Source organism: Alexandromys fortis, unplaced genomic scaffold (assembly GCF_014885135.2).
Source record: "Alexandromys fortis isolate MF-2015 unplaced genomic scaffold, M_Fortis_MF-2015_v1.1 scaffold_91, whole genome shotgun sequence".
NCBI classification, from domain to species: Eukaryota; Metazoa; Chordata; class Mammalia; order Rodentia; family Cricetidae; genus Alexandromys; species Alexandromys fortis.
The window spans coordinates 6,418,695-6,487,029 of NW_026067968.1; the positions used below are offsets into that span (position 1 = coordinate 6,418,695).

The 68,335-nt window shown below is 52.5% G+C and overlaps 3 protein-coding genes and 1 long non-coding RNA gene across 9 annotated transcripts in view; all 4 read left to right on the forward strand.

Annotated features, from left to right (window-relative positions):
• The first annotated feature begins 9,231 nt into the window (after window positions 1-9,231).
• On the forward strand, window positions 9,232-14,676 carry Lbhd2 (LBH domain containing 2). Of its 2 annotated transcripts, none has more exons than XM_050154790.1 (4): window positions 9,232-9,483; window positions 11,167-11,248; window positions 13,010-13,166; window positions 14,311-14,676. In XM_050154790.1, exons 2-4 carry the CDS (start codon window positions 11,180-11,182, stop codon window positions 14,394-14,396), a joined length of 312 nt encoding a protein of 103 aa, XP_050010747.1. In that variant the 5' UTR covers window positions 9,232-9,483; window positions 11,167-11,179; the 3' UTR covers window positions 14,397-14,676. The 2 variants fall into 2 exon arrangements, with proteins under 2 accessions (XP_050010747.1, XP_050010746.1); XM_050154789.1 differs by having other exon boundaries at window positions 9,251-9,483; window positions 14,319-14,676.
• A 6,604-nt stretch (window positions 14,677-21,280) lies between these two features.
• Window positions 21,281-34,733, forward strand: Exoc3l4 (exocyst complex component 3 like 4). Of its 3 annotated transcripts, none has more exons than XM_050154782.1 (13): window positions 21,281-21,642; window positions 25,487-25,639; window positions 26,101-26,513; window positions 27,365-28,019; window positions 28,973-29,084; window positions 29,297-29,419; window positions 29,691-29,791; window positions 29,945-30,025; window positions 31,719-31,833; window positions 32,160-32,279; window positions 32,359-32,511; window positions 33,024-33,145; window positions 34,240-34,733. In XM_050154782.1, the coding sequence occupies exons 3-13, from the start codon at window positions 26,117-26,119 to the stop codon at window positions 34,421-34,423; spliced, it is 2,163 nt and encodes a 720-aa protein (XP_050010739.1). In that variant the 5' UTR covers window positions 21,281-21,642; window positions 25,487-25,639; window positions 26,101-26,116; the 3' UTR covers window positions 34,424-34,733. The 3 variants fall into 3 exon arrangements, with proteins under 3 accessions (XP_050010739.1, XP_050010740.1, XP_050010741.1); XM_050154783.1 differs by having other exon boundaries at window positions 25,558-25,639; XM_050154784.1 differs by lacking the exon at window positions 21,281-21,642 and adding an exon at window positions 23,524-24,725.
• Window positions 34,734-45,376: 10,643 nt separating this feature from the next.
• On the forward strand, window positions 45,377-56,990 carry Tnfaip2 (TNF alpha induced protein 2). 3 transcript variants are annotated; one of them, XM_050154785.1, is made up of 13 exons: window positions 45,381-45,743; window positions 45,826-45,905; window positions 48,036-48,402; window positions 48,637-49,267; window positions 50,988-51,102; window positions 51,214-51,336; window positions 51,484-51,584; window positions 52,189-52,287; window positions 52,684-52,807; window positions 53,530-53,652; window positions 53,884-54,039; window positions 54,157-54,278; window positions 55,543-56,990. In XM_050154785.1, exons 3-13 carry the CDS (start codon window positions 48,051-48,053, stop codon window positions 55,682-55,684), a joined length of 2,088 nt encoding a protein of 695 aa, XP_050010742.1. In that variant the 5' UTR covers window positions 45,381-45,743; window positions 45,826-45,905; window positions 48,036-48,050; the 3' UTR covers window positions 55,685-56,990. The 3 variants fall into 3 exon arrangements, with proteins under 3 accessions (XP_050010743.1, XP_050010742.1, XP_050010744.1); XM_050154786.1 differs by lacking the exon at window positions 45,826-45,905 and having other exon boundaries at window positions 45,377-45,743; XM_050154787.1 differs by lacking the exons at window positions 45,381-45,743; window positions 45,826-45,905 and adding an exon at window positions 45,952-46,386.
• A 1,422-nt stretch (window positions 56,991-58,412) lies between these two features.
• Window positions 58,413-68,335, forward strand: part of LOC126509111 (uncharacterized) — an 11,630-nt gene continuing 1,707 nt past the window's right edge. The window contains exons 1-3 of the long non-coding RNA XR_007594048.1: window positions 58,413-58,649; window positions 64,445-64,601; window positions 67,818-68,335. The exon at window positions 67,818-68,335 is cut by the window's right edge and continues 1,707 nt beyond it. This is a non-coding gene — a long non-coding RNA (uncharacterized lncRNA). The remainder of the gene's footprint in view (window positions 58,650-64,444; window positions 64,602-67,817) is intronic.

Sequence of the window (68,335 nt, forward strand, 5' to 3'; positions counted from 1 at the left end):
GAGACAGTTGATTCCAGAGGGGGGGAGTTTCATCTTAGCTCCCGACTTCAGAGGCTCCGTCAAGGTTACTTGGTGCTCTGCACAACGTATCACGGTGGTGTTACGTGACACACAGGGGAGGAGGAGAGGAGACACCCTCACTTCAAGGGATCCAGGTATCAAAGAGAGTGACAGGAAGGGGCCAGAACCCTATATCTTCTTTGAAAGCACACCCCTCCCTGATGGCCTAACAGCTCCAAGATCCTAACATAGCAGTGCTCCAGTCCTAAGTGAGAACAGAGAGAGTGAGCATCTCGGGGACCAGCTAGCCTGGACATTGCTCCACACGGGAGAGGATCAGCAGGTTGTCCCTCGTCTGCCGGTGAGTGGGTCAGTAGCCACCTGCCCTAGTTTGTATTCTATGTTGCATTGACCAGGGGCTGCAGAGATGCTCAGCAGTAAGGAGCACTTGTTTCTCTCCCAGAGGACCCGGGTTTGGTTCCTAGCACCCACCAGGAAGTTCACAACACTATAACTTGGGTTCTGGGGGATTTGACACCCTCTGGTGCCTTAAGTGTGCACCAGGCAGGTATGTAATGCACAGATACACATGCAGGTAAAACACTCATACATATAAAGTAAAAATAGTCTAAAAAGAAAAAAGAAATACCGACTGAAACCCATTTAGGAGCAGAAAGGGTTTTCTTCATCTTACAACTCCCAGGCCACGGTTTCTCACTGAAGGGAAGTCAGGGCAGGAGCTCAGGGCAAGAACGGAGGCATGCTGCTTACTGGCCGCTCAGCTGGCTTACACATACATCCTACAACCACGTGCCCAGGGTGGCGCTGCTCGCAGTGGGTCGGGCCCTCCCATATTAATCACGGGTCAAGAAAATGCTATAGGGGCCAGACACGGTAGTCCATAGCTTTAATCCCAGCAACCAAGAGGCAAAGGCAGATGGATCTCTATGAGTTCGAGGCTCCATGGCAGCCAGAGCTCCACAGGGAGAGAGTAAGAAAATGCCCCCACAGACATGCCCACACACCAGTCCAGGAGAAGCCATCCTTCAGCTGAGGTCCTCTCTTTCCAGGTGTATCAGCTGACAACAATACTAATCAGGACATGTCAGCATGCTTGAAGAGAAAAGAGATGACGGAGTGGGCATGGTGGCCACATCCATGTCCACATTATTATGAGACTCTCATTCCCCTCGGTAGAGCTCAGAAGACCAGTTCTCTAAACCAGTCCTTTAGGGCTATGCAGGCAGCCACCTCTTCATTTTCCCACCATGGGGAGTCTGAGCCTGAGCAGGCTGCCCTTCCCACCTTGACTCTGGGTCTTTCTTCACCCTCATCTACCCTGAATGCTCATCTACCCTGGGGTAGATGCTATGTTGGGGTGCTATCCAGGGTTGCTGCAGTGCGTTCCAGAATGTACTGCTGGAGGAGATGCTGGCCTGTACCACTGGGTCACCTCAAGGTAGGCAGGGCTTGGTGGGGGCTGGCCTTGTTGGGGAATGTGTGCCCAGGCCTCTGCAGAGCACATTCAGCTGGTCATGTCAGCCATATAGTGGGCACCCACTCTTCATGGCTGCCTCGGGGTGCAGGGGCCTGGAGGGCCCCCACCCCTTGGCATGAAGCAAGACCAAGGCAGAAGTGGCTTTGAACCTTACATTGCCCCCACCTGCAGACCCTGCTGGAGCAGGGAGTGGCAGTACTCCCTACCTGACTGGCTCTGGTCACAGCCTCTGCCTCTAGGTATGCAGGGAATTTCAAATGGGGGCTTTTACAGTGCAGACTGTCAACCGGAAGAATCTGTTAAGCTCCAGGCTGTGATGGTGGGCTGTGGCTGATGTCCGCTTTGACTCATAGAAAGGGAGAAAGTCTTAGTTCTCCTGGTCTTGATAGGCAGAAAAGGCCTGGAAAATTCAAGTTCAGCCTTTCTAGCTGTTCACCCTGAGGCAAACCACTCACCCTCTCAGAGAGTTAAGAGCTCCGATCCCTAGCACTGCTGGGAGGAGGAGGGTCCTCCCTCCTCCACTGAGGTGTGACTGGACAACTTCTAATTACTGAAAAGGATGTGCATGCCCGGTCTTTACAGACAGCCTCAAGTCTAACCGAGCAAGACACTGGCTCACTCTGATCCAAGCTCACCTCTCGTTCAGCTCTGGGACCCCACACAGCTTTCTCAACCTCTCTGGGCTTAATTTCTTTTATGATACCTGGGGTTTCATGTCATCATCACTGGGGTTTTGTGATTAAGGGTAACTGTCTGCAGACTTTAGTTACAGACAAAGCCTGCATACAGGAAGTGCTGCTTGGTTGGCCAGAACTTCAGAGTATTTTTCCAGAATATTCCTGTGTTATACAAACATGCATAAACTGCATACATTTCAAACTGTGCTACCCACATTCTCATGACGATCACTGTCCATTTATTTACCAATGGGCCCTGGAGAAGGGCTGTCTTCACCGTTGTGGACATGAGCTGCCATTTAGTAGGATAGGAGTGGGGAGCTCGTGGGGAACTTCCCAGCTGCAGGCTGGCAGCCAGTACCCAAGGCAGAGTCCTCAGAAGCACTGTGGAAAGACCACTCAGTGGTTAAAAGCACCTGAAGCTCGACCATGGGAACCAGAGTTCAAATCCCAGCATATGTTTAACAAATCGTAAACCAGGCATCCTGCAAACACTTACAACTCTAGCTCCAAGGGATCCAACACCCTCTTCTGGGTCATGCATACACCCAAACACACAAACACATACACACACACACACACACACACACACACACACACACTAATAAATCTTTTTATTTTATTATTATTATTATTATTATGTATCAAAATTTCCCCAGGCGCAGTTGGGTCTTCTCAACTTTTTTTTATTTATTTATTTATTTATTTATTTAAGATTTCTGTCTCTTCCCCACCACCGCCTCCCCTTTCCCTCCCCCACCCCCAATCAAGTCCCCCTCCCTCGTCAGCCCTAAGAGCAATCAGGGTTCTCTGCCCTGTGGGAAGTCCAAAGACCACCCTCCTCCATCCAGGTCTAGTAAGGTGAGCATCCAAACTGCCTAGGCTCCCACAAAGCCAATACGTGCAGTAGGATCAAAAACCCATTGCCATTGTTCTTGAGGTCTCAGTAGTCCTCATTGTCCGCTATGTTCAGCGAGACCGGTTTTAACCCAGGCTTTTTCAGACCCAGGCCAGCTGGCCTTGGTGAGTTCCCGATAGAACATCCCCATTGTCTCAGTGTGTGGGTGCACCCCTCGCGGTCCTGAGTTCCTTGCTCGTGCTCTCTCTCCTTCTGCTCCTGATTTGGACCTTGAGATTTCAGTCCGGTGCTCCAATGTGGGTCTCTGTCTCTGTCTCCTTTCATCGCCTGATGAAGGTTAATATTCAGGAGGATGCCTATATGTTTTTCTTTGGGTTCTCCTTCTTATTTAGCTTCTCTAAGAACCCGAATTATAGGCTCAATGTCCTTTATTTATGGCTAGAAACCAAATATGAGTGAGTACATCCCATGTTCCTCTTTTTGGGTCTGGCTTACCTCACTCAGGATAGTGTTTTCTATTTCCATCCATTTGCCTGCAAACTTCAAGAAGTCCTTGTTTTTTACTGCTGAGTAGTACTCTAATATGTATATATTCCATACTTTCTTCATCCATTCTTCAATTGAAGGGCATCTAGGTTGTTTCCAGGTTCTGGCTATTACAAACAATGCTGCTATGAACATAGTAGAGCATATATTTTTGTTGTATGATAAGGCCTCTCTTGGGTATATTCCCAAGAGTGGGTATTGCTGGGTACACACACACACACACACACACACACACACTAATATATCTTTAAAAAAAAACAAACAAATGAACAAACAAAACTTCTGAGGCTGGAGAAATGGCTCAGCAGTTAAGAACGCTGGTTGCTCTTCCAGAAGACCCAGGTTCAATCCCCAGCAACCATGTAGCAGCTCAAAACCATTTATAATTCCAGTCCCAGGGAATCTGGCACCCTCTTCTGGCCTCTTCAGATACCAGGCATGCCCAGAGTGCACAAACATAATAGCAGACAAAACATCTTCATACGTTTTTAAGACAATAAATTCTTTTAAATATATTTTTAAACTCTGCCTACAAGCCCATCAAGGACAATGGTCAGTTTTGAACCTGTCTTCTCACAGATGACCAGTACATGAGAACAAATGCTGGACTGTAGAGTTTATAGCATCCTGTAAACAACATTTCATGCTGAGACTTACCAATGCTTCGAGCAGCCACCAGAGGGCAACAAGAGCAAACTATTAGGCCCAAAGCCAGCACCTGTCTTCCTACACAGAGGTACTCAATTTTTACCTTCATTCAGTCCGCCATCCCTCACTCCGTTGGCACCGACAGGGAGCCCCAGGGAGTGATCCTCAGACAATCAGACACAAAGTTCCTGCTATCAACTTTGCCCTTTTCTGTGGAGAAGTCCCCAAGTGGGGGCATGAAGGTGGGAAAGACCTAAAATTTGAGACAAAAGCACATTGAGGCCCCAAGGTGACTTTGTAGGAAGCTCTGGGCTGGCCCTGTCTTTACAGACACTCCCTACCCCCATCCGTTACAGCACAGCTCTTCCAGAGAGCTCTATCGGGACCAAACCCTTGCCGCTGAAGCCTCTCCTTAGCTAACACCTTGAATGCCAGCTAACACTTCAGATGGCAGTTAACACCTGTAAGGCGAGCAATTCCTGCACAGAAGGAAGGAAGGAAGGAAGGAAGGAAGGAAGGAAGGAAGGAAGGAAGGAAGGAAGGAAGGAAGGAAGGGGGGAAAGGATGGAGCAGAGGGAGGGGTATGTCCGCACAGAGCACTTCCTGCTGTAAGGTTATGGTTCAGCTGAAGCCACAGTGGGCAGTGGCCCTGGCATCTGATCAATCAGCATGTGATGCTTTGGTCTGACCTTTGGGCTTCTGTGCCCGGAGTGGAGGGGTATATGTATGTAGGTGGTCCTTTCTAAGAACATGCACCCCCCCAAAGTCTGTTGGAGCTCTTCATTGTCCCCAAATCGGAGACCTATCCACTCAGCAGGATCTCTGTCACCATATTACCCAGTCTCAGGCTTCTGAATCACGCCACCAGGTCTCCCAGGCTGCAGCCACAGGCACAGCCCTCCAATGTGACTCTTTCCTCCCACTCCTCCTCCCTGGGAACTGGGACAACAAGCTTCATCTGCCCCAGACCCAAGAGATGAAGGCACTGAAATTTCAGGGCAAAGCACATTTTTAAAGATTTATTTTTATCTTTAATTGCATGTATGAAACTGTGGCTGTGTGCACATGAGTGTTCGTTTCCATGAGGTCAGAAGCAGGTATCAAATCCTCCGTAGCTGGAATACAAGTGGTCATGAGCCACCTGATGTGGGGTTTGGACCAGAAGTGGGGTCCTTTGCAGGAGCAGTACATGCTTCCACTGAGCCCTCTCTCCAGCCCCTAAATGCAGGCTTTTATGCCAATACTCACTGGCTTGTTGGCTCTTTGTGGATCACTGGACCATGAATTTAGGTTGCTTCTTATATGTCTTGATGATTTCAGAACCCAGTGCTGAACAACGAATGCTTATTAATAATTTATATTGAATTTTTCTTAGAGATTAATTTGTTTTATTTTATGTGTATGAATGTTTTGCTTGAATGTATGTCTGTGTACCATGTGTATGCCTGGCATCCTCAGGTGCTGGGAATTGAACCCAGGTCCTCAGCAAGAGCAACAAATGCTCTTAGTTGCTGAGCCACCTCTCCTGTCATTCCTACACAACAATTTTAATACTTATCAATAAGTTAATCCTTGGTTTATGACTGAGTGAGGAAATGAATGGTAAGTAAGAAAAAGGATAAATTATGAAAATAGGTCTAAAGAAAGATGAAAATAGTTGACTGATATACATTATCAGTGATGTCAGTGTAAGCCCATATTTCTATATGGTGTGGCAGCCAGGCTCTGAAGCCATAGGCCCCACCTGAGGTGGTCACGCAGCCCTGCAGACAGGCTGTCACTGCCCTAACAAAAGCTCAGGATGTTGTTGCTCCTTTCTTTATAATTTGGAGGATGCCTGATAAAAGTGCTAATTCAAGCCTACGTGACAGCTAGCATACCCAGCAGACAGGTGAATGCAAACGTGACAAAACACCATTCACCTGGTTACCTAGGAGACAGAATGCTGGTGTATTTCCCACTCAGTTTATGTTTTGGTATACAAGCTGTTTGGAAAATAAACGAGAAACATTCTTCAGGATGTAAACTCAGGATTTCATGAGGGATCATGGAGAATCTCTCTCTCGATAAAGCCATGTGAGTTGTGTCTTTATTCCCACGCCTCCATGCCTGTCCAGAGAGAGATGGTTTATGTTGGGGTCTGGTCAAGAGAAATAATCTATAGTCCGGGCTACGGACCCCGACATGTCAGGATCATAGATGACGGGATGGAAGTGTGCTGAAGAGGGTGAGCTACTATGTGGCTGGAAGGCTAGCTGAGGGACGCATGTTGCACACAGCGGTAGAATGATGTAAGCGGGATGTATGCACAGGGGTTAAGCAGGCACTGGAAACAAGGCCTTTGGTTGTTCTACCATGGTGGATGCATGGAAGAGGGAAGAAGTATCTATATAAGGTAGGCGGCTGAGTGGTGATAAACAGATAAATTGTAGATTGATAGAAGATCGGTTGGATATGAATGAAGAGTCAATCGGTAGAGAGCGAATGAATGGGACTGGAGAGATGGCTCAGAGGTTAAGAGCACTAACTGCTCTTCCGGAGATCCTGAGTTCAATTCCCAGCAACAACATGGTGGCTTACAACCATCTGTAATGAGATCTGGCGCCCTCTTCTGGCCTTCGGGCAAACATGAAGGCTGAACACTGTACATAATAAATAAATCTTTTTTTAAAAAAAAAGTGAATGAACGTATAGATAGTAGGTGGGCTGTAGGTGACAGATGGTGGATGGTGGACATCTGGTAGTTAAAGCATAGATGCAAGGTGGATAGTTAGTAAGTTGCTTATGTTGGGGCTATTCAAATAAAGTTAAGTGGAAAGTGCTGATGGTCACAGGATCGGTGGATGGATCATGAGTGATGGGCAAGAGCATGTCAGACAGAAGGTGGGTGGGGCACGGATGGTGGATGAGAGCTGTCTAGAGGAGCAGAACAAGAGAATGGATAGATATTACAGAGGGATTTATCCAACACAGCCTGGGAAGTCCAGCCGTGGTCCTCGTCACACAAGAGAGGCTGAAAACTGTGGCTGCTCACTCCCCGAGGCTGCATGCCCCAGCAGTCCTAATCTGGTTCTGAAGACCTGGGGAATTCCTGCAGAGCCAATGGGCTTCAATCCACTCTGGGAAGCTAAGGAAGCCGGGTGCTGATTTGGTGAAAACAGCAACAACCATGGCAGTAGCAGCAAAAAAGTGGATGAGTTCACCAGTGGGCTGTGAAGACAGCCAGGCTAAGCCCCCCTCAAACCTCCTTATAGTTGGGCCTCTACCAAAAACTACTGTCTACACTTAGACTGGGTCTTTCAACCTAATCAAAAAAAAAAACCCCAGAGCCGTGCCCAGAAACTTTCCTCTTGGTTGATTCCAGAGCCTGTTGAGTTCACAGCCAAGAGTCACCATCGCAAACGGCAAATACGTGGTTGCTAGCTGAAGGACACCAGGCAGAGTGCAGGTGGACGATGGAGAGTGGATAATGATGGGTGGACTGAGGGGAGGCAGAAGGTGGCCATGTGCAGGTGGAGAAAGGCTAAGTAGGTGATGACGGCATCCTGGAAAACTAATTCATGAAACCCGAATGGTGGATGGATGGACAGTGAGGAGATGGTGGCTGGCCGGAAGGCAGCAAGCGGTATGTAGTGGATGATTTGATGTACAGATGGGTCAATGGCATCTACCATGGTGGATGCATGGAAGAGGGAAGAAGTATCTATATAAGGTAGGCGGCTGAGTGGTGATAAACAGATAAATTGTAGATTGATAGAAGATCGGTTGGATATGAATGAAGAGTCAATCGGTGGAGAGCGATGAGAGACCAGGAGAGACCCCTGAAGATAAATATGAAGTGACAGGGAAAGCTGGCTAGATGAGAGATGAGTGGACAGTGCCTAGATGGCAGCGGGGAGGAGCAACGGTAGCTGCTTCTCTAGTCTGTCCTCAGTGGGCAGAACAATGCTTGACACAGAAGCGGAACTCCGTGAAGAGTGCATAGATGGCCAATGATACTTAGGTAGACTTGGGATTAATAGTGAGCTATGGCAGATAACGGGGGGGGGTGGACAGTGTGAGGTGGACATGGACCAGGTAGACATGCGATCGACGAGGATAAGGTCAGTGGGTGGATGGATGAGATGGAATGCAGTTCATATAAATATGGATGATAGCTGATGACTGACTGATTGGATAGAAGCTAGAGAAAGCTCAGGATACATGGATAGAAAGCACGTAAGGAACGGTTGAAGCTTGGAAGTGGCGCATGGAAGCGTGAAGTTATCTACTGGAAACCTGTGGCACTGAACAATTCTGGGGAGCTAAGTGGATGGTAAGTGGATGTCTGTTAGATGGGTATTTTGTAGTATGCTGGTAAATTGCGTGTGTACAGTCGTTGGATGGTGTGTGGTGATGACGGGGTGTTCATAGTAAGTATCGGCTGACGATAACAGTAGATGAGCAATTACATGGAAGGAGGATGGAGGATGACTAGGTAGCCGGTGACTAGTGAGGGATGGATGGTGAATGCGGTAGGATGAGCGTGTGAGGGATGGAGCAGAAGAGCTGTGTGGTAGGCAGCAGTGAGTGCGTGTTAGCTGCTAAGCGGTGATTGGGCGATGGATGGAGAAAGGCGGCAGTTGAGAGGTAATGGTGGCTTGCCCATAGAAAGGATGCTGGGCTGTTGATGGTAGGCAAGAGGTGATTTGCCTAAGCAGAAGTGGATGTTGGTTGTAGATCTCTGAGAGAACTGGGACGTTAGAGAGTCCACAGTGGATCCTAGAAGAAGAGTTTTGTGGATTACTTGTGTAGGGATGATGCACTACAGCCTTGGGGGGCAGAGTGGCTCACCAGACCAATTGTCCCGACTCTTTGGAACCTTCTGGGGAAATGGGACTGGGATGGATATGAGAGAGGGAATGGGAACAATCCCAAGCTGCCCCACTTCCTATCCTCTTCACTTCCTCTTCAGGTGCACGGTTGGAGAAAATCCTCTCCTTACCTATCTGGCGCCACATGACGCTACACCTCACATTCGAATCTTGAGATTGGGGGAGGAGATCTGAAGTGGCCAGGACCCGGTTCTGGTGATAGGGTGTTGTCTAGGGAGGTGGAGGCTAGGTCCTTCCGGTAGCCCTGCAAAGCAGAGGGCGGGAGTGTGAATGAGGGGAGGGCTGCTAGCGCGTGTGTGGGCGGAGAACTCGGAGGAGGATCGAGGGAGGCGAGCTCCCTAGCCAACGTGGAGGCCCCGCAAGCGCCAGCGGCGAGTGTCGGTGAGTGTGCGGAAGGCGCAACGCCCCCTCCCCACCCTCACCCTCCGGGTTCTGTCCAAGGTGCACCTTGGCAGTCAGGGGCAGGTGCGTGGGGAGGAGGGCGAGTACAGTAAGGAGTTAGTGGGAGCGCCCCGGGGAAGGGACGGGCGTGGGTCCCACGGTCCCCCTTGGCAACCTAACGCGGGACTCTGGACCAAGAGGCCCTCTACTGCCAGCGGTCCACCACACCTGGCCCTCCTGCACCCCAGAGTGGATGGAAGTGTGGGCGGCACTAGCAGCTGTAGCTTCGGACTCCAGGCACTGGGCAAGAGCGAGGCAGCCTGTGGGCACTTGCCCTCCGCTCGCCGCCCCGTTGTAGATCCACCCTTGCTGCTGTGTTGACTCCCCAGGTTTTCCCTGGAACTATCTTCTTTCTTTCTGCCTCTTTCTCCTCTCACTCTTCAGCTCTACCCCTCTTTGCATAGCCTCTATGGCCACTCTCCCTCCCTCTTTTTCGAATGTATCTGAGACATCCTTGGGTCTCTGTTCTGGGATTAGCCGAGGTTCCCAGAACTCGGAGGTATGCAGGATCCTAAGGGGGGGGGGGTCTCAGAGCTGGAAGCAGCAGTCCACGGGACATCCCATGGGCGCTGGGCAAGAGGCACTAGTGGCTATTACGTGGCTGCTTACTGCCCAGGGATGCCCGTCATAGGCGTATGGCCCCCTTCCAGACTTCTCTAGAACTCCATGGAACTTGAGCTGACTGAGATGGACATTTGGGAAAAAGGAACCTCATTTTCCAGACCAGCAGCTGACCTTGCTAGAGCCCCCCACCCCCACCTGAAGTACTTGCCTCCCGGCAGGGTGTCTCAACCATTCCAACGCGCTGGGCCCAGACTCCTTCCAGTTCCCAGGCCTCTTGCCTGTGGCCCTGTGCTGCCTGTCCTCAATCTGACCAATGCCTGTTAGACCCCACCCCCATTTCTTCCTCTAGCCTAGGCTGGGCCCCAAGAACCTGCTGCAGAGTGTGTGTGTGTGTGTGTGTGTGTACGGGACACGGAGGGGGGGGGTCTGAGGGTGGACGTGTGGTTTCTGGCAGGGACTCTCTCCAAAGTCCTCCATGTGGAGGCTCTGACCCAGCCTCCCCCAACCTGTGCCTGGCCTAGGTAGGCATGGCCATGTTCAGGCAAGATGTCCACTTCCTTCTGGTGGTAGACCCTCAAGGTATGGCCCAGGGGTCTGTGGGTGAAGGGATGTTCTTGGAGAGGACTGGGCCCCTTGGCCTCCGACTGGCTCAGACTCAGTCGCGGGTGTTCCCAGCCTTCTGACTCTGACCCTTCTGGGTCTCCCCGTCTGCTGTGTTCTCTGCTTCTCACAACATAAATCTCTCCATCTGCTGCCCTGCCTGCCTGCTGTTCTTCCCTTAGGGAGGCCTCAGGCCAGCTGATCTGCCTCCAGGAAGCCTTCCTGGCTCTCAAGGCTCGGTCAGTCTCTCCCCCTCTTGCCGTACTTCTCCACAGCCTGGGCACGGGGTGGTAATTGGCTGGTGCTCTTCCTGAGGGAGCAGTGGGAGCAGCAGGCCAAAGATCAGGCCTATGCCTTGAGTGTTGGGCCAGGCAAGGTTGAGGGGGGGTAGGTTCCCGGAGGAGGACAGCTCGCACTGACGGCGGTGGACACCTCGTTTCTGCTCTTTGTGTCACCCAGTGCCGGCAGCATCATGAGCATCCCACAGCCAGCTGCACCAGAGAATCCTATGGAGGGCACCGGAGGAGGCCCAGCAGGGACGGTAAGTGGGGACCAGAGGGAGCAGCTTCACTCTCTAGCCTATGACGTCAGGTATGTCTCCCATCTCTGCCAGCCTCAGTCTACCCTTCCATGTGGGGAGTTCACTGCTATCTTTATAGAAAATTGGGGGGTAAAGTCATTGAAAGCAAGCTACCCTGGCTTACTTAGCACCCCTTCTGGACCTGGGGATACCAAGGCCTATTCCCCAAGCACATGACCACACTGCCCTCTGCAGGGTGATGCAGCTGTTTGTTTGTTTGCTTGTTTTGTTTTGAGACAGGGTTTCTCTGTGTAATAGCCCAGGCTGTTCTGGAACTCATTCTGTAGATCAGGCTGACCTTGAACTCGCAGAGATCCTCCTGTCTCTGCAGATCAAGAGTTAGAATTAAAGGCGTGCGCTACCACCACACAGTATGGTAGACAGCATTTTAGGGTGCCCTCAGATCTAGTTTTTGTCAGGGATGTTGATGCAGCAAAATGTTTAAATCTGTACTGGGGTGCACTGATGCACCCCTGTAATCCTAGTGGTCCAGAGAGTAAGTCAGAAAGATCGAGACCAGCCTTGGCTACATAGTGGGTTTCAGGCTGGTCTGGGCTGTGGTAGCCTGTTTCAGAAGTAAAATAAAATGGGAATCTAATCCCTGCACAAAGAAGCAACTGGATCTTCTGTGCCAGAGCTGACTTAGGTTAGTAGAGCTGGTGAGGGAGGAGCAGCCTAGACTTTGGGCTCAGCTACCCTGAAGGTCCAAATGGCATGGCCACCTCCCCATAGTGGCTACCCTCCAGGCAGAACCCTTGACTAAGGGGCAGGAAGTAAAACGGCACGTGAGGAGGCATCCAAGATGGGGAAGGAGGCCTGACTTGGCTATGGCGGCTTAGGGGCAGTCCCAGGAGCGTTCAGCAGTGGGATCAGGAAAGGGTCCCTGCTCTGCTCTCTTCTGAAGCCTTTTGTTCTTCCATTCCTCAGATGACCCAGACTGGTGACACCTGTTCTCAGACCCCAGGGTCACCTGCTGTACTTGGCTAAAAGGGCCCTGGGTAGAGAGAGCATGGAAGTGTAGGGGGAAACCAGTGTCCAGTGACTCTAAGCAGCCATCTGGGGGCAGTGTAACAGCCTGCCTGCTCTGTGCTGCCTTCCTGGAGGCCAGTATGCCTCTGTGGGAAGGAGCACATACACCAGGTGGCCGTCTTTGCCAGAACTCCAGGAAGACACAAAGGTGGGACGACGCGGGTGGGCGAGTAAGGACCTTGGGGCACCAAGGAATGGAGCTGTGTGAGACAGCCTCGACCTTGAAAAGCCTTGAATAGGGTGTGGAGGTGCTGGGGGCACCCAGGGGGCGTGTGGGCATTGAACAATGAACGAGAGCCAGCTCTGATTGCCATGGTAACCATCTTCCGAGCTCCTCAGCCTGCCATGTGGAGGGAGGAGGCCAAGGACCCAGCAGGGAAGCCCCCAGAAAAGAGTTGTGCTGGGTTCCAGGTACTGGAAGCAGCTGGGGTGCTCAGTCCCGAGCTCCCTCCTGAGTGACTTGGTTTCTATGGTCTTAGGGTCTGTCTGTGAAATGGGCTTCTCTGGGTCTGAGCCCAGGTGAGTGCCGTGGTGTTCGCTGGGTGCCTATTCCCTAGGGGTGGGAAGAGGTAGGGGCTATTCATCCTGCCTGTTCTTGGCCTTCCTCTTATGGCAGGGTGCAGGGCAGAAGAGGCAGGGGGCCAGGAGTCCATGGCCCAGTATTGCCCTGAGCCTTCCCCACTCTCCATATAGGCTGCAGTAGGTGTCCGGGAGAAGGGCCCTCGGCTCTGCCAGCGACTGCCCTCTATTGTGGTGGAACCCACTGAAGTGGGTGCTGTGGAAAGTGGGGAGCTCCGTTGGCCACCTGAGGGCACCCAGAAAGGTACCCCTCAGATCCAGGCTGCTGCTGGTGAGTAAGAGGACATTTGACTTGTCTCAGAAACCACACCCACTTGCTGTCTGTGACCCACAGGTGTGGGACCCCTGTCCTAGCTCACACCCCAACATCGTCTGCCCAGCGCTGGAGCACTGCTGTGTCTTCACCTGCTCCTCCTGTTACCGTGCTTCCTCCTGTCTATGTCTGTCCCCTGTGCACGCCCGTGGCTCCATCACCTGAGAGGCGCACCCTCTCCTATCATCCGGCTTTCTGTTCTTCCTTCCCTCTTGATTCAAGACCTTTGGAACAGCGCACATAGCCCGCAGGGACCCCGAGGGGCCAGGGTAAAGGGGCACATTTGGGAACATGGATTTGTTCCTCGTGTCTTGGCAGCAGGGGCCCTGGTGAAAGCCTAGAGCTTCTAGAGGAGGGCAGAACAAGATGGGGTCAGTCCTCAGGGCAGGCAAGCTGGCAGTGGAGGCCTCTGGAGTGGCTCTTAGGCCACTGAAAGCTGCGGGCATGTGGCTAAGACGTACCCTGGTAATCTTTATGTCTGGAAGCCTCTGGAGGATCCTGTAAGGGAGCGAGCTCAGCTCCCATGAAGGGTGCTCAGACCCCACAAACGCTCCTCCTCTCCCCAGGCCTTAGTCCCTGGAAGTAGCCATCACAGTAGCACCTATGTAGATTGGGCCCTGAAGGGGTCCATGCCTGCAGCCCGCACTTTTACACAAAGCTCCCTCACCCTCTGTCAGACCAGCATCAGATAGAGGCAGCAGGGACTGGTCCTTAGGTGACCACTGGGGCTTGGGCTCTGGAGAGGCCCTGGATCTACCACCCTTCTCTTGGCCATACCCTGCCCTGTACTTCAGGGCAGGGTGGGGGTAGGGTCGCTTCTGCTCCCAGAGCTGGGCTTCATCCTTTTCTATCTCTCTAAAACAAGTGTATCATCACCCCTTCCTTCCCATCAGCCCTTGGGAAGAAGGGGCTGCCCCACCCAGATGTCTGCCAGAGGCTTACCTTATATCACTAGGACCAATCCAGCTGCAGCTCATCACCAATATAGAGGCCTGTGTGTGTGTATATTGTATATATATACAATATATGTGTGTATATATATGTATACACACACACACACACACACACACACACACATATATAATGCAGTTCCTTCTTCGAGTCCACCAGGAGCCCCAGGGAGGACAGCAGATCATGATGGCATCGAGGGTGCCAGTTCTGGGCACCAGGAAGTCCCTGGTCCAGTAACAGATACGGGCGTGGCAGGCTCTGCTTGCTGACCACCGAGAGGCCCTCGATCCCAGGACGACTGACTGATTCACAGAAAGGCTCGGCCCACCAGGACACCCAGCGCACCAAGCTTCCTGTCTGGCTAGGTGTGGCCAGGACCTCAGCCCCTCTGCCTTTGTGTTCCACTGCCCAGATCTGGAGCATACCCCTCTTTGTTCAGTGGCTTGAAACAGAAATAAAGGCACCCTTCCTGGTGGCCATGGGTGCCCTTGGTGGGTACTTGAGGTGCTGAGGACAATTTCGGTTTGACCAGTGGCATTCTAACCTCTCTAAGAGCCTTGGCTGAGCAAGTCGGAGTGTTGGATGGGTAAGTGCTTGGCTCTTGGTCTGGGAGGGGGAATGGCAAGCTGAGCGGAGAGAGCCAGAGGCTCCGGGGTGGTCACTTCAGGACTGCAGAGTAGGCTCTTCTACTGCCTCTCTCTCTTCTTCCTCAGCTATGGCCGCTCTTCCTGGTGGCCTCCTAACCTGCTGGAGATTTCCTGGGGCTAGACACCCTCTTGTGCCCTCCGTCCTGGTGCATTGGGGCACAAGGATGGTCTCTAGAGTGAGAGATCTTCCAGTCTGGACCTCATGAATTCCAGCAAAAGTCCTATTTCACAGGTGAGGAAATTTAGGAGCAAAATGAGGTGTCATGGACTAGTTTTGGCAAGGGACCCTCAGGCTGGTAATTCACCAAGCTGGCCATGCATAGTACCCATGTGGGACCTTTGGTGGGCAAGCACCTTGTCCTGCCTTGAAGGATGGTTTTGGCCATCCTCGCATGGACAGACTACCTTGGCTATCTCACTGCAGGAGGGGATCTATGGTACCTAGTCAGGGCTGGCTTGGGGAGCAGAAAGCTGACCAGGCCTACGGCCCCCTCATTGAGTGTGTTGCCAAGCCACTAGGAAGTTTCCATAAATGTTAGCTTAACAAAGCCCCCAGGCTTAGGCCTCACCCTGAGTGAACTGAAAGGGCTGCGGGAGACATAGGCCTTCTGTTCTCTCCTGGCCTCCTTGCTAACCTCCAGCCCGCCTTCCTTCTAAATATAGCCTGGCCCCCAAACGCCAGAGGTGGGAGGGGAGGTGTGGAAGTCTGCCTGGGAGTCTGCTTTAAATTTAAAACCGTGGGCGCTCTGGGTCCGGTGCCCAGTGTGTCTCCTTGGGCCCTACCCAGCCTCACAGTTTAGAAGTGTTGCTGTTCTAGAACCTTTCTGTCCCCAGCCTTTCCTGTGGGTCCCAGAGCCAGTTTTGAGCAAGGGCAACGAGATAGGAAATAGGGAGGGAGTGTGGGGGCAGTCAGGGGTTGCTGACCTTCGGGAGGAAGCAAACTTCCGCCCACTTCGGGAAGCAGAGCAGAATGGAGCAATGTGATGACGCCACCTCTCTCCAGGGGAGGAGTATGCCCAATTAAACAGGGTCCCACAGAAGACAAGTCCAGCGCCCTTAGAGAGGGTCTCCTGAGATCCCAGCCCAAGCTGTCTCCGCGATCTACAAGGGTACTGCCCGAGTACTGATGACCCATTCTGGAGGTTCCAGAGCTAGAGGTGGCGTGGAGGGTCGGTTCTCTGTCCAACCCTCTCCAAGCTGTGGGAAAGAGCCTGGGTGGGGCCAGAGCGGACGCCACACCCACTCAGAAGCCCAGTCCAGCCCCCTCCTCAGCTCGCTGGAGGCGTGAAATCGTCCTGGAGCTCCCCCTAGCGCCCGCCGGGGGTCACTATGGAAACAGCGGTCGCCACCTTCGGGTGCATTGAGATCGCCGGAGCCGCAGCACAGTGGTCTCTAATTGGCCTCAGAGTGTGGTACAATCCACCCTCCACCCCCGCCCTCGCCAGATCAGGGGCAGAAGGTGAACTCCGCCTCCCCAATCTTTGTCTCCAGTCTGGGCCCCTTTGCATTCTGGGCAAAACTGACCCAGAGACAAGCAAACATCTGGGGGGGTGGGGGTGGGGGGACTTCCTGTTCTTACCTACCTAGAATTCACTTCATCCCAGCAATAATCCCATTTTACCAAAGAGTAAATTAAGGCTCAAGTACAGAGATGTCTCTCCCAAGGCCGTCGGGAACTGGCTTGAATTTCAGTTAGTGTCCTAGCTGTGCCTCTCTCTCTCCTCCCGACTGCCCCCTCCATGACCTTCTTCTGACCTCAGTTTGACTGCCCAGAGCTTCTCTGAGACTAGGCTGGGACTTTTCCACTGGGATTTTACTAACTTTTCCAGGGGAAAGCAGCGTGGAAAAGTAAAGGAAACATCACACGAGTCTTGGTGATGGGACATCCTGTAATCTCAGCACTGGAGAGGTGAAAACAGGGGTAGGAATTCAAGGTCATCCTCAAGTACCCAACAAACTGGGTTATCTGAAACCTTGCTTCAAAAAACCCAACCGACTTGGAACTCAAGACGTGGCTCTGCTCCACCGGAGGACTCAGCCTGGTCCCCAGCACCCCATGGTGGCTCTCAGTCTTAACACCTGTTCCAGAGGATATGGCATCAGTAATGCGCAGACATACATGTAGGCAGACCACCCATATACATAAAAAGCAAACAGGTTGGGGCTGGAGAGGCAGCTCAGCCAGTTAAGAGCACACGCTGCTCTTACAGAGGTCCTGGGTTCGATTCCCAGCACCCACATGATGGTTCACAACCATCCTTAGCTCCAGTTCCACAGGATCTGTTCCCTCTTCTGACCTCTGCAGTCAAAACACTCACATAAAATAAATACATCTAATAAATTTTTTTAAAAATAAACATTTAGAATTGGGTGGTGGTGGAACACACCTTTAATTCCAGCACTCAGGAGGCAGAGGCAGGAGGATCTCTGTGAGTTTGAGGCCAGCCTGATCTACAAGAGCTAGTTCCAGGGCAGGCTCCAAAGATACAGAGAAACCCTGTCTCAAAAAAAAAANAAAAAAAAAAAAAAAAAAAAAAAAAAAAAAAAAAAAAAAAAACCAACAAATACACAAAGAAACAAAACATTTAAAATTCTACTTTGTTGAAAAGAATGTTTAAAAAACAAAAATACTAACCAATCAACAACAACAAAAAATCACTGCTTCATACTAAAAGTGGGTATGGGAAGTCTGGGGGGTTCAGTGAGACTTTGGGGGAGGCCCAGGAGCAGTCTTCCTGGTCTTGGGTATTAGATTTTGAGGTTGTACAAAGAGACAAGGCAGAAAAAAGCCATAATCTGGCTGCTCAGACATCTTCAGGTAATTTGAACTTGGAGGTCCCAGGACTCTCATGTGACTTGGACACAGTCCTGGTCTCTCTGGTGGTCAGTGGGTCCCTGAGCCTAGGGCAGCCCCCTTACAGGGAGCCAATAGGCAGACCAAGCTAAGCTGGGAGGAAAGGTACAGGGGCTGGCTGGGCAACTCTTGGCCTTGGGCTGGGGTTTCCACTGCTCCATTCTGTAGTTGTTTCATTTGTTTTACTTTTAACACTTTTGGCTCTTTGGGGGCCCACCACCCTGCTCCCAAATAAATTCATAGATACTTATTCTTTCTTATAAATGCCCAGCCTTAGCTTGGCTTGTTTCTAGCCGACTTTTCTTAACTTAAATTATCCTGTTTACCTTTTACCTCAAGGCTTTTATCTTGGTCTATTATATATGCTTTATTTCTTACTGCATGGCTGGGTGGGTGGCTGGCCCCTGGCATCCTCCTCTCCTCCTTTTTTCATGGTCTTCTTCTATCTATTCTTTCTGCCTGCCAGCCCATCTATTTCTCTCCTGCCTTGCTATTGGATGTTCAGTTCTTTATTAGGCCAATTAGGTGTTTTAGGCAGGCAAAGTAACACAGTTTCACAGGGGTTAAACAAATGCAGCATAAACGGATGTAACACATCTTTATATCATTAAACGAATATCCTACTGTTGTGAATATTCCTTTTTACTGTGTGACGATATTTCACTGTGATTGGTTTAGTAAAAAACTAAACAGCCAATAGCTAGGCAGGATTTTCAGGGCAGAGAGAACACTGGGAAGAAGGGCAGAGTCGTGAGGAGTTGCCAGCCAGACACGGAGGAAGCAGGAAAACAACACGGGCAGAGTAAAGTAATAAAGCCACGAGGCAGAAAGTAAATGAATGGAAACAGGGTTATTAAGTTATAGGAGCTAGTTAGAAACAAGCCTAAGCAATAAGCCACACTTTCATAATTAATAAGAAGTCTTCGTGTGGTTATTTGGGAACTGACAGGAAGGACAGAAAAGTCCCCCTACATTCCACAGCATAAACAAATGTAACACATCCTAAACTAACACTCTATAACACCATCCGCCTAGGAGCCTAGGGCTTCTCATTACTGAAGGAGCGATTAACCCAAAGGCATTCTGGCGGAGGTGCCAATGGCTCCTGTCAGGCTTGGTCCAACTCCAGACAGCATGGGGTGCTGTAGCATGCCTGGTATCTTTGGATCTATTACTCATATGTTGACCTCTTAGCTCCAGAACCTGAGAGTGTGACCTTATTGAAGACAGTCTTTGAAAAGATAGTTAAAATCAGTTCAGTATGCCAAACAGATTTGTGACTTTAACGAGGAAGAGAATTTCAGGACTAGCCAGTCTGAAGAAAAGCTGGCCATTTTTACTAAAGGTACTGTAATACAGGATTACACATGAGGATCCGGAGAGAGCAGGTCTTACGTAAGTGAGGACATGAAGGGAGAGCAGAAATAAGACATGCCTGCGTGAGGGTGTAGCCTCCTCCAGGGACTCCACAGTGAGCTGCCTGAGCTATTAGCCATATATACCATTTTGGCGACTCTCACATTACATCTTAGACATCACTAAGAATGCTCTCCCCTCCCTCCTCTCTCTTCTGACAGGTGAGTGGTGATGATAGAGATTCTTACATGGAACTATAATTTGAGGGGGTTTCTCGAGGAGTTTAGTATATGTCCTTTCTCTGTAAGTGAAGTTTCTGGTGAGATCCTTAGGAAATCAAAGGTTGATAGCTAGGAGGGGAGAAAGGCCTTAAACAGGTGTTGTTCATGCCAGGATCTCGGCCTCTCTGTTGGTGAGACGCTTCCACCAGATTCCTGGGTCAGGAGCTCCTTTTATTTCTCATGTCCCACAATTTTCCCCATCCCTCTACCTCAGGTAGAGAGAAGCTTACCTAGTATTCTTTCAGCCCTGGATTGGATCCCCAAATCTGAGGAGGCTCAAACAGGTAACCCCAGCACTGAGGAGGCTCACACAGGTAACCCCAGCACTGAGGAGGCTCACACAGGCAACCCCAGATCTGAGGAGGTTCACAGGTAACCCCAGCACTGAGGAGGCTCACACAGGTAACCCCAGCACTGAGGAGGCTCACACAGGTAGCCCCAGCACTGAGGAGGCTCACACAGGTAACCCCAGATCTGAGGAGGTTCACAGGTAACCCCAGCACTGAGGAGGCTCACACAGGTAACCCCAGCACTGAGGAGGCTCACACAGGTAACCCCAGCACTGAGGAGGCTCACACAGGCAACCCCAGATCTGAGGAGGTTCACAGGTAACCCCAGCACTGAGGAGGCTCACACAGGTAACCCCAGCACTGAGGAGGCTCACACAGGTAGCCCCAGCACTGAGGAGGCTCACACAGGCAACCCCAGATCTGAGGAGGTTCACAGGTAACCCCAGCACTGAGGAGGCTCACACAGGTAACCCCAGCACTGAGGAGGCTCACACAGGTAGCCCCAGCACTGAGGAGGCTCACACAGGCAACCCCAGATCTGAGGAGGTTCACAGGTAACCCCAGCACTGAGGAGGCTCACACAGGTAACCCCAGCACTGAGGAGGCTCACACAGGTAACCCCAGCACTGAGGAGGCTCACACAGGTAACCCCAGCACTGAGGAGGCTCACACAGGTAACCCCAGCACTGAGGAGGCTCACACAGGTAACCCCAGCACTGAGGAGGCTCACACAGGTAACCCCAGCACTGAGGAGGCTCACACAGGTAACCCCAGCACTGAGGAGGCTCACACAGGTAACCCCAGCACTGAGGAGGCTCACACAGGTAACCCCAGCACTGAGGAGGCTCACACAGGCAATCCCAGATCTGAGGAGGTTCACACAGGTAACCCCAGCACTGAGGAGGCTCATGCAAGAAACCCCAGAACTGGGAAGTGAATGCTGGAGGAGGAAAAATTCAAGGTCATCTTAAGCTACAGAATCCCAGCTACATAAGATCCTGTCTCACAAAAAAAGAAAGAAAGAAAGGAAGAAAGAAAGAAAGAAAGAAAGAAAGAGAAAAAGAAAGTCTTTAATCCTAGCACTCAGGAGGCAGAGACAGACAGATCTCTGAGTTTGAGGCAGCCTGGACTTACTAGGTGGGCTCACATGCAATACACAGACAAATACATACAGAAAAACACACAAAACCAGGAAGGCCCCGGACTGTGTGGTGCTGTGTCCTCAACACCCAATACTGTAACTCTGGAGCATCCATACTACAACCAGCACAGGATGGGACAGGCCTGAATGTGTCCTTGGATTTCCCCTGAGTTCAAAAGTCACAACCTGCCTCCCCCAGACGCTGTGACTGCTTATACCGCCTCTGTCTAGAAGGTGCTTCTCATTCCCGACTGTGACCCTCTGGGACCCTAGGGCCCTCTCCTTCCAGCACTCTGGAACAGTATATGGCTTGTACCTGCTCCTTCAGGCATGACCGGGAACTTTCCCGACAGGTCTTCCTATCCGCCCTCTGCCTCGTAGCTCTGGCAAACATAGGTGGGACTGACGGGAACTTCCTAGACTGGAGTGGACAGAGGAATGTTTCTGGGCACTAGGGGGCTGCGTGTTCTCTAACCCCGCCCCCCATCTAGGTTGCCTCTGGCAGTGGGAGGGTCTGGCAGTCCTCAGTGGTCCCCAACAGCTCCTGCCCCCACTGCTGCAACAGAGGGCCACCCTCCTCAACTTTCACCTCCCTGACCTCTCCTTCACTAATCTCCACCTCCTTAGCGTCCCTAACCCTCCAGGAGCTCAGGGTCCGGCTCAGGCTGGCTCCAGAGCAAAGGTTGGAGTGTAGGCCTCTGGAATGGAAGGGGCGGGACTTTTCTGAAAGCGAAAGCGTGGGGTCTGAGTAGAAAGTGGGCGTGGGCGGTCCTGTGGCTGGGAAGTCCCAGCTGTTGGTAATCAAATGGGCTGTTCTGAAGACCTCCCGCCGAGACCTGGTCTCAGGATCCTGCGTGGCTGCCTTCCCCAGGACCTCTTCTGCCTGGGCAGTTAGTTATCGGCTCACAGACCAGGTATGACCCAGTCAGGTGGGGCAAGAGGGTTGAGGGCGTTTAGGCAGTGGGTGGAGACTGCTCTGGCTCTGTCAGGGGCCTTTCTGGCTAAGGGTCTGGGTTCCAAGCCCGGGCCAACTGAGCCACAGTGTTAGCTCAGTCACAGAAGGTATGCACATATCCGAGTGTGTAGACAGCCATGCGCCGTTACAGAAAGCAGAGCCACGCATGAGGCATGCAGATATGCACACAGACACAGGACACACACACAAATATTACAGAATAATCATACACGCACATACGCATACTCAGGGAAGCATGAAGATGTGCAAAACGGAAGCTCACCTACGTGTGGATGTACCACAGGTTCACAATCACGTCAGAGCCTCTTCGTCTCCTTGGCCCAGCTGACATTTAACGCCCTTCATGGATCTGAGCCAGGCTCATTCCACACTCCCTGGGACCCGTGGTCAAGTGGCCGAGACATCTCAGACCACATAACTATCTAGGGCCGGAGTTAGACCCAGAAAAGAATATGCTGTGTGCTGGGACAGCTGGTGAGGGGAGGCTTCTCAGAGAGGGGAGACCTGAGGGGTTGGCAGCTGGGAGAGCTCAGGTCACTGCTAGAAGCAAGGGCAACTCACACAGAAGCATGGAGGAGGGGTGACTCTGAGTGGACAGAAGGGCAAGAGAGTGACAGCGTGATGGGTAACCCGTGACAAACCTGGGGAAGGGCCTTGTGTGCCAAGGTAAGAAGTCTGCACTTCTGTGGGCAACGGCAACCTAGGGGTGTTTATATTTTGGCAGCTATGAGGGGAGCCTGCATATTTTTTTTAAAAAGTTTGGCTGGCATATAAGATAGCTACTGGTTGTGTTTGCAAAATCAACATATGAAATTTACTAAACTCTTTTGTTAGCCCATAACAGCCAACCTTGGGATTTCTAGTCAGACAAATATAAACAACTAAAACAGCAACCTGATGTGTTCCTCTCGGACATCTGCAGACTTGTCTTGTTGGCTTAACTGGATCCTGCAGGTGACACCCAGGATGACCGAAACCGTCTATTCTCATTCTGTTCCATGCTTTCAGGAAAGGCCCCCTAGCTTGCAGGGAACATTTCAAGGCAAGAGTGTCACAACCTCTCTGCCGTCGTTATTCTTGGGGCTTTGATGGCTAGGGGATGACCCAGTCCTAGCAAGTGGGGAGGAAGGATGTGGTTTGTTCTGGAGAAAAACTGAAACAGTAGGGGCTGGTACAGCCCTACTAGGGTAGCAAAGGGTAGAAGCAAGTCTGGGAAACTGGGGAGTCTAGACCTAGCCTCATGGTCACAGCTGGAGTTGCCCATGGTGATTTTCCTGGCCCCTGCCCCTGGCCCTGCAGCTGGGACTGTTGCTTGACCTGGAAAGAGATGAGCCCAGGGCCCGGACTGGCCTGGATCTGCAGGATCCTGGAGCTGAGTACCAAGCTTCAGTCAGGGAGTGGCTGCAGTGGAGAGAGGAGATAGAGGGCCAGGGATGGGCCTTGTGGCCAACAGAGGGAAGGCATGGTGGTGAAGTCCACAGATCAGCCCAGTGGGCACCAGAATGGCACCTAGCCAGGCCAGCCTCACGTGGGGCACCCACTCACACTGCATAGTCCATACTTTTGAACTGTGCTCTGGGATGAAAGAGAAGGGAGACAGACAGACAGACTCTCACGCCTGGAAGAAACTACATCACAGTAGGGACAGTCCTGAAGGGCCACTGAGCAGATGGCACAAAGCTGAGGATTACTTGGAGGCAGGGGACTCACTGGGTCCTGAAAGCTGGGTCCGATTTGGAGACCAAAAGAGAGAGGGGATCAGGAGGGGACACAGCTTGGGGGGGGGTGTTGACAACTGCACATTCAGCAGGATGGAGGGGGTCCCATGAGCTAACGTGAAGCCAGGAGTGAGGCAAAGAAAGATCAGTCCAGAAGGTGGGGGGAATTCGAATGCCCAGCTATGGGGCTCAGGATGGCTTGAGGGTACCAGGGAGTCAGAGAAGGTTTTAAAACAGGGGAGTGACCCATTTGGTTTGGGGGAGGTCAAGAATGGTTTGGGTAGCTGCTGAGTGCTGCAGAGCCAAAAGTGGCATGGCCGCAGCCAGAGAGGCTGACTGCAGCCAGAGCCAGCCCGCAGCCAGAGAGGCTGCCCGCAGCCAGAGCCAGAGAAGCTGGCCACAGCCAGAGCCAGAGAGGCTGATTGGCGTCCTTGAGGGCCCTATAGTGCAAACCTGGTTTTATATGAGGGTGATTGAGCAGTCTGAGTGAGTCCAAAGACTCCTTATAACCTGCCATGAAATTCACGTGTTCCAGCTGTCCTTCCTTATCCAGAATCTGTCCCCAGACTCCCCTGCAAGGACTGCCAAGTCCGACTCCTGTCTTGGGGTCCTCACAGGGAAAAGAGCTCTTTCGGTAGCACCCAGTCCTCTAGTGCTCATGAACACACACTAATCACCCTTTGTCCCTAGCTTCTGGAGAGACCTGGTTGGGCCAGGCTGAATGGCTTGAGGCTGGCCCCTTCCCTCTCTAAGCACCCGGGCAGATAAATCAAATGGGGCAGATAAAACTCCCCAACTTTGTTGTCATGAGGATCAGACCTTTGTCAGCACTGAAGTGAAAGCACACATGGGCAGGGTTTAGTAAACAAAGGGGAGCTCTCCCCAATCAAGGCAGGACCCACCTTGTCCTTTCTCAGTACCCCTGAGAGAACACAACAGACCGTCTCCCACACTAGGTGCTGAAGGGCTCCATTGAGAAAGAAGCCAGAGTTTGCTGTGTATGGGTCACATCTGTGTGGAGCTGGGTCCCTGAACTGGGTGCCAGGGCAGGATAATGACCTGTGACCAGGGTGGGGCTGATAAGGCCACAGCCAATCACTTGAGCCTCTCTCCTTCCTTGAAAGCTACTGGTGGCCTCTGGAGCTCCAGAAATGTAGGCCTCAGCTGACTCTGTCAGATACCTTGCTGGAGGGCTAGAGCGTAGGGGCTGGCCCCTGTCCAGCATGCCTTAAGTCCCAGGAAAGCGCAGTTCCTTCCTGACTCACCCAGGGATCTGCTCTAGCTCCTACCTGGATTTGTCCTGGTATGATGGGGAGTCCTGAAGAGGGCTGGGAGCTATGCTTCTGCTCGAGCTAGCCTTTCTTCTTTCTTTCTTTCTTCTGCTCGGGCTAGCCTTTCTTCTTCCTTCCTTCCTTCCTTCCTTCCTTCCTTCCTTCCTTCCTTCCTTCCTTTCTTAAAGATTTATTTGCTTTATATTACGTGTGTGTGTTTTGCTTGCACGTATGTCTGCATACCATGTGCATGCCTGGTGCCCTTGGAGGTCAGAAGAGCACACTGGTTGCCCTGGAACTGGAGCTACAGATGGTTGTGAGCCACTGTATGGGTGCTGAAAATTGAACCTGGGTCCTCTGTAAGAGGAACGAATACTCTCAACCATGGGCCATCTTTTCAGCCCAGTCCAGCCCTCTTTTGGTTCAGTTTCTCCAAAGGCATTTGGGGAGCTTACTGGCCCAGTACCATCCCCCACCCATGTCTAGCTTGCACAATGTGGTGGGCAGAAGGTTCCAGTGGCCAGGAAGGCTGTCTCTTCTCTCCCACCCCTAGCTAAACACACACTCAGAAAGCAAACAGTTAGGCTTTGCTAGCTGGAAGAGAATATGGTGGCGGTGCCTGCCAGCAGCCCGAGCAATGTGTCTCTCATGCTCTTGAGCCCACTACTCACTCCATGGGGTGAAGGTTGGGGGGTTGCAAGAGGGGGAAGAGCAGCAGGTAGGAAATGTATTGGGATTCCTCAGCTCCAGGTTAAATATAGACCTGAGGCCCCTCCCACGACCTTCCCTTCAGGCTGTGTGGTGAAGATAAGTGGTTGGGTGCCTGCGGCTAGGGCCCTAGGGCACCATTGTACCCTCCTCCAGCTCCACGGAGTCTCGGAAGGGAATGCTTCTTAAGGAGGTTCCTGTTTGAGCAGAAGTGATCCTGCGTCTTGTGCTGTCAGAGGTGAGCCCACATCTCCGGAGGGGCTAAAGTGGGGCTGGGGGAGGAAGGGATGGGGAGAGGTTTTGGCCTTAGAATCTAAAATCCTAGACGTCTGGGATGTGGGTACTGGACCCTTCCCTTGTGGTTGTGGGTTGTGGGTTTCCCAGAATGAGTGATGAACGTTCCTAATTCAGTGAGAACCGCTCGGGCTCAGTAAGGTGGCCACCTGGGAGAGAGCCTTTGGGGATGGCACCAGGGAGGGAGTAGCTGTCTGCATCTTAGCTCCAGCTGCACTCAGGCATGCAGAAGGCTCTGGCCAGCCCAGTAGCTGGCAGACATTTCCTTTTCCATAGAAGAAATCAAGCCTTCCTGCACTCCTGGGTTCTACTGAGCCCCAGAGAGCTTCCCGGGCTTCTGTGTCTTCTTCCTGGGCTGGGCAGCCTCCAGCCCTCTCGAACTGCTTTCTCACACCCCGCCCCCAGCTTTCCTGCTGCCAAGATGCCATTGCCATGGACAGTGACCGCTGGGCCAGAGCTCCAAAGCCCCAAGGAGCCTGGGAAGTCACAAACCCTAGCTCAGGGCACCCGGAAGTCCAACAGTATGAAAGAGCCAAGTATTCACCACGGGGACACTCTGAAACCCAGCCTGAGCACCCTGAAGCGGACCTTCTTCCGGACCAGCCTGCCAGCTTCCACCCACAAACCTAAGGAGGACCAGGGCCTAATCAGGCGAAGTTCCCGCCTGTTCCGGTCCTTGAGACGGGCCCTGGATGAAGGCCTAGCTGCTGGGCACCCTCAAGTCCCTGCAGTGACAGAGAAGCCTTCCAGTGTCACTGATGGTATCAGTCGGCAGGCATCCACGGGGATGGGACCTGAGGATCTGGAACTCCAGGAAGGTAGGGTCTCATACAACAGTGTGAGAGGAAACTGAGGGCAGAGAGGGCGGGAGCTGAGCCAAGGTATCCCCACATACCCAAATCCTGCCTTCTGCACCAATTCTTCCAGGATCTAGCAAGGGAAATCTAATATACCCACTGGGCAAACAGAAAAGTCAGGCTCAACTAAGTGACTTGCTGGTGTCTTACTGCTAACTATAAGAGAGGTGGGATTTGAACCCAGATCTGCATGGCTTTTCACCACTTGGCCCCTTGAGCAAACTCATACTAATTATTAGGCACTGATTCTCTCAGATCACAGGGTCCCAGAGGATCATAGGGCCACCGTCACCTGGAGAGGCAGCTAGAGGGACTGCTCAGGTGAGCACACAGTGAACTTGAACTCTCAACAAGGGATCCATCAGAAGTAGAGAAACTCCTCCAACAAGGGGCAGGCAAAGAGCAGCCCAGCAGAGTCAGCAGAGAAAGGCTGACTCTGGACATTAGGACACACCCAGTTGAGCTCTGAACCTATTAGACCTGCAATTACAGCCACACATGAGAACACCAGGACCAGTTCAGCAGAGATGGGAGTGGGGGTGTGTGCAAGATAAAAGGTACCCGGCCCCATATTGCCGTGGAGTCAGAAGATGACCCAAATTGTTGTTTTCAGCCAGGTTTGGGATCCTGGCTCTGCTACCTCAAACGTGATTCTAATTAAGCAAGGTCTTCTGGCAGGTGGAGCAGTTCAATGGCTCACAGAACATCTGGGTAATGGCCAGGCAGCCCAGCCCAAGACTCTGGGAGCAGCCTAGATGTCTAAGACCCTGTGCTGGTCCCTCCATTGACCCCTTTCTCACCTGCGCTTGCAGAGAGCAAATCCGTGACAGACCTCATCACTGAGAGGCAATTAGTGAAGGCCTTCGAACAGTTGCGGTACCTGGAGACGCGGCTGGTAGCAGACAAAACCTCACGCACCTTTGCGCAGGACCCCACCGCCTATGCTCGGCGTGCTATGGACGTTTGCCTACATTACGATGGAATAGCCGCGGAGATCGGAGCCATTGTGCGCGAGGCGCTGGGTTCCGAAGGCGTGGATGGAGAGGCTCTAGCCGAACTGGCCCAGGTGGTGAACTTAGAAGAGGAGGCCCATCAGGCCCCCCAAGCCGACGGTGACTTCTTGAGTACGCCCCGCCACTGGCGCCGGCACTGGAAGGACGCGGTGCAGCGCAGCGCCCAGGAGCGCGTGCAGCGGGCTGGCGTCAAAGTCACCCCAGGGGCTGCGGAGGACTCTTCCGACCTAGCCCAGCTTCTGGCTGAACTCGGTAGCGTGGTTCGCCGTGACCTGCAGAAGGTGCGATTAGAGATACAGCCCGCTTACGAAGCCACCGATTTCCCGGTGTGGGAGACCTACTTGCGTGCCTTTCACAGCGCGGTGGCCCAGCGTTTGCAGGAGCTGGCGCGAGACGCCCACGGCTGTGAGCAGCTCTATGTGCTGTTAGACTGGGCCGCCAATGTGTACGGCAGGTGAGTCCTGAAATAACAGTTTTTACGGCAGAAGCGGGGACCATTACCCACCAGGAGAGCTTGGGAAACAGCTGCGAACACACAGGGCACCTTTCTTCCCCATTCCTTCGCAGGCAAAGCGATGGGGTGCCAGGAAGACTGGGGATTTTGTCACTCTTTCTCTTGTGCTAGGCTGTGTGCTCCCATCCCAGGTTCTCCTAAAGGACCACGCAGCTACAGGTTCCCAAAGCTAGAGAGTCTTTCATGTGCACCTCACACCAGAGCCAGGAGCCCCTGAGCCCTGCTAGTCCCTAAAGCGACTGCAAATGCATTAGAAAAGAGCGGCTTTCCAGGCAGGACACCACTGGGAGTGTGGGTTCAGCCTCCTTTCCCTCTGGGTGAGCATCCATCCATCCCTAGTACTGTGTAACAAGAAGGGTGTTGTGTAACAAGGGTACTTTAATTTCCCAGATGAATGGGCCCCAACTTTGCCACAGGCCAAAGGGAGAAGAATAAGCGAGGGAGAAGGCTGTCCAAATCCTGGCCTCTTTACATTGCTGTGGTCAGGCCGTCATTCTCGGGCACCCTGATTTGGGTTACATGGTGATGTGTGTGTGGGGGGGGGGGGTTGCTTAGAGCTCAGTCTTTAATGTAGGCTAACCACGAGGGTAGAGGTCACATTGAGGCAGTCTGGCAGAGAGAGGTCCATCGGAACAGCTCCTTAAGCCTTCTGAGCAGGCCCAGCTGGATGCTTGAGTGCCAAGAAGTCCAAGGCAGCCGGCAGAGGCTTTCGGGAAGGGAAATGATGGCATAGATCTAGAGGGTAGAGGACTGGAATGTGTCAACAGAAATGGAGTTCAGAGACCTAATGATGACTTTGGACTTTGAGCCTGATTAGGGAGAGGAGGCAGCTGGTGGGTATCAGAGCTCCTCCTGGGTCCTCAGCAACTCTTCCACCCCATCTTGCTTTTCAGTCCTGACTTCCTAGGCGCCCCAGACTTGGCACTGCCCACCGAACCGCTACCCCCACTCCTAGAGCCTGCTTTGTGGGCCCGACTGGAAAGTGACTACACTAACTTCCTAGAGGTGAGGCTGGGGAGGCTCCGGGCTCCAGAGACTGGGACCGGAGGCTTGACTCCCAGAATTGGGGTTGTGCTGGAGGCACCTGTAGGCGTGGTCTGTGGATGGGGTCCAGTGACGCTAGTCCTTCCAGGCGCAAAGTGGGGCTTGGAAGGCAGGGGGAGCTCTTCCCTTCCTCGTGGATGGCTTCTAATCGCAGCCCACTCCTAATCCCACAGACAAAGATCACAAGCTGTTTTGATAGCATCTTGCACCTGGAGCAGAGTCGCTGGGAAGCCGGCGAGGAGCTGGAAGTGTTACAGGGCCTCTACCATACGCCCCTGTCCATCGATGTGCACATGGTGCGCACGGGAGAAGGCTGAGGAGGGGCTTGGTTCTGGCCTCAGTCACGTGGCGGAGATCCCTCAGAGCTAAGTTATATGAGAGGGGAACCTGTGGGGGTGATCTAGGCCCCTGAAGCACATGGCCAGTCTAGGTTACAGCTCTCAGGTCTGCCGGTGGACTCTGGGATTGGGGTGGGGGTGACCCTCACATTGGGGCAACTGAAAACTGCAGACAGAGGTGGGCTGGGTTCGAGACTCTACTGCACTCAGCGTGTGGCATCCCTGACAGCTCGTGGCTGAGCACGTGAAGGCGGCCGGCGCTATCTCCTCGGAGCTGGAGGCCACCACCCTGCAGATCTGCGCACGTGCGCTCTGCCTCTTTGTGCCCAGGTGCGGGTGGCATTCTCAGCCCTGGAAGGGTGGGAGATGACACGGCCAGGAGTGGGCGGGGTCCACCGGTCTGAGTGTGAGACCCTCATGACTGGTGAGGACCTAAAAGGGCGGAGATCCGAGGTCAGAGGAATGATCCTTTTCGATCCCCAGGTTTGAAAAAGCATTTCTGGCGTCGAAGGCGGTGAGCGTGTGCTACCTGGGCGCTTACATTAACGCTTGCGTGGAGATGAGGTAGGTCGCCCCAGCTCCAGGGCGTTGCTGAGCACTGCCAGCAGGAGGCGCGCGAGCCACAGGAAAAAAAGATCCGAAGCAGCGGAGGCTGGGCAGGCGGGGATGATGGGGGATGCGGACACGGGGAGGGGCGGGGAGCGGGAGGGGGGGTTCGGGGTAGTACCTCCTGAGTGTTGAATCTTATGGGTTCCCCCGAGGCCTTCCCGGATTGTCCCCTCTCCGCCCTGGCCCTAATGTGTTCAACAGAGCTAGGGTCATGGAACGATTGGGGAATGTGGAGCTTCAAGGCTGACCAGAGGCTGAGGAGATAGGGATCCCCTGATCCCAGGGCTCCTCGCTTATTTCCTTCATCCCATTATTTCCTCAATCCCATTCCGTTCTTTTTTTTTTTACCTCCTCCTCGGAGAAGCTCCCTCCTTGAACCCCATCCTGGACAATCTCAGGCGCCTCTACTTTCAGAATGCAAGGCCCTCCCTTTCTGTTTCGGAGAGACGGCTACCTTGCCCTGACCCCAGGCACACTGGGTACACTCTTCCCCACAGATATGTTAGGCTGGGGAATGTAGCCATTAACAGAAGGCATGAGATCGAGGTTTCCTGGTTGGTTCGAATTCCTGTGTTGCCCATTGTTGGCTGTGTGCCCTGGGACATCACTTCATCTCTGTGCCTCTTGTCTTCTAACAAAGCCAGAGCTTGCTTCCTCAGACTGTGGGCACTCAATTCATATGAGCTCTTTATGAGCGCTTGCGATACACCAGGCACCATGTGCCTGCTTCATCCACCTCATCCCACGGCCAGGGTACCAGATACAGATGGACAAGTGGATACTGGTACAACCAGGAAGTCACACAGCTAGAACTTAAACCAGCTCTGCCTGTGTCCCAAGAGTGGCCACACTGATGCTCTGCTTCCCAGTATGCTCTTGGCTACTCTTCAGCAGTGGGGGTGGGGAATGGTGGGGGGGGAGGGGGAAGAGGGGGATATGGACTATACAACAACAATGACCACTCAGCCCCAGGAAGCGTTCTCTGTCTGATAGCTAGCGCTGTGCACTGGTAGAGCCTGGTCCTCGGTTTTCTCAACAGTGAAGTGGGGTACTGTCATCCTCAGAGGCATGATGAAGCTCAGTGGCGAGTTTGTGCCAGACATGGCTGGGTGACAATGTCCCAAGAGGCGTGGAGGGCTGTCCCAAAGCTGCCAGATGGGACCTCTGTCATGGAGTTGAGCTTCCACTCTGCTGCCAGAGTTTGATTGGCTCCCATGACTCTAAAACTGTCCCCTCATTCAGTTCTGCTTCCATGGCTGCTACTCTGTACCCCTCCAGGGTCTGCCCTTCACAGCAGTCTGAATCAGCGGTTCTCAACCTGTGGGTTGAGACGCTTTGGTGGGGATCGAACAGTCCTTTCAACAGAAGTCCGTGTCAGGTGTCTTGCATATCAGATATTTACTTTACAATTCATAACAGTAGCAAAAATTCTTACAGTTATGAAGAAGCAATTAAAATAATTTTATGGTTGGGGTCACCACAACATGAGGAACTATATTAAAGGGTCGCAGCGTTAAGAAGGTTGAGAACCACTGGTAAATGAATGAAGTCCGTGCAGTGCCCAGGCTGCAGGGTTATGCTAGCTGGGTCTTATTCCCCAGCCTCTTTCCCCCTGCCCAGCTTATTACTTGTCTTGGCCCCTCCCCAGAACCAGCCTTCTGGCCAGGTTCCCTGGAACCGTAAAGGAACTGGAGAAACCCCTTGTGGCTGCCACCAATAGCTTCCAGAAGCACCTGCTTCAGATGACACAGCAAGACATACAGGTGAATTGGAGGTTTTCCATGCCCAGCGGTGCCCTCCGTCCCTGGCATTCCTTCACCCTAAGTGAGTTCCCAGCTGAGCAAGAGCAGTTGGGAAGCACCTACCATTCCACTGTAATCCCTTCCTCTCTGTGACCAACATCCGAGCTCTGGACAAGCAGGGCCTGACAAGACACTAAACCCAAACCATGCCCACTGAAGGAGGCATTCTGGGAAAGGCGCAGTGATAAAAATCTGTGCTCAGGAAAGAGGATGGCACAAGAGAACCCGGCGGTGAAGGGGGTTAGGAATGGCGAACGGAGCTCACTCCCATGTCCCTCTGTCCCCAGCCGTTATTCAAGATGCTGCATACCAAGAGCTGGCTCACACAGGACACACTGCGTCCCCTCATGGTCAAGGTGGTGGACTTTGCACATCATCTTGAGCATGTGACCCCACTACTGGCACAGGTACCAGGAAGTGGGGTGGCTGGCATGGGTGTGCAGAGCCCATGCCTTTTATCCTGACCCAAAAACCTCACTCTTCCAGGAGACTCTGCAGGAGGTTCACCGTTTTGTGGTCCGCGAGTACCTGGGGCAGGTGCTGAGGCCCCACGAGAGGTTCAGTGGCCTGGACCGTGTGAACGGCTCCCATAAGATGAGCCTGGACGCGCAGGCCATTAGCAACACTTTCCAGGGCCTGGTAGGAGCAACATCTGAATGTCAAGCAGGGCTCGGCCTCTGGCCAGTCAGGCACTTTCTACTCTCATCCTGTAAAAAAACAAAACCCAGGGCGGGTGTAGGAAAGGGTCATAGAGAAGAGAGGTGCGGGCCCAGATGGGGAGGCCACTTCATATTTGTGCACAGTTGCAGATGAAGGTGAAGGTTGTGATGGGCAAGATCTGTGGGCGGTCTCTCCCTACTCGGATCCGGGACAGTCTGAGCCATACCCAAATTTCTTATCTGGGCTGCTGGTCTCCTACTGTCGGCAGGCTCCTTGCTGCATGTCCCTGGTCAGGGCGAGGATTTCCCATCTGTGCAGACAAGAAGCCATCTCTACAGAATCTTTGCAGATGCTCCCTCTGTCCTTTGCCCCAGTGGCAAACCACCCGCGGGAGATACATGGGATGGGTGTAGCAGGGGACTAAAGGAGGGGTTGTACTAAGGAGCTCCACGGGGAAGTGGACCGCGGCACACATCTCCCTGTCTTCTCAGGGCTCTGAAGCCAAGTGGTTGGACCAAGCCATCCTGTGCGTGGCTGAGATCCTGGGCGAGACCTACAAAGACGACATCCAGCGGCATCTGGAGACACTTATACGCAGCTACCCAGACATCAGGTTTGCAGGCCTTCCTCCCCCACTAGCTTCTGACCAGGAGTCAGGAGTAACTGGCACTCGCGCCTTCAGCAAAGTCCTGTTGGCTGTGACTGCGGACGAGTAGGACAGGGAAGAGCCACTTTATCCCGGCTGAGAGAACTCAATGCCTCAGCGGAGCATGCGCACGAGGGAAGGGCACAGGGACTTTAGGCAAAAAGGGCCGTCTCTCCCTGTGTTCTCTATCACCCGTGGACAACGCGGCTTCCCCTGCCCCCAGGCGCAAACCCTCTCTGGAATCCCTCTGAGGCTTCGACAGAAAGGAGGCTCGGACCCGGATCCCGGGTTGTGCGGGGTGCTTAGTCATCGGGAACCCGTAGGGATCCCGGTTCGGCTCTTTCCAACGTGCTCAGAGATTCCGGGATGGAAAGCCGCTGAAAGGCCTGGTCCAGACCCTTCCCTGGCTCCCGGCTGCGGCTGCGGACTGCCGGTTTGCTCTGCCAGATTTGGTTCAGGCTGACGATCCCATCTAAGTTTTCAGTTTCCCTACAGATCTTTGGGGGTTCCCCAGCCTGGGTTTGGCCCTCCCTTCCTAGCTCCAAGCCCTGGACAATTGTGGGGAACCAGTAAGGAACAGTGGCTCAGGGTGCCACTTTGTACCTTCCTCTCCCCCACTCACCATCCCTCTCCAGTCTCCAGATTCCCCCACCCTGCTGCTGCTTTGTCTTGCACACAGCCAGGACATTCCCCTGGCCTCCACCTCCACCCCTCTAGCTCTCTGTCAGTTTCTGGAACCTTCCCTAGATCAGATTCCTTGCTTCGCCTCTGCTCAAAGCTTCTTTCGACTGTGTGCGTGCTCCCTCCCCTATCTCATGCCTGTGTGCTTCTAGGTTTAGTTGCTGTGCACCCCCAGCTCCACAATCCCGCCTCCTTTTAGAACCCTCATCCCCTCCCAGCCTGGGATGGTCCCAGCCTTTCAGCCTCTTTGACCCAGCTCCAGGAATGCTGGCTGAATCATACTTCCTCCCAACCCTGGATCCTGTCCTCTCTAGGGGCGGGGCGGGGCTGGAGGGTACCAGGGTCACCACTCTGCGGTAAGGACCCCCATGTCTTTACAGGCGTGACCACGTACTGGCCATTCTGGCGCTGCGCAGACTCGGTCGCCGTAGGAATCATAATCTGTTGCAACACACCCAACACTTGCTGAGGGCAGCGCCTGAGATCAGGCCCTCCCCACGCCGTGTGCTCTTTGAAGAGATCGAAGTGCCCACCTTCGTGGACGTGTTGATCACGTGCATCTAGGCTGAAGGGCAGGCAGGAGATGGGTGGGCGGAGGGTCTGTCACCCTCCCCGTGACTGACCCCAAGAAGGAAGCCTAGTGAGTCACTCTGGCCCTACCCGCAGCTCTGAAGCCTGGAGCCATGGAATTTTTTATCTGTTAGGGGGACTCAAGAGTGGAGGCATTCCAGGCATTTGTGGGGGAGTCTTTCGGGGTGGCTGAGGCTCCTTCCAGGACTTCAGGCCAGGAAGGTTTCCTTTTCTAACTGTCTGGTGTATCCTCACTACAGTAAGTGGCTGAGTATTCTAAAAATAAATGTGAATTAAAATAGTGCCTACAGTTGGGTAAACTAAGCTGGTCAGTAGGCGTGGTGCTGGCAGACTGTGGTGACTATCTGGTTGGGAGGCATGGTCTGGCCGACTGTGGTGACTAGCTGGTTGATGCTGGCTGATTGGTGACTTGCTGGTAGGTCAGCCCTTTGCTGACCACTGAATGAACCAGATGACTGAGGCAAGTCCTGAGCTGGAAAAGCCCCTGCCTGTAGCTGCGGATACAGGCTTTTAGGGGCTGGAGAGATGGCTCAGAGCCGAAGAGCACCAGTTCCCTCTCCGGAGGACCCTGGTTAGGTTCCCAGCACCCACATGGTAATAAGTGGTCATTTGCTCCAGTTCCAGAGGGTCCAGTGCATTCTTCTGGCCTCTGCGAGCATCCGCGTGTGTGGTGCACAGACATACGTGGGGGTAAAACACCTGTACATAAACTAAAAACAAATAAATTAACAAAGCCAGTCCTTCACCAGGACCCTGGGTCCAATAACCTCAGATACAAGCTGGTCTTGCCCAGAAGGGGTGGTCAGTACTCTGCCCCATTCTAGGCAACCTGAGCCCTTGTGACCACCGGTTCTGTGGCTTGAGGAATTCTGGTTTCACATAGGAGGGACTTTCCAGTAATAAAAGTTGCCAGATTACAGTGCACTCATGGGTGGTGGTGGTGGATGGGTGGGAAGGTAACCATTCAGATTCAGCCGTAGATACAGTTCCGGGGGACACTGCAACTGCCCTCTATCTAGATAACTGCTGAAATTTGTCTGTAGTCTGAGGGGCAAGGCTGGGTACCTATTTGCATTGATGGCTCCAATTTCCAGGGATTGACAGGGACTTGATGGCATAGGCTGGGATGGTTTTCTTAACCCTGCTGTTCCCAGCAGGCTTCCCCTGTAGCTCTGGGCCTGATTCTAACACTAGCTTGTGTGGGGTCAGGTACCTGCCGATGGCCTGGGGTCCCCAAAACCTAGTGGTTTCCTTCCTCAAGTGTAAGACCAGGGTTCTAAAACACTGCAGTATGAGGTGGGTGGGCAACACATCTTTCCCTGTTCTGCAAGACTCCTCTCCCTGTGCTGTAGACAGCCAGAGGGTACTAAATGCCCCGGACAGTCTGGCCCTTCCCTGTGCTAGGATTTAAGCACAGAGCGCGTCTGGGTCTGCTGAGAGCCCTGGGGTGGAGATCCAGAATTCTTAGCTCCTTCCCGGAACAGGTGTCGGGGGCATTCTGACCCCCCACCACATGTGTATCAGGGCTGGATGCCAGGGGCAGGTCAGCCCAGCGGGGGAGAGACAGACCTCTGTGGAGAAGGGTAGGCCAGGCAGGAATGAGGAAGTGAAGTTGCTGAGGTTCCCAGGCTCCAAAGCCTGAGGTGAAGGCCTGGAACTGTTGACACTTGATAAGCAGTCCTTCCTGCTAGTAGGGAAACTGAGGCCTGTGGAGGGCAAGTGGCCTTGAAACCTCACAACCTAAAGTTCAGGGTGTGAGAGGCACCTCTGTCACAGAGGAGGGGAAGTGAGTGACTCACTGGCCAGGAGACCCTGCTTGCTGCCACACACACCCCTCGGTGACCGGCAGAGTCCTGCTGGCACTGCAGACAGGGTTCTAGGGTGATAGAAACCTGATCTTAGATGAGTTTTCCCCAGAGACCCCTCGACCTCCCTGCACCCTCCTTGTGAGTCCCAGGCCCCTCCCTCTCCAGGTCCAGCAGGGGCCCATCCTGGTTTTCCTGCCCCACCTGACCATGGGCAAGTCTCTGTACCTGTCAGCCATGAAACAGGCATGCTGTCAGTACCTTCCAGCCAGGGAGCTAACGCAGAGCTAACTGAGGAGGGTGGAACGGAAGGTAACCATAAAGCCAGGCCCCTGGCGTTTCTATGACCCCATGACCCAGCCAGGCCATAATCTGCGAGACAATGTTGGGAGATGATCCTGAGTGCAGAGATGGGGCTAGGGGCCAGATGGAAGCGGAATGGGACCTTGAGTGTTTGTTTAATAGAGCAAGAGGTTGGTGGGTATGTCTGGTTAGGAGAGACAGATTCAGAGGGTGTGCCCAAGGCTGAGTAGCTTCCCATGGCACGGGGAAAGACTTGGGCCTAGTCCTTCTTAGAGCCTCCAGACTGTCTTCCTGAGGGTCCCTAGACCTGGAAACAGGGCATCTGGGTTTCCTGACTGGAAGTATACCTTGTGCAAGGAGCCTGGCGGTGACTAGGGCCTGAAGACCTTCCTAAGTCTCAGTCACAGGTAGCCAGAGACCAAAGGGTAGAGTCAGGGAGACTGAGGACAAGGGGGACAATGAGAGACTCTGCTGGTTCTGGCTGGTGGCTCTTCAGTACTAAGAGTGGTGTGATTTGGGAATCTCCTACCCCTGCTACCCAGAGAGACTCCTTATGGCATCTTCTTGGTCATCCTGCTATCCAGGCCAAGCTTTGAGGGTACATGAACTGTCTCTCAAAGCTGTCTTGGGACTCACTGATTGTCTGGCCGGTAAGTTGTGTGTGTGTGTGTGTGTGTGTGTGTGTGTGTGTGTGTGTGTGTGTGTGTGTGTGTATGGGATCTGTTAGCCCTTGTCAGCACAGCCAGCATGTCCCACAGGATGGAGCCTGTCCCCAGCCTCTTTGCTCTTCTCCCGTGCAGGGCAGCCTGGAACCACCTCTTTGCCTCTCAGCCTCCACACCTAGCTCCTGTCAGCTATCCCGTAGTCCCCACCTCTGCCTGGCCCTCTCTTCTCTCCTCAGAACGCAGCTGATTTCTCACAAGGCCTTCTGTGATGATCCCGCTCCTTGTCCCCTGGGCTCAGTGTGCCAGGCTGAAAGAGCCACAAAGACTGGGGACATGAGCCAGTTGTCTCAACCCTGTCCTCTGCAGCTAGCAATCTCCGGTCCCTTTCCTTTTTGAGGCTTAGTCCTATAGAATGGAGTAGCTCATAGGGAGTCATAGGGACAAGTCAGGCTGTCCACAGAGGTCCTGGTGTGTGGGTACTGTAGGTGGCAGTCAGCCTGTCACCTTCGTGCCTTCCCAGCCTCCCCCTCTTCCTTCCTTGCCTGCTAGTCCTGGCTCCTTCCTTCCTGGCCCCAGACCTCAGCAAGCCACATTCGTGGGGGAACACCCTCAGCGACTTTGAGGTGTTTCCTGCAGAGCTTCTCATCACTGACCAGGCTCCAGGGGGTGGGGGCAGGGGGTGGGGGCAGGGGGTGGGGGCAGGAGGCAGCGCTATACTCTATTCCCACTCTCATTTCCTTCCTTTGCTACCGCACACACACATACACACACAGAGAAGAAAAGAAAACCACAAAAACAAAAACCCTTGGGAACTGCAGCAGGCCGCCACAGTCTCCCACCATCCATCATTAGTCATGGGAGGGGCAAGGCTGGCCTGCCTTGTGACATTGTCAATCTGAGCGGGAGCCTGCCCACCGAGGATTCCACAGTGCTCCAAGGGTAGCCTGGCTTTGTAGCGGCTAAAGTGTCTGGGTAGGAGGCAAGCACCCCGTGTAAGAATGGCCAGAGGCTCAGCCCAGTCTTCTGTGTCCCAACTCGTGATGGGAACTGAATGCACACACCACTCCCATCCCAGTCTACATACCCTACATCACTTCTGGACCTGTGAAGCCTGGACCAGGCAAGATCCTTTTGTCTGCGTGCAGATAAACTCTCCATCCGCTCAAACCATTTATCATTGCCGTGCGGTGGTGGCGCCCACCTTTAATCCCAGCACTTGGGAAGCAGAGGCAGAGGATCTCTGTGAGTTCGAAGCCAGCCAATAGAAAGTAAGTTCCATGACAGGATTGTTAGAGAGAAACCCTGTCTTGAAAAAAAAAAAAAAAAACAAACCCAAAAAACAAAAACCATTTATGGTGTCTAGTTTGCTTTTTTTTTTTTTTTTTTTTTTTTTTTGAGACAGGCTCTTGCTATAGAGCCCCAGATGACCTGGAACTGTATGTAGCACAGGCTAACCTTAATCTCACAGAGATCTGCCCACCTCTACTTTCCAGGTGCTGGGAATAAAGGTGTGTGTCACCATGCCCGCAGGGGTTTTTAGTTTTAGTTTTAGCAACGTTACCAGTAGCAACATATTCCCCTAGGCCCAAACTTAAAATGTAGGTAAAAGACAAGATTTAAACGTCTAATATCAGGGCCGGGAATGTAGCTCAACTGGGAGAGCACTTGGCTAACATCCATAAAGCCCTCAACACCCCTTAAATCAGACGTGGTGGCACATGCCTGCAATCTGAGCACTCAAGGAAGAGGATCAAGAGAAAATCAGGTAGGTCATCCTTGGGAGAGAGTTCCTGGCTAGCCTGGAATATGACATCCTGCCTAAAATGACAACTCACAATCCCTGGGGGCTCACAAGGGGATGCTTATGAGAGGCGACATATCTGTCATCGCTGAGAACCCCGATTCTGCTTAGGGCACCTGAGCTGGAGGCTAAGATGATCCAAACATCAAGCCTTGAGGACCCAGGCTTTCTGAGAGATGGAAGTCACCAGAAAACAAAGCTGGAATTCTGGGAAGAGAAAAGAGAAATGGGGGGTGTTGTTTTGTGGGTGCTCACTTGTGCCATGATAGGGCCTGGTTGCTCCCCATGGAATCACCCTGTGGTTAAATCTGACTCTGGATGCACATAGTATGGGGAAGACCTGCCTAGCGGTGTGACTCTGGGTTCCGTCTTTGCCTGTAAAACTGAGAGCTTCACAAAGAAAGCACAGGGAGAGGGCTGCTGAGGAGGGCTTGGCCCATTGGAAACAGTTTCCAGGCAGCAGCAGGTGTTTCTCTACAATGTGTCCTTCAATCCACACTGCCAGCTTTCCTAGCAGAGTAGCTCCAGTCCCCGACCATTAAAGGTCACTCATAAGCCACAGGCGGGGGTGATGGAGCTCCCTAGGGCCCAAATTATCCACAGACCTCAGCATCCTAGCCATCTTTGTAAAGCCTGGGATTGCCAGGAGAGCTCCTGCCAATGCTGTTGAGAGAAACTTGAGTGGATCACACTTCCCAGTTAATTCCTGTAAGTCATGCCGCTTCAGAGAAGGCCCATGGCAGCGAGGACCTGAAAGGATGGAAACTTTGCTTGCATCACTGCCTGAGAGGCTGTTGAGAAAGACTGGCCAGTCTTCAACGCAGCAGCTGGGCTTGGGAAGGGAGCATCCTTGCCTACAGGCAGGGCTAGTACTTCCAGGAGGTGGCTCCCCACTCCTCTGGGGAGCTTTCTCACAAGACCACCACCACCATCGTGTCCTGGGAAGGGGAGGGGGACGCAGCAACTGTGAGTGACTTCTAGCAGAACTAGGGTGGGGGCACTGCTGGCTGATGAGTGGCCTTTGGTGATTGGGCATGTTATTAAGGTGGCTTCTTGACTGGCCTGTTCTGGTCACCCTATGATCCCGAGGATGTCAGCAGACCCCATTCCCTTGCAGCTGATGTCCTGAGCAAGTTACTTCCTCTCCTGAGAAGGCTGGGAAAAGAGAGGTGCCCCCACCTTGGTGCTCTTCTCTGAGACTTAACTTTCCTCATCTCTCCACAAGAAATGTGGTGGCTCTGGTCAGTGTCAGGAATGCATGGGGTATCCCTAGGAAACAAGAGAGTACAACCAAGGTCTTAGGTCGGTTGATGGCCTGGCTAGTGAAAGGAAGAAACCATTGTCCTGACAGCCAAGGTCAGGCCAGTGGGAAATGCAAGTCATCACAGAGGGGGAAGTGGATCCAGTGACAGGGGAGGACAGGAAGACACCCTGGAATGCCTTGGTCTTCCTTCCCAGAGAGTGCACTCCACACCAGCACGGCCCTTGTGATCAAGGTGGCCAGCCACACCAGCTGGTGCAGCCTCTCCCCAGGGCCAGGTTTTCCACACCTACCTGACCCCCCTGTCTGGCATTTGTACCTGCTGAACTCTGCCCCACAATACTGGCCCTTCTGCTTTTAGCTTCTCCTTTTGAGAGCTTCCTCCAGCTACTTTCTCAGCCAACCAGGGAATGAATAGAGAGAGTCAATAATGCACCACCTTTATTATTCTCTGCCCAGAGCTGGGCTGGCCTTTGTGCCGCCCATGATAGTTTAATCAGCTGACTAAATAAGGGAATTGAGGGGTGTGCCCCCCATCCCGTGACAGAATGAACGACAGCGCCTCCTGTTTCCTCATGGAAACTCTTGGCTTTCCTGTGCCTGGCCTAAATATATCAAGCTGTATTTCAAATACGGAGTAGCCCTGGAGGAGCAGGACAGCAGAGGGCCGCTCCATCCTGACAGATGGCAGGGCACATCTGTGCTTCAGTTTCCCCATGCAAAGATACATTAGACAGTGCCTAATTCATATGGCTGTGATGAAATCTGTCGACCACAAAACACTCAGAGCCTGGCCTAGCAGCTCTAGAGGTCAGAAAGTCAACCATTCAGCCACATGAACTGGAAGCTGGGACCCAAATGGAGCCTTTGAGTTCAGTGTCCCTGCATCACTATACACAGCGGCCAGTGTGCCCATTGAGGACAACAAAATATGGTCCATCCATAGGACCGAATGTAATTAGGACCTGAACAGGCAGGAAATCCCAACCCTCTCAGCACGTTGCTAGGCCTCTAGTACATCATGTTAACTAAGGCAATCGTGTGAGCGGCTTCTTGGAGAAATGCAGTTTGGAGATTGCCTTTACACCTCAGCGTCTCACCAACCTGAAACCAAGTTATGCTGTGCTTCGAGATCATTGCTACAGGGTACCCTTCCCGCTTCCACACTGCACATCCAACCTGCTCAGGATTCGCCGGCCTCTAAGAAAAGTCGTATAGCCTATCTTACTATACTTTGGACTGCCAACATAACTAAGTCTTGCAAGCTCAAGCTGAATGTGCAGCTTTGGCTATACTATCTTTCCTGTCCTACTTCTCCTTTGTGCCTGCTGCAGGACACGATTCCTGGGGACAAATGTCCACCAGCTCTATAAGTGAACAGACCAAAGTACACGTTAAGTCCAACTTGGTGAACCAATGAGTTTTATTGGCGTTACATACAGGTGTATGGGTGAAGGGTTACTTAGAGGAGGAAAAATGACTCAGGTATCCCTTATCACCAGAAGCCATCACAAGCATGGCTGATGGTTCGTAACAGTGGGACCTGGAGCTCTTACTGAGCATCTTACAGGCAGGTCACTGAAGGCTGGGGAGGGTCATTTACAGGTATCTCAGACGGTCTGAGCCTCTATGAAGCAGGTCTGGCTGACGTGTTTCTTCCAGGCTGTTTGACTGGTCTGATTCCCCAAGAGGCCCAACTGTAAGCGTCTTCTAGGCTGCTCAGCTTATCTGACAGCCTCACTTAGCAGTTCTTACAGCTAATATACATGCTTAAAGAAGGAGAAGCCGCTGGGTGGTGGTGGCGCATGCCTTTAATCTCAGCTCTCAGGAGGCAGAGGTAGGCGGATCTCTGTGAGTTTGAGGCCATTCTGGTCTACAAGATCTAGATCTGGGATAGTCAGGACTGTTACACAGAGAAACCTTGTCTCAAAATACAAAATAGAGAGAGAGAGAGAGAGAGAGAGAGAGAGAGAGAGAGAGAGAGAGAGAGAGAAACCTAGTGAATCTCGACAGTTTCAGGGACTTCCTGAAACTATTCTGAGTTATTTACTTCCCATCTTAATCAACTTCGCTGCTAGATGGGATGCTTCACCTCCTCGTAGTCCACCTTGTTGTTTTACCTCCCTGGAAACACCATGGGTATCCATGGGGCTTCACTCCACAGCTGAAACTTTTAATATTGAGGAAACTGCTGCACAACAAATCTATGCATGCCCTTGACTCAAGACAACGTGTGTGCACCGGTTATGTTGACCAGGTCTAGGATCAAGTGCCAGAAGCAGTAAGGCATTGTAAACAATGCCCTACCCCTACACCAAGCCTACCCAACCCCCTACAAAATATGTTGGAAGCAACTTGTGGTTACAGTTTAATAATACCTCGTTGTGGTTTTGTTTTATTTTTTATTTTATTTTATTATTTATTTATTTATTTTTGGTTTTTCGAGACAGGGTTTCTCTGTGGCTTTGGAGCCTGTCCTAGAACTAGCTCTGTAGGCCAGGCTGGTCTCAAACTCACAGAGATCCGCCTGCCTCTGCCTCACGAGTGCTGGGATTAAAGGCGTGCACCACCATCGCCCAGCTCTCGTGGTTTTGTATGCTAGTCTGAGTAGGTAAATCCAGGAAAATTTTCTTTTTCTCCTTTGTAATATTCCTGCAAAAGATTAGGACCAAAGTTGCTCATTCCTGTTTGTTAGATTTGCTGTGTTGTTAGTATATAGCAAGAACAGCCTCGATTCAGGACTCTCTTTTTAAATTAGAACTCTTAAAATGGACTTCTTTTAGACTGGACCTATTCTAAATTGCACTCCTAGAACAGGAGAGACCCAAACTCTTGGATACATCAGGCCCACTCTTGGGTAAAGGCAAGAGTTAGTCTTTTTCCCTTCATGCACTTCACCACACAATCCCAAAAGGACAAGGGCCGTATTCATCCACTCATGGGATCCATGCGGCACACACAGCCATAGAATGGGATTGCCAGGGGCTGAGGGGATAGAAGGGAATGGGCAGTTGTTGTATAATGGGGACCATGGTTCAGTTGATGAGGAGCACCTGGTGCTCTTGAGGAGCACCCAGGTTTAGTTCCCAGCACCCATATTGAGCAGCTGCACAACTGCCTGTAACTCCAGCTCCGGGGAATCTTATGCCCTCTCTGAACTACTGAGCATCTGCACTCACACGTGTACATACGCACAGAAACGCACACACACTGCACTGAATGCTGAAGATAGAATGCCCAGCACTATTAAAATGGTACATTTTGTGTTATGTATATATTATAATTAAACACACAAAGGAGAGAGCCCATGATGGCGCTAGCCTGTTATCCCAGTGCCCAGAATATAGAATAGAGAGAGTTTGAGTTCCAGGCTAGCCTGGGCTATAAAGCTCTTACCTCAAACAAACAAACAACGAGCAGAAAACCTGGGCTGTGTGCAGGTAGTTTGCCACTGCTCCCAGCCAGGCACTGGCCCACAGGACGTCTATGCAGGACTAGGAGACTTTGTTGCTCTGACTTTCAAGTTGCCAGGAATTGGAGCTGGGACAGCAGCTTTTCAAGCAAATTGTTCCAGCTACTTCTCTCCTGTGGGAACCATCTCAGCAGACCTTTGGTGGACTATGGAGAGATGTTAAACTATCTAGGTCCCTGAGGACCACATGATTTGTGGCCCTTGGATACCCACATAGCCCAATTTCCACATTTCTTCTCTGTTGGAAACTTCCCATAGGACCTTTGGCACTCACCCTGAACTCAGAGAAGCGCTAAGTGTGCCCACACAAGATGGGTGGCACTAGCTCCTGCCAACCCTGGCTGCACTCTGAGGAAGTTACTGTGGGCATCTTGGGACAAAACTGTCAGTCCAACATCCGTCCCACAGAGCCCAGAGGCTCTGAGCAGATGCGGGTGTTTGAAGGTCTGGCTTCCCTCTCTCAACCCTACCTGTGGAGTTTCCCAGCCATTCCCTAACCCGTTTGAAATTAGGAATTGGATGGATACAGCAGAGGCTGGGGAGACTCTAGTGAGGTAGCACATTGTATCAAGAAGCAGCCAGGAGGTGGTAAGCTAGGACTCCTGGTTTTCTGTCCTCTTTTGTCTTTGGATAAGTGTGGTGGAACCCTAAGTTCTTGGTCTCCTGTGGAACAGAGGCAATAAACCCCAGTTTGAGCTCTGTGGGCTAATTTAAAAATGTCACCCATTAGGACCTTGGGAGAAGAGGTGGTACCTGACTTTTATGTTTGTTTTTTGAGACAGAGTCTCACTGCGTAGTTTTGCCTACCTGGAACTTGCTATGTAGACCAGGCTGGCCTCAAACTCATAGAGTCTGTCTGCTCTGCCTCCCTAGTGCTGTGATTAAAGGTGTGCACTACCATGCCCAGCAACTTTCTGTACTTGCCTTCTACAATCTGCCTAGGGATAGGATGGAGGAGCGACTTAAACCTGGCACTTGGCCACTGCTCCCAGGAGGGAAGAGGAAGTTCTGAGTTCCAGGGACAACCCCTAAACATAACCCCTACTCAGCTGCCGTTCTTCTCCCTTCAAAGTCCAGCTTAGGCTGTCAGGGGAAAAAAGAGAGGACCCAAACAAAAGACAGGGAGGAGCCGAACTCTAAGTGAGGCAAAAAAGAAACCGGTGTCTAGCAGGGGGAAATTCCTGAGTGAGCCCATCTTCCAGGGGGCAGAAATTCCTAAGGGGTGAAGCACCCCGCTTCCTATACTGGCCTACAACCCCAGCCTCCCTAGGCAGATCTTGAGAAAAAACCTGCAGGAGGAATTCTAAGGATCCGGGCCAAACCCAGCCTGAGAAAGCTTGCCAGTGGGAGCCCCGCAGAGGCTCAGTGAGGGGTGTCTGCCTGTGTGACCTCTGGGTAAAGATGAAGCCTCCCCTAACACTCAAGGTTTGGTAAGGAGATGTCTTGAGAGATCCCAGTACGATCGGTGTGCCCCGCTGCTTTAGGACGCCTCCTTCAGGAAGCTTGTCTTCCAGGCTTCCACGGACTCAGTGGTGCTCAGAGGGGTAACAGCACGTGGCCAAGGCGTTGAGTGGTACAGGGCGCTCCCCAGACCTAAGTAGGTGCTGACTTTTGTGACGCGGAACAGCGACTCTGGGCGTGCGCCTCTGCTTGGCAGCCAATCAGAGACCGTCGTGGGACAATGGCCCCGCGCTTGGCGGAACTTGTGGTCCCCCTGATGCCCTTCCCTGCGCGCACACAGTCGGGCCACGCTCAGCCAGCTCTGCCACGCTTTTCAAGGCAGTTGGGAACAACGAAGCGACCCCGCCTCTCTCTCTACCGTCCCAACCCCGCCCCCAGCTCTGGACTTGCTGGGGTCCTTGGCCTCCGCCCGCGGATTTTCCGCGGTTGCAGCTCGAGGGGCAGGCGGAGCCCGGGCGGAGCCTGAGATTATTTCAGGCTCTGCTCTGGACAGGGCCAGGACTAAGGCGTCCTGTCCCGGACACAGTAAGTGACCTCCACCGGCGTGCCCCTGTCCCTACCGCTCTGTGTAGCTTCCTCTCGGGTTCTGACCCTGAATCTCCGGCAGGACTCCCCGAGGGAATGGCCCTGAGTGGCCAAGAAGACGCGGGATATTCCGAGGTCCCGTGACCTCCAGCATACTCACTGGTAGGGCCTTAGAAATTTTACTCTGAACCTCTTGAGCCAGGGACCGGGTTCCCGGCGTGCAGCACAGGACTCTCTCCGGAGAAAGGCAGTGTGTAGGGACGGGGACAAAGCTAGGGAGTCGCAGGTTCATAATGGGAAGATTCCAACACCCGCGGGATTCTCTGCCTGGGTAGTCTCTAGTGAGACATGGGCACGCTCTCCTGCCACCCGGTGAAAGAGACAGTAGGTTGCAAGACCAGTGAGGCTCTCTGTGGACCAGGGGCATTTAGAATGAAGGTAGGTGACACCAGCTGCAGCCATTCCACGTGCCTCTGAGCAGGCCCCTTCCTGTCTCAGTGGGTCCACCTGGAGCCATCACCTCATTACTCCTCCTGCTCCCTGGGGAGCCTGAGGTCACAAGGACACAGGGGACTCACTCTATGAGGTCCATCTGGTGCCACGTTCCTGGCCTGAGATTTTGCCACATCTTCTGAGCAGCACTGTGAGTAGCTGGGCTCATCCTCATTTCATAATGGCAACACTGAGGCCGACTGAGGAAGGGGGTTGTTCAGCCCTAACACTGGTGAGATACGGTATGGCTGAGCCCACAGCTGGTCCCTCTTCCTGTACCCACAGACTAACCCTGCACTGAAGGGCAATTGCATCCAGATATTCAGGTTGCTGCTGGGTAGCTCCATCAGCTAGACCAGCCTTTTTGGGTGTTTGCCATGCAGATAGGCAAATAGGGTGGCACAGGCCTTAAACACTGCATGGTCCTAAGTGGAATTGTCAGGCCTCGTGAGGTTTTAAAAAGTGGGGTATCTCTGTTTAAGCCACCTAGTAAAGGATGTCAAGAGCTGGGGTGGAGGAGCCTAGGCTTCCTGTCTAATCAGGGTGCTCTACCCATGCCCCAGTTATGGTACAAGCCCCTCAGGAAATGGGCCGGGCAGTCGAGCCGGTGGAGGCAGAGAGGCTGTGGGAAAGTGGCCTTATCTGAGCCTGTGGAGCTGGCGGTGCTTGGGGCAAGCACCTCCTATTGACAGCTTCAGTTGCTTCTTCGTGATGGCGGGTCTTCCCATTTGCTGTCTATGGCTGTTTCAGGGCCACTCCAGGGCATTTTGGTGAATTGAAGCTACAGCTTGGGTTGTCTATTCTTGGGGATGGGTCAGGCAGGCCACCCCCTGGTAACGAGCCACACCATTACCTTAGAGGCCCTGCTCCTGTCTGCTTCTCTCTCTGAGCTAGCCATGCTTTTTCTGGTGGTCTTCCTTGCTCAACAGCCCAGATACAGCAGGGGATGTGGAGACCTGGGAAGAGCCGGCCATTGAGCCAGGTGCTGTGGCTCAAGCTATTGACCACAAGGTTATTTTAAGCTAAATAACACCCTTGCTGAGGAGAGAAGAGACGGGATGGGCACCCAGGAAGGGCATAGAAACAAGCCTTTGTGCAGACTGTGTCAACACACTTAGAAACAAGCAGTGTAAGGTTGAAACCAGCTGTGTGGGTCCCACACTCATGTTGCTGTGACACTCCCCTCCCCTGGCATCCCTGTGCCTTACTGACCTGTAAAAAGCTTTCTGGGGTCCTTTGCTCAGGGTCTGAAGTCCCCAATCCTAAGCAGGGATAGGGGACAGGCTCTATTCTTCTTGTGGTCCCAGTACAACAGCTGTGCTTTGCTGGTGGTATATATCTGTGACCCCAAAGCTAGATAAGAACTGTGCAAGGAGGCACAGGGAGGAGGTGGAGGCTGGTCTCAGTAGGAAGGGTGCCCGTGGCATGGCTGTGAAATTTCTAGACCCATTCTTGCTGTCCCAAGGAAGAGCGACCTGTGCCCTGGCTCCTCACCAGAGTCTGGTGCAGTAGAAAGGTACTCACTTCTCATGTCCCCTTTCCCTCCAAGCAGCTTCACTGTCCAGGGAGGATTTCCCCCAGTACAGAGACTGCCCCCTCAGTCTGGGAGGTCTCAGGCCCCCAGCATCCTCCTCGCCTGGGGAGACAAGCTGTGGGCACCACGGCCAAGGAGGAAGCAGGGTTTCTGGTGACTGTACAGGTGAAATGGATAGAGCACTGTCCGGGCTGTGAACTGGCCATGCACTCGGGCCCAGGGACCTTTCACCGTCATCTCTGAAGGCTTTGTTTTCCAATCTGCAGGCCTGAGCCAGGGCAATGCTGAAGATGGTGACTTTCTTCCAAGGGCTTCCTGGCCAAAAGTCTGTGCCGGGGACCCTGGACTTCCTTGGAAGCCCCCCAAAGTCACGCTCCACATCTGAGGCAGAATCAGAGGCCTCCATGTCAGAAGCTTCCTCTGAGGACTTGATGCCATCCCAACATACTGGGATGGCTCCGGATGGGGAGGAAGAAGAGTCTGCAAAGAAGGAGAAGAAGAAGTCCAAAGGACTGGCCAACATGTTCAGTGTCTTCACCAAAGGGAAGAAGAAGAAAAAGAGCCAGCCCAGATTATCAGATCCTGAAGTTCAGCCCAAGTCCAGCCCTGAGTTAGACGGCCCACCGCCGACAGGTAGGCTGTGGGGGTAGCTGGGGCTGGAGGAGCACGAAAGTAGCCCGGTGCAGATTTGGGAGGGGAGGGGTCATAAGCCACTCGGCCAGGTGAGACAGCTAGGCGAGTCACCAGTCTAGGAGATGGGGTTCTCTGCCCCCGTCTTGTCGGGGACCTTGGCTTCCTCCCTGGGATCTCAGCCTCCTCTTGTCTCCGGTGGGTTTGTCGTCCTAAACGCGGGTTTCTACACTGCAGTGGAGGAGGTCAAGGAGGCCCTGGAGAGTGGGCGGCTGGAGACCGCGTGGCGGGTGCTGGCATTGGAGCGGGAGCTGGAGGCTGAGGCAACTGCGGGTGGCACAAGCGACGAGGAGCTAGTGCGCCAGCAGAGCAAGGTGGAGGCGCTGTACTTGCTGCTGCGTGACCAGGTGCTCGGGGTGCTGCGGCGGCCGCTGGAGGCGCCACCTGAGCGGCTGCGCCAGGCACTGGAGGTGGTATCACAGCAGGAGCTGGAGGACTGTCGGGCGGCCACGGCACCCACGGTGGCGGTGCTGGCGGCTACGCGCCCACGGTGCTGGCTGCAACTGTGGAGGGGTGGCGTGGCGGAGGTGGCGGCAGAGCGTTTGGACGCGCAGCCAGCCGTGGTGCCCGAGGGCCGCTCGGAGGCCGAGAACAGGTTCCTGCACATGGGCCGCACCATGAAGGAGGATCTGGAGGTGGTGGTGGAGCGGCTGAAACCGCTGTTCCCCGCTGAGTTCAACGTTGTGCACACCTATGCCAAGAGCTACCACGAGCACTTCGCGGCCCACCTGTGCACCTTGGCACAATTCGAGCTGTGTGAGAGGGACACCTACTTGCTGCTGCTCTGGGTGCAGAACTTCTACCCCAAGTGAGCTTTGCCAGTGGATGGGATGGGTCTCCTCTGAGGAAGGGGTGCTGAGACACCAGAGGCAGACATTGTTGATGGGAAAGCTGGTGTTGGGGTGAAGGGAGAGAGCTGGGACTTGTACCCAGCGGCTTTGCACTTCAGTTTCCTGGACCTTTGCCACTTCTGCAATCGGGGAAAGGGAAGCACAGAGAAAGGGACTTGGTCATTCATTCTCAAGGAGGTTCCGGATCTGAACAGAGATGAAACAGGGAGGGGCTGTGGCAGATGCAGCTGGACACGGAGGAGGCCAGAGCACCAGGCTTGAGAGGAGACCAGATCTGGGGGAGTCGGGGAGTCTTATGTATTGAGTCAGTTCACACTTTAATGGATGTACTGTCAGGCAGGGAGGGGACAGAACATACAAAGAAGAAGTGGTAGGGAGGGTGGTTTTCCAGGCAAGAGAAGTGACATTCTGGGAACCGAGCTGTTGTGTCTTAACAACCCCAAGCAAGAGAGCTAGCTACAGTGGAGACAGATAGACAGATCTCAATGGAGCACCTCAGATGAGAGGCTGACTGTGCCAAAGGTGGGCAATTGGTACTCAGCTGGGCCAGCCTCAGCATCCTTTCATTGGCCTAGAATGTGCCTGTCAATCACGCCAGCTGGGGGAGAGACTTGTGTTACAGGATGGAAATGTCCGTAGCACTAGAGACCAGGGATTCGTACTGACTCCCCAGACCTGAGTGTAAAGTCTACCGGAGGGCATACTGGGGGTTCTGACAGTGTGAGCAGTTTGTGAACAGCTTGCCAGGTACTGAGCCGGCCTCCTGTGGGAGGGCCAGTGAAAGGGCACAGCAGGGTGGTAGGTAAAGAGCCAGCAGGATATGGGGAAAACAGGCAGGGACATCCACAGACAGCTGGGCCCTGAGCTAGTTCCTGCTGGTTTGTCCTGACTCACCAGGAAATGCCAGGCACTCACACCCCCTGCCTGGTCACCTTCCTGCCCCTGTGATGCTTTGGGGTCTCCTAACTTGGGCACAGCTAGCCGCAAGGCAGGAAGCTAAGGCTAGCCTGAACACGGAGCCCAAGGGAGGCATGTTGAGTCCTAACCCTAACCCTAACCAAAGTGCGGGCTCACGTGCATGCAAACTAGGAGAGGCACGCAGAGGGTCATTTCTTATGTTCCAGGCAAACAAAGGGCCTTAGGTGATGCCAGGGCTGGGCAGGTCCCCTGAAACTCTGCGGCCACTTGAGGCACCAAGAGAGTTCTATAGAGCAGTTCCAGGGCAGCCCTTCCTGTTGAGCCACAAGGCTGACCTGATGGGAGTACTGGGCTGGCTTGACAGGCAGGGGGGCCAGAAGCTGTGTTGCATCTGTGCAAGTGAGGAAGCCTGGTAGACACATCAGACTTGAGAGCCTCTCTAGGGTGAAGACACTGTTGGTGGCCAGGGCAGAAGCAGGGGAAAGGAAGAAGATCTTTCAGTGAGCTGGACAGGAGAGAACGGGGCCGGGCAGGGGTTCAGGGCACAAGGACTAGGGAACTGGTTTAGAGCAGGAGGAGTGGCTGGGGGTGATACAAAGAAGCAGGATGACTCCAGCCTGAAGGCAACTGAGTGTGATCTGACATGGGGAGGGGGAGGGGCAGAAGATGCAACAATGTCTGCGGCTGCAGAGTCGGTGGACTAAGCTGAGGGGCTGCTACTGTCGCACACTCCTCATGCCCGTGTCTCTCTGCCTACAGTGATATTCTGAACAGCCCCAAGTTGGCCAAAGAGCTACAAGGTATCAGGCTTGGGAGCCTCCTGCCCCCTAAGCAGATCAGGTTGTTGGAGGCTGTGTTCCTGTCCAATGAGGTGGTGAGTTCAAATGCTGGAGGCGGGGCCTGAGAGGGCAGCGTGGAGACAGACACATCTGCGTGAGCTTAGTGACAGGTTTAGTGCTACTGTGACCTGCGTCTTTTCTCCTAGACCAACGTGAAGGTACTGATGACCCGAGCTTTAGAGCTAGAGTCTCAGCGCTGGGCCCGGGATGTGGCTCCCCAGAGCCTGGATGGCCACTACCACAGTGAGCTGGCAATCGACATCATCCAGGTACCCCTAACTGCCCCTCAGACCCACACACAACAGCCACAGCTCACCTCTGATGGGCCCCATGTTCCAGCATGCACTTCCCTCCCGTGCTCTGCCCCTGTCCCAGTCCAAAGGGTACCTGCTATACTTACCTGCTTCTCCCTGCAGATCATCTCACAAAGCCAGGTCAAGGCTGAGAACATCACCTCCGATGTGGGGCTACAGATAAAGCAGTTGCTACTGGTGGAGCTGGCTGCACTGCTGAGGAGGTACGTGTGTGTGTGTGTGTGTGTGTGTGTGTGTGTGTGTGTGTGTGAGAGAGAGAGAGAGAGAGAGAGAGAGAGAGAGAGAGAGAGAGGAGAGAGGAGAGAGAGAAGCACACAGGACCCCAGCACCGCTGGGAAACATGGCTCTCTGTGTGCTTAGGATGTCAGCTATAGCCCAGGTCTTCTGCCCTGCCCCAATCCGAACCTCGGGTGGGCTCCCTGACTTTGTCATCAGCAGAGCTCCCTAACAGAGCAGTTTGTGGCTTAGAAGAAGATACGCCACGAGGCACGGAGAGCCTGCTGTTCCTTCCCATGATGTCCTCTGAATTAACTTCGTTTCCTCCCCACCCTTAGGCGGCCCAGTTACAGAGGGGAAGAGGAGGGGGCTGGAGAAAGAATGGGGACCCTAGAGTCAGGCAGCACTTTGGAGCCCAAATGGGGCTCTACTCCTCTAGCCTTAGTTTTTACAGCTTGTAATATGATGTTTAGGAGCTTATGGTCCCTCCCTTGATCCCGGAGAGATCAGCAACCCACAGACTGAGAGGAGTGGCTTCTATTGTCCCAGTGTTTGAACTGGTCCTAAATGTGCCCCTTCTGGTTTTGTCAGTTACCAGCGCACCTTTGATGAATTTTTAGAGAAAAGCAAACTGTTGAGAAATTATAGGGCCAACATCATCGCCAACATCAACAACTGCCCGTCCTTCTGGTGAGAGTATTGGGCAGATCTGCCTCATGGAAAGAGGGCAGATGGGAGGTGGAGCCCAGAAGGGGAATTAAGAGTCACAAGGCTGTGGGGAAATGACAGTGCCTGGAGCAGCCACAGCTGAGGGGTGGAGTCAGCAGGATGCAATTGATTTATTTATGAGTTTAGCTTTATAATAAAATTGTGAACAGAAGGCGGGAAGAGCCAGAGACTAGCCAAAGGCGGAAGGGGTGTGCCTGGGGCACGGGGCATACATGGGAAAGCTTGAACTAGATCCCACAGGGAGTGGAGAGCTACTGAAGGTCCTAGAGCAAGGACCTGATTCAGGAAAGGTAGGCCAAGGATCACGGTGTTGGAGGCTGGGCAGGCTGTCGTGACCCCCTTCTGTTCCCTCTCCAGGACGTCTATGGAGCAGACATGGCAGATTCCTCAAGATTCCCTGAGGTACCTGATGGAGCCCTTGAAAGATCTTAAGGCTCATGGCTTCGACACCCTGCTCCAGAGCCTGTTTTTAGACCTAAAGGTATCAGGAGGTTCATTCCGGGGCACAGGAGGGAAATCAGGGAAGGGGGAGTAGAAGACCCCACTTCAGACCTGTGGGCCGCACAGATGGGGATGTGCGGTGTTTCTGGAGATGTCCATGTGGTGGGGCCCTAACCCGCTCTCCAGTTGACCCACCGCACATCCTGACTTTGCCTTGGCCCGGGAGGGCCACAGAGCTAGGAACATCTAGAGAAGATTCATCTTCCACTCCCGCCCCCACCATTCCTGGCTCCCAGTTCCTGGGGCTCAGGACCCTTGATAACTAAACTCCATGCCCTGGGTGCCCCTCAGAGAGCAGGGGAGAGGGTCCCTGCTCAACTTCAGGGCTGAAGGTATAAAGGGCAGCCAGTGGGTATGGAAAGTCCATGGGGTGACCCCGGATGACCTGGCACAGAGCTCAGCCTGCGAAGCACAAGGCCTTGTTTATGCAGGAATTTATTTGTTTAAGAGAGAGGCAGTGGAAGCGAGTGCAGGGCTGCAGACAGGCTGTCCTGCCTCTCCCCAGTCCCAGCTGCATGGCCTTGGAAGAAAGGTACACACAGACTACCTCTGCTTCCGATCTGGAGCAGGAACCTCAAAGTTAGCCAGCTCCTGGAAAGCCCTTGGGACCCTGTGGTCATGAGTGCCTATGTGAGGGTGTCTGCGCCTGGCTGTCCTTCCTTTCTGTGCGTGACCAGACATCCTGCCTCTTGCCTGCCCCAGCCACTGTTCAAGAAGTTCACACAGACCCGCTGGGCAACGCCGGTTGAGACCCTGGAGGAAATCATCGCTGCTGTGGGCGTCAGGCTGCCTGAGTTCTCAGAACTGAAGGACTGTTTCCGGGAGGTGAGGAAATCCTCAGGAGTGGACCTGGGGATTGGTGCTGTCTGGACACCCACACCAACTAGCAGTGTTTATACCCCCAAACACTTGTGTTTACACATGCACACAGGAAAGGCCGGCACCCGTGCTCACACTTTTGTCTCTATGCATTCCTGGGTGTTTTGCCTTAGAAGCTTTAGCCCTATGGGTAGGTGCCAGTGGATGGCTCATCTCCCCTGGCTTCTGCCTGCCCAGGAGCTCATGGAGGCCGTGCACCTGCACCTGGTGAAGGAGTACATTATCCGGCTCAGCAAACGGCGCCTGGTCCTCAAGACCGAGGAGCAGCAGCAGCAGCTGGCAAGGCACATCCTGGCCAACGCTGACGTCATCCAGCATTTCTGCACTCAGAATGTGAGCACATCTCACCCCCACCCTGAAACCCTCCCCAAGCCTGGCCAGCTACTGCATTCTTAGTACCCCTGGGGGAAAGGGATATCTATCATCCTCCAACCACCCCTCTGCCTCCAGGGCTCCACCGCAACCTGGCTGAACCAGGCCCTCCCTAAAATCGCTGAGATTATTCACCTGCAAGATCCCAACGCCATTAAGATTGAGGTGGCCACATATGCCACCTTGTACCCTGACTTCAGGTGAGCACTAGAGGCCCTCGGGAACTGAGTAGCTGGTTTGTCCCTGCCAGGTCCACTATGCTCTGAGCATGCTGGGACTAGAGTCCCCCTCACGATCCCCTCAACTGCTAAGGTTCCACCAAGGTGAGATCGTAATGTCTGATGCTCAAGGTGACTTGGGAGCATGAGCTTGTATCTTGCACCCTCCTGTTCCTGTTAATGACCTATCTGAGAACGCAGTCAACCATGGACGGTGTTCCTTCCTAGGCTGTGTCCTCTGATGGGAAAGTATGAATTGGTCTTGACTGGGGTTGACGTAGCTTAGCCTAGTCTAGTGTGTGGCTGACCCACTCCACCTATTCAATCACCTATGTACATATTTTGACCTACATACATATAAGCCCCATCCACCTCTACCGACCCACCTATTCTTTGTATTTGCCCACTCTTCTGTCCATCACATACCTATTTGTCTCCCTGTCTACCCACCTTCCCGTGTGGTCATCCATCTGTGCTTACGCTAACCCGCCTCTCCACTCTTCTATTGACCCATCTGTCCATCATTCCAGCTATCTGTCCGTTTGTCCACCGACTCATCCACCTGTCATACATCCAACCATCCATGCAGTTACCCGTCCATCCTTCTACTTCCTCACCAACCCACCTGTGCACTGACCCCATCCCTCATCCTTCTCTCCCGGGACCCCAACTACAGTCATTTATCAGTCTTCCAGACACTGGACTCTGTCTATGCTGTGCCTTGTTCTGGGATACAGGGAAGCACGGGTCTCAGTCCTCTTCCTATAGCTTACAGTCTGGCGAGGGTTAACCCTCGCCAGTGTGGTGAGGCAGAAAGAGAAAATTCCAGGTTGTAGGGTGAAATCATCTTAACCACTGAGCCATCTCTCCAGCCCCAAATATTTATTTATTTATTATGTATATAATATTCTGTCTGTGTGTATGTCTGCAGGCCAGAAGAGGAGGGTGAAATCATCTTGAATTACGGGGGGGGGGGGAGGTGCTGGTCAGAGAGGACAAAGCCATCTAGACAGGTAACGTTTAGTTGAAACTCTAGATGGGAAGAAGTCAGCCACCTCAAGGGTGTGCGGAGAGATACAAAGGTCTGATGGGCTGGAAAGTGGAGGAGGTAGAGAGGACAGGTCACCTACTGGGCAGAGTGACTGACTGCAGGTTCTGTATCAGGGCCTGGAGTTAGGGGGCCAGCAAGGACTGTGAGCAGGGTTGGTTATGACCAGTGGGACTGACAGGGTGCTCTCTTTGCCAGCAAAGGCCACCTGACCGCTATCCTGGCCATCAAAGGAAATCTACTAAGCAGCGAAGTCAAGAGCATCCGGAATATACTGGATATCAACACCGAGGTGCAGGAGCTGTGCAGGCCCCTGTTTTCACTTATAAAAGTTGGCTAGCTTTTCCAGATGTCTGATGTGCTAACGGGCACACAGCGAACATCTGGTACCACTCCAGTTGGGGATGATCCATGACACCGGCACTGTGACCCACCACCGACCTCCCATGTTCTTCTAATGCTCCTGACTAGCCCTGACTCTAGAACAAGACCTGGCAGCCACGATTGAGCAGACCCCTGTCCAGTGGGGCCCAGAACCCACTGTGGGAAACTGACCTGTGAGCCCACAAGAAATTTCTCGTAAATGATGGTTCATCTTAGGCAGAGTGCCCCTCCAGCTCCCTAGGACCAGTGATAAAGCCTCATCCTGCTTCCTGCAGCCCGTGGGCTGCAATGAGATAGAGCTGAAAACACAGGAAAAAGGAAAAGATAATCTCTGCATCTGGGGCCTGGAAGGAGACTCGTGAAATGCCATGGCAGAGCCAGCATCAGAACTACTTCCGTAGTGGCCCCTGGCCCTGCAAGTAGCTCCTGGTGCCACTCAGCCGGGAGGACCCGCTTCTTCACTCCCCATAGGCTGCCCCTGTGTGTGTGTGTGTCTGGACAGGAACACGGGGTCTGCAAGTGTGTGCTTAGCTTCCTGTTGATGCTGTGCCACATTTTCACACACAGAGTGGGTTTGAACCAGTTCTGCAAACAGTGAGGTGTGACACAGGACTGTAATCTCAGTGTGGTCAGGGCCCATTGCTTTGGAGGCTCCAGGGAAGAATCATTTCGTGGGCTTTCCCAGGTTTTAGAGGCTGCCCACATCTCTTATCTGAGACCCTATACCTCAGAGCCAGGAGCAGTTACTGTGTCCTTCATGCCACCGCGGTGTCTCCTGCTTCCAATCCTGCTGTGTTGAGGACCCCAGGATGCACCGAATCTGCCTGGAGACGTATCAGCAGCCCTGAGTCCAGCTGCACATTTAATTCCTGTTTGCCATGTCATCCAATAGTCCTTAGCTTTGGGGACCCCTGGAAACCAGAAACTCCGTTTCCCATCAAGCACCTGCTACTCCATAGACCCTTCTCCTCTCTGGCCATGAAAGCCCTTCTCAGCACTGAGCCAGCCTTGATTATTTCTCGTGGTTCAAGGCTAGGATTTGAAGTCCCCTTTCCCAGGTACTTGCCTTACAAAACTGGCCAGGAACTGGCTGGTAGAAGCAATGCACAAAGGCCTTCATATTTTTGTAGATGTTAGCTTGTTTGATGACATTACTATTTGTAATATTATATTTATAGTATTGATTTTGTATGCATGTACTCAGGACAGAATTTAGGGTGGTTGTTTTTTATATAGCTTGATATAAAACTTTTCAAAAGTGACGGTAGAGTGGTTTATTTAAAGAACTGCAAAGTTGGGGGAGGGATTGGGGTGGCTCTAGTAGCTTCTTCACCTCCTGTTGGCTGCAAACCCTCTCTTCCCTAGTTCTGGTTCATAGTTACAGTCCTGGCTTCCCAGCTCTTGTGGTCCAACCTGGAGAATGCCTGCACCCTTGCATGACCCCAGGCCTAGTCCTTCACCACTCCCTGTCTTTTTGCCTATAAGTTGGAACTGATCACCTTGGGGCTGGGAGGTATAGAGGGTCATTGGAAAGGTGAGGTGTGAGCTGCCATCGTGTTAGCTCCATGCTTGGATCCGAGTGAACAAGAAGGTCCTGGTTTGTGCAGGCTGGAAGTGCATGATGGCCACCTCCTCTGCACCCCAGTTCTGATCTAGGATTTGGGGCAGAGTTGAGTCGAGGACAAAAAAAAGAGGGCATAACAAATCCACTCCACGAAGTTCAGGAACTATTTAGAGGGTAGTGATGAGTTGGTGCCCCCCCATAGAGGGGCGCGTGTGTGTGTGTATGTGTGTGTGCACATGTGTTGCTGCAGAATTTCATGGTATGGGGATGGAATGAATCCCACCACAAAGTGGGCACACAGCCTGGCAGGAGACCCAAAGGACAGGACAGCTGGGCAGGACCCCTCACTGCTTGCCACTGGCTGCCATCTTGTGCTGGTTTGAGTCTCCTTCACAGAGCCCAGGGAATTGGAGTCAGGACATTCCTACCTTACGTGGGACTTCCCCGCTAGGATGAAGATAAGGGGACACTAACTGGGTCAGAGGGTCCCACAGAATACACTGAGCCCCAAAGGGCCAGGGTGCCGAGTGGAAGATAACAGCGCCTGCGTGACCACAGTGGTCCCTGGCGCTCGGTGAGGATAAGGCCCACCTTGTTACCAACCTAACTGCCACCTGAGTTCTACCCCAGTTACTGCTCCAGGAAAATCTCACAAAAAGCAGGATTTGTCCCAGAGAAAGGAAATGAGTCACTGGGCTTGGGGCAGAAGCTCTGCGCAGCAGGCCAGTAGGCCAGCAGGCTCCAGAACTCTGACACAGGGGAGAGGTCACTACCTGATGTCATCTCTGCCACTGGAAGCAGAGTTATTCATCCACCAGGGTTTGCACCCAAGGGCTCATTTCCTTGATGCCCACTGTTTTCAGAGGCCCCGCAAACACCAAGGGAGAAAATAGATGAGACCGAAATACAGCAGGGTGCTGTGGAGGTGACACAGGAGGGACCAAGGGGGTGACTCTAGCTGTGGTTTTATGGAGAACTGGCTAAAAGAGGAGACAGTTGGCTGAGATCCCAGATTTGAGGCGCCCCGGCACAGACCTAGACTAAGCACACTTGGACAAAAGCCGGCAGATGGGAGCTGGGGTGAGTCAGGCTGTAGGGAGAAGGTGGGGGGGCTTGGGGGTGAAAGCAGGCCCAGGAGGAGGTTGGAACAGGCTAGAAAGCAGTGAGAGACAGGCCAGGCCGAGTTCATTCCAGCTGTAGAGAGTTTCAAAGAGAAGATTTGGTGATTTAGAGACAGAGAAGACCCACTGAGTTCCCCAGCGGGGAGAGGTGGGGTAGGGAGGGCACTGACTGGACAGAGATGGGTTAGCTCTGTGCTAAAAGCATCATGCTATGGTCAGACGCACTACTCTCAGAGGTAAGCAAGGCCTTGGGGGGACTGGAGGGCTGGGAGTCTGGGGGACTTGGGGAGGAACTGAGCCAAGCTCAGTTTGAAAGGTCTGCAGAAAGGGGCTGTGGCTCCTTACAAGATGTGAGGAATGACAGCGCCCTGGGTAAGGTGGTCGGGCACCCGTTCTGAGGATATCTGTGCACAGTTCTGGGGAGGCGGGGCTGAGGCTAGCAGATCTCATAACTGGGAGCCAGTTGTGCCCTTTCTGGCCCTTTATCTGATCTGTAATTCACCAGTTATACAAAGTGACAGGGGTATTGGGCCAGTCACTTCCATTGTCCCAGCAAAATACTGGAAACTCCCAAAATGCCCATCAGTGGGCAGCTGGGAAAATCTCAGCACACCCAACAATGGAGGCCTGTGCGGCTGTAGAGAGGGGGAGAAAGGTCTCTCTGTGCTGACTAGAAAATGCAGATCATACAACGTTACGGGAGAGCACGGTATATAACAGTGCACCATGTTCTCCCTTTAAATAAATGCAAAAGGAACGTGAATGTACATTTGAATCTGCTGAGCGCAGCTGTGGTGATTTCATGATGGAGCCACTTGTAGATATTAGTGTTTTATACTTATTCACTCAACTGAGGGACCGAAGGCAGGTGTTGCTGGAGACTCAGGAGTGGAAAGGAGCCGCTACATTCCCAGTGTAGGATGGTCCAGACGCAGCATCTGGCTGGAGCAGGCACAGCACAGCACAGCATGAGCTTCCTCAGCACTCAGGGCAGACCGGGAGTGACAGCTGCGGTCCTAGCAAAGAGCCAATGCAGGGGAGGCATGAGGGGCTTTTTGGGTAGAAGCTTTCGCTGAGAAGCCTCAGGCTTTCAGCTGGCAGAGGGAATGGGGCATGTGTGAAGGGGTAAGGAGCTCTGACAAGGTGCCCTGTGGAAGGAGCCCCAGCAGGTAGAGGAGTCGGTCACAGGAGTAAGGAAGGGCAGAGACGGGACTCCAGGACAGGGCTGGGGTGTCACCCAGCAGTGTGGCTGGCATCACTGGGAGTTGAGAACTCAACGAACTGGTCAGTGTCACATGGATGCTGGTGCGGGCACCAGATGCTGCCCTTGGAGAACCCAGGTTGAGGCCCAGAGAGACAGGAGCGGATGACAGCAGCCTAAATTCAGAGCGAGAGCACAGTGAGTGGGTGGGTACGGACCTCAACGAGGCCTTCCCTGACCTGAGGCAAGGGGCTAGTTCTCAGTTTACCAGCAAGACTAGTCTTGGTCTTCTCTGGAGTCTCCCCTGAGAATGATGAATATCTGGGGTCCTAGTTCCCTGAGTCTGAGCTTGGGATGGGGTGCAGACACTAAACCTATGCTAAAGACTAGATGAGTCAGGGCCACACTGCTGTAATGGTGGAGTCTAGTATCAGGAGGAGTCAGGGGCATTGGCTGTCAAGACCCACACTAGTGGGACAGCCCTCCTGTGGGATGGAAGAGTGTCGGAAGATGTCTGGGATTGCATGCATCCAGAGGCTGGGCTCACAGCCTCCTGTCATCGGGTGCCTCAGAGGGTCCTAAAGCTGATGATATGTCCTGCCTGGCCTGGACACGTGATAGCAGGCCAATTTTATTCACGGCAAGAAAGAGCAAGCCTATTGCAGTCTTCTCCTTCCTGCCTGAGCCACATTAGTTGATGTCGAGTCCGTACGTAGGAGCTGGAGAAATGGATTGGTATTTGAAGGGAGGCGTCGGAGTGCTCACAGCCATCCCTCTGCTGGTTTATCGCAGTCCATCTTGACTACAGCTGTGTGCATTCCTTTCGGGAACAAAATGTTTCCCCCTGCCTAGTTCCCCAAACTTCTCTGTGATAGTGATCACGGCTGCCATCAACAACCCTGTGATCTTTTTGGAACTGAGTGCTGAGTCTCAGCATGTCTCCATTAGTGAGGTAGCCCTTCCATCTGCTCATCACTGGGTTGGAGAGCAAGGCCTCAGTCCTCTGCCCCACTCCACTGAGCTACACTCCTACACCCTTTTAAAGACAGTATTTTAACCCCGAGGCTCACCGCCTGCCCTGGCTGGCCTGGAATTCATGATACTCCTCTGCATCCCCCACTCTCTCTCTCTTTGGATTTTTGGTTTTTTGGAGGCAGGGTTTCTCTATGTAATAGTACTGACTGTCCTGGAACTCCCTTTGTAGACCAGGTTGGCCTCGAACTCACAGAGATGACTGGACGCTTAACATGGGACAGCACAGGACAGGACAGGATAAGACAGCTGCTTTTGGTAATGTCATGAAGAAGGGCCGATAGACTCTTTAACAGACCTTGTCCCCAGCCCAGAGGAGGACAAGCCTAAGGCCTAGTTCTGTCCCCTGGGGTCTCTCTAGTCTTCTTATGACACTTAGCTATGCAGAGGGCTCTGCCTTAACAAGTGGTCTTTGTGCCATCTACGGCCAACCAAGAGGTGCCAGGAGAGTAGTCTGACCGGGGACATCTAACATAAGGTTCTGGCATGGGGTTAGAAACAAGGCATCTCTAGATATATGAGCACTGTGGCACACACCTTTAGTCCTGCCCTCAAGAGTCGGGGACAGGCAGAGCTCTTTGAGTTCAAGACTATCCTGGTATACATAGTGATTTCCAGGTCAACCAGGGCTACATGGTGAGACACTATCTCAAAAATGGATACATAAATTAATTAAATTTAAAAGAGAACTACCAAAAAAATAAATAAACCCCAGGAATATCAGAGTTAGGCAATGGCCACCAACCATGGCGAGGCTGAGCCCCAGGGAAGAAGTCAGTCCTTAATTCTGTCAAGCCTGTTGCTCCCTTCCGGCTCCTGCTTGAGTCACACACAGGCAGTGACTGGCTGGGCTTGAAAGCTTGTTGCAAAGTCCTGAGAGAAGCAGAGAGAAGCTATGACCCCAGTTACAACAAAACAAAACAATAAAAACCCTCTTTCTTCTTCATGGTCCTTCCAGCGCCCTCTGCAGCTGAATACCACCAATTAGCAAGGGCCGAGTCCCAGAACTTGAGGGAGCAGAGCTGAGAGGCAGCAGGCTTCCTCTGCGGTTTTTTTTTTTTTTCTCACATCCAACATTTCATTCCTTTTATTATCGTATCTTATAATGACCCCGCTGGCATCAAGTCCTCTGTGTAGCCCAGTATGACCTTGAACTCCCTATCTTCCTGTCAGCCCCCAAAGTGCTGGGATCACAGGTGTGACCACCACTCCCCATTTGTGTGGTGCTGGGGATTAGCTCAGGGGCGAGCACCCTTCCAGCCCAGCTGTGATCTGTCTTAGTATCGCAACACAAGCTGTACATCCTCCAAATGTAGCCAGATTAGGAAGAGGCACCTCAGTTTCCCTTAGTGATGTCTCATGCCTGGCTCCCCAAAACTGGTTTATGGAATAAGATGCAAGGAAGTAAAACGGAAACAAATCAAATCTTATTTAGTGGCAGAACCACAATTTCAGGAGCCATAGTAAACTACAACCATTTTCAGAAGACTGAGGCAAAGGAACTGTTTGGGGCAGTCAAGGACTGTGGGGTATTTAAAATTTATTTTACCTTTCTCTCTCTCTCTCTCTCTCTCTCTCTCTCTGTATGTGTGTGTGTGTGTATGTGTGTGTATACCATGGCATGTGCATGTGTGGAAGTCCAGGACAAACTAGGGTTAGTCCTCTCTCTCTCTCTCTCTCTCTCTCTCTCTCTCTCTCTGCCACTAAACATGACTTTTCTCTACATCTGCCTTGTAGGTTCCAGAGTTCAAACTCAGGTACTCAGGTAGGTCATGAGGCTTGGTGCAAGACCCTTTACCTACTAAGTCATCTTTCCGGCTCCAAAGAGAAGTGTTAAAAGGCAAAACAAGATAATTTGAAGTACTTATCTTTAGCACAAGGGTTAGCATGAACATGACGTCAGCCGGGGTCGCTGGGCAGATGTTCTTGCAGAAGTGTCCTTGTCTCAGGATTTGGTGACCTTCGTGTGAGGCTTTTAGGATCTTACTCAGGCAAATACCTGTGGGAACCTTTCCCTTGCCACCTCTTGAATTTTGTTATGGTTGATAGCAAATTCATCTTGACTTTGGCAATTTTTGCAGAAACATTTCAAGCCATTAGGGCAACCTCATTCTAGATTCTTGGTTCAGAGGCATCATGAGCCCTCAACAGCCATGTGGTAATGTCATCCCTCAACTGAATGGGGCTGTCCTTGTGCTCATAGTTGAAGTGTACTCCTTCAAAGTGGCAAAATTCAAGGCTCTGTGACAAGAAGTCAACATCCTGTCCATAGGTGTGGGGGGCGTGGGAATGTGGAGGGCACAAGGAGATGGGGGTTACGAGGGCAGGGGGTGGGGCGAGGGGTGTGAGGATGGTGAGGGTATGGAGGCAGTGGGGATATGGGGGCGGTGGGGGTATGGGGCAGTGGGGAAGTGGTGAGGGTGTGGGAACAGAGGGGGCAGGGGGCAAGAGGGTGTGGTGTGGGGGTTGTGGTCCCACCTCACCCCTGTCCCTGGCCTACTGCATTTTTGGGTGTGGAAATGCAACCGCAGTGATCGCTGCTCCGAGGCATGCGTGAAATCCTATAAAGTGGGGCCCCACCCTTCCTGGGTGTGCTGCCTGAGTGGCCCCATTAGAGTCACTCAACCTTCCAGTGAGACCATGTGCTCCCGGGTGAGGGGCAGGTAGTGAGACTGTGAACCGCAGCCCCTGCTGCCCTTGCTTCACAGTGGAATGAATTCCTTAGTCAAAAGCAATGGTCCATGGAGCAGCAAGAGAGTAGCTTGCTATTTGGTGAATCTGCAAACCCAGAGGTCAGCAAAAGCATTATGGGTAGGGAAGGCCAATCCAGTCCCAACATGTGTCTGCTCAAGGAGAGGACATGGTTGCCCTTCCAATGGGCGTGGTCTGACATGTGACTGGCTGCCTTATGGAAATGGTGCCACCAGGGGCCATGTACTAGTTCCTGCCAAACCAGATCAGTCTGGGACACTCATCCCAAGGCACTGAGCCAAGGCATAGGTTTCGTCAGATCACCAAAGCAAACGTGGTTCTGCGGAAAAACGGGACTATCTGGGGAATTGTGTTTCCACATTCACCCTGATGGCCTGGCTCTTGGCCCTTCAGAATGTTACCTTATTTGGACATAGCAATTGCCTAGGATGAGCTCAGTAGGGTGAGCCCTCTTCCAGTGACCAGTGACCAGTGCCCTGAGCAAAAGGAGAGGTGTGGACAGAAGGACAACAGCACAGGAAGCTGGTGGCAGACAGGGGAGGTCTCTACAGTCCCACGAATTTCAAAGACCCACCCAAAGCCAAAAGGAGTGTGGAATGCATCTCCTTCACAATGTCAGACGTGTGTATGCACACACATGTGTGCTCGTGTGCATGTGTGCATGCGTGCATGCGTTATCCTAGGCTTCTAGTCTCCAGAACCATGAGACGATAAACTCTATCACTGAAGCCACACATCCGTGGTGCTCTGTTACAGCAAACCCAGGCCTTTCGCACTGAGCCCCACAGAACTTTGTCCTTTAGATTGATGGATAAGAGTGTTGTCACCTGTAAAAATCAGTGCTCCAGAAACCAGGGGAGAAGGATGGGTTTTATTAAGGACGCCAGTGACCCGGAAAGGAGGTAGGCTAATGCCCACACCCACTGCTCCCAAGACTGAGTGAGGAATCCCTAATGACCTGAGAGGATCAGGTTGGGGCTGAGTGCAGAAGGCGGTTTTCCCTGGAGTTTGAACTGGAATGTCTGGTGTTTTGACACTGGCCGGAAGTGATGCTTACCTAGTGACCTCCTAGTCTTATCTTGACAGTAAGAGACTCAGGAATGCGGACCAAGGAACAGGCATAAAGCAAGATGGAGCCACAGATTGCAACAGGCTGTCACAACACTTCCGGCTAATCAGATCCAATCAGGAAGCGGCATCAATGTGGCGAACTCCTGTGGTGTCTTTGGAATGCTCAGATAAGGTCAGTTCTTAGAGGCACAAGCAGAAGAAAGAAGTGGGTGAAGAGCTGATTAATCCCTACTCGCAGGTTAAGGGATACAGAATTTGGATTAATCCTGACTCATAGGTTAAGAGATACCGAATTTGGATTAATCCTGACTTACAGGTTAAAAGATACAGAATTTGAAATCAGACGATAAAGGTTCTGGAAGCAGGCTGTGGCTTTGGTTTCTAAAGCACTGCGAATGGACTGAATTCCCCTGCACATGACGAACAGGGCTAGGGTGGGCTGGAGAGATGGTTCAGTGGTTGAGAGCACACACTGCTTTTGCAGAGGATCCCACCTTGGTTCCCAGAACCCACATGTCAGCTCACAACCATCTGTAACTCTAGTCCCAGGGAATATACCTCTTCTGACTTTCACTGGGGCCAGGCATGCCTGTGGTTCACAGATATACATGCATGCAAAGCACCGACACACACACACACATATACAAAAACAAATAAATAGACACACTAGAAAAGGGTAAAATGGGAAGCTTTATGTATGTTTTATTGTAAATTAAAAAATCAAAAACCAAACCCAGTGGTGATCGTGCTGATCTTTAATCCCGAAACTGGAGAGGCAGAGGCGGGTGGATCTCTAAGAAGTTTGAGTCAGCTTGGTCTACAGAGTGAGTTCCAGGACAGCCAGGACTACATGGAGAAACCCTGTCTTGAAAAATTGGGGGCGGGGGAGAGAAAGAGCTAGGTGTGGTGTTATTTACCTTTAATCCCATCTCTCAAGGGCAGAGGTAGATGATCTTTGGTGAGTTTGAAGCCAGGCTGGTCTACATAGTGCATTCAGGGCTAGCCAGAGCTACACGTGAAACTGTCTCAAAAAGAAAGAAAAGATAGAAAAAAGTTGGTATGAACTTTCATATCTGTAATCCCATCATTCCAAGAAACTGAGGCAGGAGGATTGTTGGGACTTCAAGGTCATCTTTGGCTATAAAATGAGACCTTGTCTCAAATTTTAAAAAGGAGGAGATGGCTGGAGAGGTGGCTCAGCCATTAAAGACTAGACTCAAACCAAGAAGACAAAAAAGGAGGAGGCTGGAAGGGGTGGATTTGGAAAGAGTTAGGGGAAAGAGGGAATGAATATGTTAAAAATACACTCATGCATACATGGAATTCTCAAAAAGTTACAAAATATTGTATCTTTAAAAAAGAAGAAAAATATTTTTAAATTGCCTGAATGAAAATGGAGACACATCTGACCCTGATGAAGTGGAGCAGAGGTAATGAGCGGAGAACCTTCAGGATAGCTACAAAGTAACCTTCATGCCTGCCGCCTAGAATGTCTTATAAGACTGCTGAAATCACAGTCTCATAGCAAAGGCCCCTTCTACAAGTACAGTGCCAGGCAGCCCAACCGACCGCAAGCTTGCAAGGGCCTTTGAGCCCACTGCCTTGCAGCCAGGTTTGGGCACTGAAGATCTAAGAGCAGCAAACACACATCACTGCCTGTGACAAACCACTGTGACCAATGAACTCTTTCAAAATAACTTTCATGTACTTCTAAAAATCTCCCTCGCCTCAACCTACCCAGATACTCTGATGATCTGTCGTAGTATACACACCCAGGTTGCAATCCTCTGCCCATTCCCAAGTCAGCTGCTCTCCCTACTGCTACTCTGGGTTGGCAACAAAATTACAGATTAAAATAAATCTCCTGCCCCCGGCACAATTACTCACACTTGCACCCATAGCACGTGGGAAGAAGGGGATTTCTCTGAGGAAAGAGCTGACTGGGAGCTGGAGAGGTGGCTAAGAGCACTGGCTGCTCTTCTAGGAAGCCAGGGCTTGCTTCCCAGTGCCCACATCAGTCCCAGGTGAACGCAATACCCTCTTCTGGACTCTGTGCGTACGGGGCACACACACAGTGCACAGACATATAGACACACAAAAATAAATTTAAAAAATAAATAAGAGGCCGGGCGGTGGTGGCACAAGCCTTTAATCCCAGCACTCGGGAGGCAGAGGCAGGCGGATCTCTGGGAGTTCGAGGCCAGCCTGGTCTACAAGAGCTAGTTCCAGGACAGGCACCAAAGCTACAGAGAAACCAAAATAAATAAATAAATAAATAAATAAATAAATAAATAAATAAATAAGAGGTAATTTTGAAAAAGAATAACAAATAACTGTTTTTTTTTTTTTTTAAAAAAAAGGCTGACAACTACAAAGTGCAACTCTATCTCAAAGCAACAACAAAAACAAATTGTATTTTTATTTGGCTGCTTTGGGAAAACAGTGTAGCAGAGTCTTGACTTCTAGAAGCACAGAGCATCAGCTGACACATACACAGGTACTGACTGACCTTACACCTCAGGACCAGGGCCTTTACTTAATCCGCGGATGGCTCATGACTGAATATTTATATCACCTTTGAAAAAAGAGGAACGTAAGCTATAAACAATGGAGTTATTAAAGCAGAAAGGGAAGAGAGGATTTCTGTATATTGTAGCAGAGAGGAGGGGGATAGACTCGTCCAGAGGCAGCATGGGGCAGTGCACTGTTGTCCCTGCCAGGTAAAAGCAAACAGAACCTTGAAACGAATACAAAAAAATAGTGAATAGTCTAGGCCATGGCTGCAAAAGGAGGGCCGAGGTCAAGGCTAACTTGCTCCAGGAAATGTGCTACCCCAGACGACAGCTGCAGGGGTTTTCACATCCAACTCCCGCAGACTGAGCTGGCGAGTCTACTGCTTGGAAATGACTGGTATCCCCATTCCTGCTCCAATGCCAGGCATTGAACTCAGCCTTGTATGTGCTAAACAAGTGTCCCACACTTATCTACATCCTCGGTCCCTTCTCGGTTCCAGTATTGTTTGCTGTGGGAAAATCAATTCCTAACGATCCAGGAGTGTGGTCAGAGTCAGGATCGAGAAATGAGACACCAGAGCACAAAGCTCAGAGAGGCTCTCACAAGACCACCTGAGCTCATACCTGTCACCTAGGGACCTCGTTCTTCACTAGCCCCCCACTCCCAGGCTGTGCTGGCTGACTGTGTGCTCACCGTGAGGCCTGTAGGCTGAGAGACTGCTACTCCTAGCAGGGACAGCAGTGACTGGAGGACTCCAGGCCTCATTATGGAGGTCTGGGTACTGTAAAACCTAGCAGCTAACCGTCTGTGGGTTATGATGTCCTGACAAGCCTTGCAAATGGCTGAGTTATTCTTTTCTTATTGTCTTCATAAGGGAAAGATGGCCAGCTTAAAACGAGCCCTCATTAAAAGATGGATATTCCACAAACTGAGCTGAACAGGTTCCTGACCACAGCTATGAGGCAGAGCTGAGCTGAACAGGAGTTGGATTAAAGTCATAAGGCAGAAAAAGAGACAGATGCGAAATGAAAAGAGATGCCAAGTTTTCATTATGCCCATGGGCATCTTCAGGTCTAAGAGTAGCCTCTAAGTCCCTATTCTGGAAGCAGAAGACACGGGTGAGCGTGGAAGACCCTGGCTAGGGAAAGGGACTGCCAAGGCACAAGACCAATGCTAATCCCTGTCAGAGAGCTCATAGCTTCCTGGGAAAGCACTCCAGCCAAAGAGCATAGGTGAAGAGCTGACCAGCATTTCCCCGGATGGATGAAGGCTGACCAGCACTTCCCCGGATGGATGAGGGCTGACCAGCACTTCCCCGGATGGATGAGGGCTGACCAGCACTTCCCGGGATGGATGAGGGCTGACCAGCATTTCCCCGATGGATGAGGGCTG

What these genes read in the sequence shown, in the direction of transcription:
- Lbhd2 (XM_050154789.1), top strand. Translation starts at nt 11,180, where the DNA reads ATGAGCATCCCACAGCCAGCTGCACCAGAGAATCCTATGGAGGGCACC. An exon ending in GAGGAGGCCCAGCAGGGACG is followed by an intron (nt 11,249 to 13,009) that starts GTAAGTGGGGAC and finishes CTCTCCATATAG; the next exon opens with GCTGCAGTAGGTGTCCGGGA. An exon ending in TCAGATCCAGGCTGCTGCTG is followed by an intron (nt 13,167 to 14,318) that starts GTGAGTAAGAGG and finishes CGAGTCCACCAG; the next exon opens with GAGCCCCAGGGAGGACAGCA.
- Exoc3l4 (XM_050154782.1), top strand. Translation starts at nt 26,117, where the DNA reads ATGCCATTGCCATGGACAGTGACCGCTGGGCCAGAGCTCCAAAGCCCC. An exon ending in TGACACAGCAAGACATACAG is followed by an intron (nt 31,834 to 32,159) that starts GTGAATTGGAGG and finishes CTCTGTCCCCAG; the next exon opens with CCGTTATTCAAGATGCTGCA. An exon ending in CGCAGCTACCCAGACATCAG is followed by an intron (nt 33,146 to 34,239) that starts GTTTGCAGGCCT and finishes ATGTCTTTACAG; the next exon opens with GCGTGACCACGTACTGGCCA.
- Tnfaip2 (XM_050154786.1), top strand. Translation starts at nt 48,051, where the DNA reads ATGCTGAAGATGGTGACTTTCTTCCAAGGGCTTCCTGGCCAAAAGTCT. An exon ending in GTGCAGAACTTCTACCCCAA is followed by an intron (nt 49,268 to 50,987) that starts GTGAGCTTTGCC and finishes CTCTGCCTACAG; the next exon opens with TGATATTCTGAACAGCCCCA. An exon ending in TGAAGGACTGTTTCCGGGAG is followed by an intron (nt 53,653 to 53,883) that starts GTGAGGAAATCC and finishes CTGCCTGCCCAG; the next exon opens with GAGCTCATGGAGGCCGTGCA.